This window comes from Thalia democratica, chromosome 5 (assembly GCF_965202585.1).
Source record: "Thalia democratica chromosome 5, ktThaDemo2.hap1.1, whole genome shotgun sequence".
In the NCBI taxonomy this organism is placed as follows: Eukaryota; Metazoa; Chordata; class Thaliacea; order Salpida; family Salpidae; genus Thalia; species Thalia democratica.
In genome coordinates, this window is record NC_139169.1 from 20932463 (window position 1) to 21004551 (window position 72089).

At 25.2% G+C, this 72089-nt stretch overlaps 1 protein-coding gene across 3 annotated transcripts; it reads left to right on the forward strand.

Moving 5' to 3' along the window:
• The first annotated feature begins 29605 nt into the window (after positions 1–29605).
• On the forward strand, positions 29606–41455 carry LOC145836021 (ADP-ribosylation factor GTPase-activating protein 3-like). 3 transcript variants are annotated; one of them, XM_082943809.1, is made up of 9 exons: positions 29606–29702; positions 30556–30647; positions 33515–33584; positions 34262–34326; positions 35043–35162; positions 36628–36789; positions 37866–37995; positions 39033–39233; positions 41056–41455. In XM_082943809.1, exons 1-9 carry the CDS (start codon positions 29649–29651, stop codon positions 41068–41070), a joined length of 909 nt encoding a protein of 302 aa, XP_082799935.1. In that variant the 5' UTR covers positions 29606–29648; the 3' UTR covers positions 41071–41455. The 3 variants fall into 3 exon arrangements, with proteins under 3 accessions (XP_082799935.1, XP_082799934.1, XP_082799936.1); XM_082943808.1 differs by having other exon boundaries at positions 36625–36789; positions 41056–41453; XM_082943810.1 differs by having other exon boundaries at positions 36625–36789; positions 37881–37995; positions 41056–41452.
• Positions 41456–72089: the final 30634 nt, after the last annotated feature.

The window sequence follows — 72089 nt, forward strand, 5'->3', positions numbered from 1 at the left end:
TACTAAAAGTATATAATAAACTACGTTTATTTAGTAAGATATTGGATGTTTACCGTAGTTTGTTAAGCTAACCCCGTTTGTAAAAATATGGTTAAAAAAAATGTTTTTTTATTTGAGTAAAAAACTCAAAGTTAACTTTGATACATCAAGCCGGTGTTCAGATAAATATGCTTAGATCTATAATTAGTTTAAATCAATTTATTTACTAGTTTCTAAATAAAGTGTATATGACTTTAAATCTATATTATGAGAGGTAGGAGATATTTACCACCCCTAAGCAATGAAAGTTATAGCTTGATACAAATTCTTGCATTTTCAAATAAAATTCAAAAAACTTGATTAAAAGCACAAAGAATTTGTAAAATTTTTTATTAGTTATACTTTGTAAGGTGAAAAAATCAAGTTAGTTGCATAAAACTTTAGTTGCACTGATCTAAATAGCTCTGTGTTAACATTTCAAGATAAATGCAAAATTTTTGTTGACCATTTATGAAAAGCATTAAAAAAATAAAAGTATTAGTTTTAATAAACGAATATTTACTATAAATTGCTTTCCATACATTTTACTTTTAATTTATTTTAAATGCTTACTACAATTTAGCTTTATATTCTTTAAAATGTTTGCTTGCAAATAACATTTTATTTCTAAGTTTTATACTCACTCTTTATCCTCTTAGAAACACTTAAGATGGTTCTATTTTATAAAATTTGTAACTGTACGTGTTTGAAATAATATTAGTCTTTTCGTATGTTATATCTATAAATGAAAAAAAAAATATTTTAATAAAATTTATTTTTGTTAATATAGAAACTGTACTTGTTTTTTTTCCACACAGATTATCGCTTTTATTACACTTTTGCGGAGCCGAATTTTATCTTATTCACGAAAATCAATCAATTAGTTCATTTATTTCGACAAAACAAGAGTTAAATGTTATATTTATTTTTAGTACAACAAATGTAAATTTCAACTTTAGCTAATACTTTTTTTGCACTTTGTTTCAAATCCAAGAATATCCAGCTTGTGTAAGTTTCTAATATTCATTTAGCGGGCTAGACTTACATACTCGTGGGCCGCAGTTTTACCTTTTGCGACCCGGAATCCATTTATACTTTGTAAAAATTGGCGGGCCGGTAACACTTCGCAGGGCCGTACCAGTACTTTGTAGGATACAAGTAGGCGATAATATTTTGAAGTTTTTTATTTTAAACAAAAAACTTACAATATTGTAAATAGTTTCTTAAGTGACTCTAAACTTTGAAATGTACAGTCCATTTTTGAGCAACATATACTTTTAAATCTGATAGATTTTATAAGGTTAAAAAAACAATCCCAATATTATTCAAAAAATAAGAAAAAGTTAAAAAAATAGGATTAGTATAATGATCGCTACTTAATACAAAACTAGTTTTAAAGTATTGTCTATTAGTAAGGTATAAGTTAATTAAACTTTATCAAAATAGAATTCGAAAACAAAAAAATGTTATAAACAAAAATTAATCATACATATTTAGCTTTTATGAGCGTTTTAAGCTGTAACATCAATACTAAAAATAGAAATAATTGTGAATTAAATACAAAAGAATTGCAAACTAAAGGTTGGCGAAGATTAACAACTTTAAAATAATTTTGATCCACTTCTTTATAGTAAGTTACAATGGTAACATGTAAAAAAAGAAAGTTTTTTACTTTTATATTTTTTTTTTAGTCATTTTTGTTGATGTTGATACTAACATATCATTAATTAAAAATCATTAATTAAAAATGAAAGATTTTTGTTTTTTTAAATAAACACAATACAAAAAATGTATTTTTTTAAGTTTTAGGTATAAAACCAGAAATAGAGATCATGTATATAATCTGATGTTATGAGTTTACTTTTTTAAAACAGTTTTGTTTACATGTGTTGCTTTTTACGTGTTCAAAATTCTATATTTATTTAAAAATTACAAAAACTAAAAAGTATAATTAAAATCTTAGAAGTTTTCAAAATTTATCAGTTTTAACACGTGTGTTGAACCTCTTTCATTTGCACATAAAAGTTTGCTTTATTCAAAACTGCTTGATTAAATCAAATATATCATTTATGTCAATTGTTAGTCAGGGTCTTTAATAAGTAAATTTATGTACTGCACATCGTACAAGGTTTATTTGAATAATATGATTTGAGAAAATACCCTACTCACATTGTTGTAAAATTAATCACTTATTATTTTTGACGGTTTACCTCGGTCGTCTTTTTATTGTTTTTATTTTTTATCATTATTTTTCTAATTTCAATCACTGTTACCCCTTACCTTTACCCTTGGTCGTAAATTTATTTTTTTATATTTTTATAATATTTTTAGTTTTTTTTACTCTCATGTAAAACTGATCCTTCTTTTAAAATGTCTTCGGGCGTATTTTACCTGTCCCAACTTTACATAGACTTAATTTAGAATATTTTTTTTCAATTCATGTTAAAATAAATAAAATCTTTTTAAACTAAAATAAAGTATTCAGTCATTAACAGATAAAATGGTTTGTATTTGTATGTATTAAATGAATAACTTTTCATTAACAAACTTAAAAACATTTCACAACGCATAATTTTTGGTATCAAGTCAGTTTATTAATAGCTTAAAACTGAAACTTTCAAAACAAATTTGTAAAATTCGTACCCATACTTAAACTAAAAACTAGGTACATCTTGTAAAAAATAATCATAAGAAACTGCAGTTTAAAACTATGCGCCGCTAAATATAGTAACAAACAATTAGTTTGTGCGACAAATGTAGTTAATAAAATGTTGAACTATTTATGACATTGTCCTTAAATATTTTTTTCCCGTTTAAGTGAATAGTTAAACTTTTGCTTCTATGTGCTATTTTTTTTATATAGTAAGACAAATTTTGACACCTCAAGATGTGTACTGTGCATCTTTCAAATTAAACTCTAAAACCCAGTATACCGTTCATTTTTTTGAGTGGTTCATCACATTACAAAATTCTAAACTACATTATATATATAAGTAACAAAAGATTTACTTATTAAAATAGAATTAAAATGCAATCGATTTAGCTTAAAATACATTTAGATTAAAAAATTTTGTTTTTGAAAGTTTTTTGTAGTGTACGGTCTGTTTATAAAAGCAGAGCATTAAACCTTTATTTTATTTTGTATGACCTTTTGATCTTATACAACGAGCTTCTTTAAGTTTAGAAATTCAAAAATAGTGTACAATTTTAGCATAAGTTTTTTGATACGGAATTTCACACTAAATTATAAGTGTTAGTTGATTTTGTTTTTTTTTTTAGATTTTTTACCATACCAGTTAATTAAAAGGAAGTAACACTAAAACTGGTGTAGGAAAAACTGTATAATGTTAATTATTTTAAATTTTTTGCTGTATATTTTAAGTCTTTTTTTACCAAAAAAAAAGTTTATCTTAAATCAAGCCGGGTTTTTTTTAATTTTAAATGCTAGTACAACAATATATCATCGAAAACGCCAATAACATGCTTTATTAGAAAATAATTCATTATTTAAGTAAAAAATTATAATTAACAAAATGTTAAGCTGGTATTTTTTTAATATACAGATTAGACTATTCTACTTTTATCTTGGTATAACAAGCTACATTTTTTTTTAGATTACCATAAATCGTTGTGGTTTTTGTGTTTTAAAAGCAAATATTGCTGGAAGTTGCCAGTTTTAGCTTTATTTACTTACGTACTATACTAGGTTTAGCACGATGAAACTAGTTAAGTAGTATACGATTTCTAAAAATATGTTTTTTTAATATAATTAAAGTCATTGTGTTTAACTATCTTAAGTTTTTTTCAATATTACAGTGGTAATTTTATAAATAAAGTCTTCTTCAAATCTAAACTGTTGAACTCATAACAAAAATTTATTAGTTTACGTAGGAAAATTAAACTTAATAAAATTATCTACTTCCTTAAATATTTACAAAACCTAAACTAACAAAAACTTTATTTTGAAAATAAAAAAGGTTACCAAATAACATCGCACAATTTATAAAATATATTTTCGATTTTATTTAATTTGAAAGCAATGGAGAAACGCTAGAAAATAGTCATTACATATTTAACTAACTCCTAGGTAATTCAAAAACTAGTATTAAATCAAGTTTTCAAACAGAGGAACAAGAACAAATTCGATGAATCTAAAAATGTTTGTTTAACTATTTATCTTTTTTAAATTAAACTTTAAATAATCGTCTATGAAGCATAACTTCTATAACTTGCAGTTTTCAACGTATGCTATGTAAAAATATTTAAACTTATAATATCAAGCTACTTGGTTAACGAACTAAGAAAGAAGACTTATAGGTTAACTATTTATATCTGATATAATAGAAAACTTGAAAAAAACAAAGCTACATTTTGAAGCCAATGTTAAATGACAAATGGTTACTGAAGAGTTAGTAAATTTATTTGATATAGCTCTTGAATCATTCGAAAGGGCTGAAAGCTCTCATCATTTCAGCTTATTTTGTTGTTAAAGGAGCTGTAAACATAAAACAAGTTTAACTGTAGTACTGAACTTACAATAAAAATTATCAGAAAAATATTTGTTACGTTTACCCATATAATTTATAAAAGTGTGCTTTAGTTTTATGAAAATGACTACGTAACTCTAACCTGTATTAAAACACTTATAACTTACAACTTTTTAAATAAACTAAAACATGGAAAGTAAAAAAAACACAACAACCACAAACCTTGGTTGTTGTAAAATGGAAGCGAATTTGCTGGAGATTCTTGACTGAAAAGTGCAGAGCTGGAAATAACAGCTGGGTTGTCACGCACTGGTGGTCCCACCGTCGCCATTCTTCCTGAACTCACATATGTCTGTGTTGGTGGTGTGATGTTTTCTGCTTCAGAGTTAAATCTTGTTAAACTAGCGGGTGGTGACTTGGCAGGAGCTGGTGGCCCGCCAACAACTGATCCAAGGTGCTGGTTTGAGTTTGGAGAATTATTGATTTTTTTATGTTGTCCTTGTAACGGCTCGTCTACAAATCCACTTTCTTCTAAATCAGGGTTTCCCAAAGTGGGCCAAGTGGCCCCCTTGGGGGCCATTTGAGCAAGTCAGGGGCCAAAGGGGGGGCCATGACTAGAAAAGGGGCCATAAGGGAGCCTTTTCAATTTTTGGCCGTCTTTGAAAATTACGTAAATTTTTGCAACAGCAATTTTAGAATTTTAGTTTTTGGCCCTGAGTTTAGATTTAAAATCCACTTTGTGTAAGTTTATTCTAGAAATAGCTTTAGTGCTTAGGTCAGATAACTCAATGTAAAGTTCAATCTTTTGCCAATTTTATTTACAGTATATGTTTACTTTACAGTTTCAACCAATTAAATTATGAAATTTACAGTCTAAAGATGTTGCTTAAAACAAAGTTAAACATCAGCTGCTCAGTTTTTAAGTAATTTAAAACAGTTCAGTTTTATAAGGTAATGTGAATTATTAGATTATTAGCTTATCTTATATAGAGAGATAGTTATTTGTGTATCAAAACTGCAACTCCTACTTGATTCAACATGCCAACCAGGCAATCTCATCAAATGTATTTCAAGTATGTTTTCATATATTTATACTGATGTTTTAGCAAACAATATTTTATTAAAACTAGTTGTATTTAAAGTTATTTTAAATTTACAATATGATGAATCAGCAAAAAAAAAAAATTGTTTTTCATGTTATTTTTTATTTTATTTATTAAAGCTTTATTCTTTGATTAATTTCTAATATGTATGGGTAAAGTGGGATAGGGATAAGGGTAAAAAAACAATAAAGCTTTAAAAAAGTGTATCGATTCTGTAAATATGCATATCAGACTGACCTTTAAGTATACTATTCATTAAATTTTAAATTGTAAGTTCTTAGAATTTTTAATAACTAACATAAAACATAACTTTTCAAAATTCAATAATGTAAACAAATTTTTTTTTTAAATGTAGATTCTTACTTAAATTAATATAGATTTTTTTTTAATGGTTGACCCTATAAGTAATAAAATTGTAACTTTCTAGCATATTGCTAGTAAAACTATTATATTTTTATAAATAAATGTTGTGTACGTTGGTTTAACTTTTATTTTAAACCAAACCACATTTAAAAAATAATTTTTAGTTACCTTAAAAATTAAGTAGTAGGGTACCATTCTTAACTACCACTCTTATTAAATATTTCCAATAAACTCTGACTAACTCTTTTTTTGGTTAGTATGAACCATTTATTATTCTTACACATGTTGCCTTGAGCTTATTTTTTGTACAATTTAAACTTAAGATAATTAAGACTTAAAAAAAAAGTCAAAAGTTGTTTACAAAATTAATGGTGTGAAGTTCATTACCAAAATGTTTTTCTCCACACTAATCCATTGACCTTAGTTGTAAGTGTTCACATTTTTCTTTCTTACTAATCTTCATCTATTTTTTAAATCTTTACAATAAACTTTGTATATACTTGTTAGTAATGTTAAAAGTGCTAATAACCTATTTTATCTATTACCAGTTATAAATGAGATTTTTTTCAAATTATTTAAAGTATATATGAAATAATATAATAAAAAAAACTTAATAATATTTGAAAAGGTTTAAATTTTTTATCACTGAAACCTTGTAAAAAATATAAGAGTTTATTTTCACCTTTTTTTTTATTTAATTAATCTCTTTACTTTACAGTAAATTTGAGCAATATTTTAAAGTTTAGTCAAATAAGTATATACATTTTTTTTAAACAAGTCATATGGTGAAATTGAATGTTTTTTAATTACTTCTCAGTTTACTTTACATTACACTTAACATTTTACATACAGGGTTGCTAAATACTTGGTACACTCAGAATAAATCAGGATATTTTGAAACTTTTGAAAATCTAAGAATGACTCAGGACAGCTTAGGATAACTCAGGGTTTTTTCTAACTCAGACTGACTTAGGATAAGTTTAAATAGAATAATAGACTGAACTATTATTTTGAATTATTGAAAAAGATTTAAGATGCCATTCTCAAATTATAATATTTTTTGGAAAAGTAAAGTTGCTCTTGTAAACTTATAAATTACCCATGGATTGCTCTTTTTATTCTTCATACAAAATTGTTTAAAACTTTTCAAGATATGGCTAAAATAAATTTTAAATTATAGTATTTTTTGAAAATAGTTAAAAAAAAAGAACCAGACCCAAATAACAAGTATGTTCAAAAGAAGTGTACACAAAACATTGATGACGGTGTATTAACTTTATATTACCTGTCTTTAATAATTGCAAAACAAGGGTTACCTCACACCATTGAGGAAAAAGCATTTATTCCAGCCATGAAAAAGTTCTACATATCAAAAACATCAGCAATGTTCTACGCACAATCCCATTGAGTAACAACACAGTTAAACGACGCATTGATGAAATGGGAGAATGTGTAGAAAAAAAACTAATTACATTGATGTGTACCAACTTATTTTCCATACAAGTTGACGAGTCTACTTTGTCTGGAAATAAGTGTCTACTTCTTTTATGTGTACGAATGGTAGTTGGTGACAAAACCTATGAAGAATTAGCTATATCTCAGCTAATGGAAACCCACAGCACAGGCCAACTTGTTTTTAATAAGATCAAAAACTATTTTGAATCTAATAAAATACCTTTAGAAAACATCATAGGTATTGTAACAGATTGTGCTCCCTCCATGGTTGGTAGGCATGTTGGATTAATCACGTTTTTTAAAAAGGTTAATCCTAATTTATTTACAATTCATTGTGTATTCCATAGGCAACATTTAGTTGCTAAAAAATTAAGTAATCATCTACACACCTCATTGAATTTAGTTATTAAAGCTGTGAACAAAATTAAAAGACATGGTTTGCAAACTCGTTTGTTTAAAGAGCTTTGCAATGTCAATGAGGAGGAGTTTGACAACTTAATCATACACACTGAAGTCCGATGGTTATCCATAGGAAACTGCTTGGAAAGGTTCTTAGCAGTTTTTGATACAGTAATTGAATTTTTTTCTACAAAAAACAGTGAGTTATCAATTAAACTGCAAGAAAGAAAAATTGACATAGCATACTTGTCTGACCTCTAAGGAAAATTTAATGTTCTGAACAAACTCCTACAAGGAAAAAATTTAAATATCATAAAAGTCAAGGCTAGTCTAACCAGCTTTACAAACAAACTGGAACTGTTTGAAAGAAACTTTAAAAAAGATCAATTCTGCCAGTTTTCAAGCTTAGAAAACTTAAAACATCAGCTAAGTAAAGATGAGGTAGAAATTTATACATCCCACTTAAAAGAGCTAAAACTTGATATAGTTCACAGATTTAAAGATATATTTCAATTAAATGTTCCAAATTGGATAGTAAGCCCCTTTGAAGCAAGTCTTGATGAAGTAAAAGTTGAATTACAAGAAAAGTTCATCGAACTAGTTGCTGGTCCTGAGCTTAAAGTAAAGTTTTTGCGATTTGGGTATGAAAGTTTTTGGTTGCAAGAAAAAGTTAGACAAGAATATCCAGATATTTGGAGGAAATAAGTCTTTTATTCATTGCATTTCCTTCTAGCTATGTAGTTGAAAAAGCTTTTAGCTCAGTTATAAATGTCTTAAATAAAAGATCAAACTTAGACATATCCAAAGGAGGAGACTTGAGGTTGTATCTAACTGAATTAAAACCTAACATAGAGAAGTTAGCCAGTAGTCATCAAGCTCATCCTTCACATTGAATGGTAGGAGCAGACCAAACTTACTGTAAGTTTTTTTTAATACAAGAATTAGTAAATGTTTTTATTCGAAATAGATGTTTCAAGTGTACATTTATAAAAAAGTTTTACATATAATTTTGCAGTTTTATATTGTTATACTTATAGTATTTAAAATAAGCTTTTCCAATATACCTATGAACAAAAAGAATTAACTATATGAGTTCCTTTTTTTTTATTAGCTTAAAATATTTCAATCTGGTTTAAAAAAGTTAGAAAAAAGTTACAGCATAGTTGTCTAAAAATTATAAAAATGTTATTATATACAGAGAGATTTGTCATTATATATATAACATTGATTAAAGTATTCTAATCAAGCAAACATTTTTTGATTTTATAACACATTACTTAGTTTACTGGTTGAAATGTCAAGAGTTTTTTTTTTTGATTATTTATTTTCAAGTACAAATTAAATCAGATTTTAATTGTTTTTTGACTTATTCTAAAAATAATTTTTATATTGATTTTATATAATTATAGTACTATGCATATATAAGACCACATAGAATGTTTACTTATGAATTTAAATAGAATTGTTTTTTTACAGTTTTAGTTCAGCTTTTATTTAACTAGTATGGTTGCCACACAATCAGACCAACTCAAATGTTTTGAAATTAAAAAATTAACTCCAGCTGGTTTGAACTTAAAAGTTTTATTTTAAATTTTCTTATTTGTCACATTTTTTCTTATTTTTATACTTTTAAGCATTTCTTTTTCAAATTTTGGCTGTTAGTTTTTTTTTCAAATAATGACCAGGTCAGTTTTTAATCAGTCGTGATGATTTTACTTTATTTTCAAGAGTGGCAACCCTCACTTAATTAAGACCAGTTTTTTTCTTGTTAAGTTATCTTAATTAGGTATTTAAAATAGCTAGATTTATAAACTAAGTACAAATTCAACAGTCTTTAGCAAGCGAACTAGCCACATCAACTAGTCTACAGCAACGTAACTAGACAATCCAGCAATCAACACCCTAACAAGCAGTTTGCCTATCCATAGAAAAGTGTCATCTAATTTTATACCTCAATTATGTTTTATGTTTGTTAAATAAACTAATAATTTCATTGTCCTGGACAAGACGTTAAACTGTATCCAAGTAATGTACAACGCGATTACCGAAAGGTTTTTTCAAATACTAGTACATTGGACTAAGTATTTTTGAGTTCTTTTTTTTCATTCCACAGAATATTAATTTCTTTGCAATTTTTATGTTACAACCATTAAAAATATCAAAATGTTTTTGATTAACATTTCATTTTCTAAATTTGATGTATAAGGTACGAACTAAATTATTCAATTTGTTGCAACTAACATTTACAAAGACATTTCAAATTAATAAATTGTATTTATTCCAAGTTTTTATTGTGATAGAGTAGCTTTTATTTAAACAACATTTTTGTTACTATGAAAATTATTTATTACAACCAGATGTAATGTCAGCGTTAGAAGCGAATTAAGAATTTGAATGAGTCACCTTAAAAATTCAAAAGTAGAGTCTTTTAGTAACAGTGGTATTACGCTGAACTTTTTAGAATGCACCTATTCGTTTTTAAACGAATAAAAAGAGTGAACAATATAATTTTGTGAAGCCATATTGTAGGGGGGCCATGGCCTTTTAAATTTACTCGAAGGGGGCCATTAGAAAAAAAGTTTGGGAAACCCTGTTCTAAATCTTCACACGATTCAGGATGCCAAAAGTCGGTAGCTTCCGGTTGGCTCACAGGATTGGTGTTTTCAGCATCTACTTTGTCATGTCTTTGGTTTTGAGTGAAAACTGAAACAGGCGTTGATTTTGTAAGAGTTTGAAATGCCTTATTTTTATCATATTCTCTTAAAGCAGTGGTTCCCAACCTTTTTGATGCCCCACACCCCTAAATTATCTTTATTTGATTCCGCACCCCTAACACTATATGCTATAACTATTCATTAATAATTTAATTATAAAATCATTGGTTTGATTAATTAATAATTTGTATTTTAATTTTTATGATAGTGTACTATATTATCAAAAGTAAAATACTTGGAAATTTATAAAACATAGCAAACTATACTCGAACAAGTTTTATCTATTTTTTATAAGGTAGAAAACATCAGCTGTCCTAAGTTAAGCTTATGTTAAGTTTTATTTTCAAAACTATTAGCAGCTAGGAATTTTCAAAATAAAAAAGGTTTGAGTTAAGATTTTTAAAATTTAAAAGATATGTATAAAAGCAAATACAAATAAATTTGCATGCTTACAACATAAAAATAAAAGTAGATTAAAAAAGGTAAACTATTTAGGTTCAAAAAAGGAATGAATAGAAATAAAGTTTATGCATTGAATACTTTTGCTGATCTATTAAAATTGGTTTTACTAAAGCCAAAATCAAGTTTTCTTAAATGGTTTAACATACAGTAATTGCTGTGAACTTTACAATTTACTGATGTTAAATCTAAAAGCACCACTTTCTGCACAACGAAGCTTAATAAACGATTACATTATAAATGTAATAAACTTAACAGAACCAGTTTAGAACCAGATTTAAACAATTAATGGCCACTTGAGAAACTAAAATATTTAAACAATAGATGATTAAAATTCACAGGTGTAAAACTCTAAGAAAGCTTCACTAAAGTGTTAATTCTAAACTAACAGCTATTAAATGAAGTTAGTAAAATGAATTTACTTCTAGAAAAGCGCTCTTGCTCTACGACGTATTAATAAAATTAATTTATTCAGAAAATGAGCGCCAACTTCTTTTTATAACAAAATGTACTTTTTAACTTTATAAACTTTATCAGAGAGTGAAAATCTCCTTACTTAAAACTCAAAAGTTAAAAGCCATTTCGCACCCCCGGGAATGCTACCTCGCACCCCCAAGGGGTGCGAGCACCCCTGCTTGGGAACCCCTGTCTTAAAGTGTCTTCTGCAATCGGTTTTTTATCTACAGGTTCTTCGTATTGTCCGTGTAACTCTGGACACCATAAAGGAAGATCACTTTTAGGATTTTCCACTATTCTTTTCTGCATTTGTTGCTCACGGTTTTTTCTTTCAGTTACAAATTTAATTAAGGTGCTTTTATGTTCAAAATAAAGCTTCTTTTCTCCCAAAGTCTCCGATGAAGAACTTTTTCTGCAAATAAATCTTAGTGATAATGCAAAAGAGTTTTTTTTTATTGAAATAGCTTTGCTTATAATAGTCATGTTGTAATTGATAAGCGGTGAGAAAAGAATGTTTTGTAGAGTTTCTTCTATTTTCGGTTCGTTATTAACAATTGTGTAAGAGGCATAAACGAATTTAAATAATTAAGTTTGTATAACTTTTCATAATTTAAATTAAGTCAAGGTATTTTACTAAATCAACAAACTTTAAGTTAAGTCTATATCTTAGTTTGAAAGTACGGTAACATATTAAAATCAATAAGGTAATGACACTTAAAAAATATATAAAAAGTGTTTTTGATTAAATTTATCGGTTTTAAATTTTTAATAATATAATGGTTATAAAAAAATATTTTTAAGCATGAGCAAAACTTTAACTTTATTGATAAACAAAAAAACAACTGTTTCTAATTTGTAGAATAAGTTTATAACACCATAAAAATTTGTACAAAATATCTACTCACATTACGGTAGATCCGTAATTATCTGAAATATTTGCCAATTTACGTTTATTTGCTTTTCCTTCTGGTCGACTAGAATTTTTTGGTGTGCCAAGCAGGGCAGGTCTTGCTTCCTCTGACTGAAATGTTCCTTCTTTTATTGTGTTTGACCTTTGATTTTTCTGCAATGGCAACAAATAGTTTTTAAAGATGTTTAATCATTAAGTTTACTCTTGAGCACTATCAAATTTTCATTTATTACATAAACTAAATATTTATCTTATAGAATAAAAACAAAATCTTAGTATTTATTTTTTTTTTGTTTGGAACGAATTAAATTATTCACTCATTATATTAAACAATTGTTGTTTTTAGTAAACTTTATAAATATTTCACACTATTTAAAGTCTATGAACTAACTACTTTCTTATTTTATTTTATTATTAAAAAGCAATAGATCTTTTATTGCTTATTCTTAAAATTTAATAAATAACTACTATCTTATAATTTAAGTCACTCTCAGGAGAATTTAATAAAGGTGATCTTGGTTCTAGCTCTTCTGAAGTTAAAGTTTGTTTCTCATTCATACTCAACTGCTGAGGTTTCTAATATAATTTAAGTTTTTGAAAAGTATATTTTTATTTTTTTATTTGTTTTTGAACTTGTTTTAGAGTAAAATTGATCTTATAACACAAAACTTAACACTTCATCGTTGACAATGATTCTTTTCGTACATAACTAGTTGTTTATTTGCATGAGTATATGTTTGATAAATACTAATAACTTTGTTATGCTTCTGCTTAACAACTTATAAACTAACTGTCTTCATTGCATCTGGACTACCTAACAGAGGCGATCTTTCTTTTCCTTCATCTAACTTCGAGTCCACCTTCACCCGTAATCTTGGATCTTTCTACAAATATTTTTGCTTTTTAACAAAATACTCTAAACTCAATCTATTTTTGATAATTTTAAAATTTTGTGTAGAATATCAAACCATGTATGTAATTAGTTTACTCAAATTAATCTTAGATTTTTAGATAGATTTTTTTTTAAACAATTAAAGCTTCTTCAAAATAAAAACACTTTTATCATTAATCAACCAGCTTTTTTATAAGTTTCTAATACAAATATACTTCTTCTGTTTTTTAAATATAAAGTATCCTACAAACTTAATATATAAAACTAGATCAGGGTTTCCCAAAGTGGGCGAAATCGCCCCCCTGGGGGCGATTTTAGTTATTTGGGGGGCGATAATTAGTAAGGGGGCGAAAGGGTGGGCGATAACTAGTAAGGGGCGAAAAGGGGGCGATTTTAAAATTTTGGGTTGTCATAAAGTTTTTACTTTTTATCTTGATACTTTACTAATTCTAGTTTGCTATTAAATATTTGACCGTGAGGTAAAACTTAAACAAAAAAGTCTATTGTGTTTATGTAAGATATAGAGAAAAAAATTAAGTACTTAAGACTCCTACTTTCAAGTTAATTTCATATTTACAATTATATATTTTCTAACTTAACAATTACATAGATCATAGACGATCGGAAATCCTCTCACTATTTTTTAACCTTACATATATGTTATTTAGGATCATAAATGGTTTGTAAAAATATATTTTTTCGATATTAACTATCAGCTAATGATATTTCCAATTGTTTTTTGAAAACTCATTAAGTTAGACTAAGAAATAAAACTAAACAGGGTTGCCAATTTACCTAGAAAAACCTGGAATTTGACAATTTAGGCAAATAAAAATCTAAAAAATCTGGAATTTTTAACAATTTCAATATATTAAGTAGTAAAATTTCGATTTGACACAAAAAAGCTATCAGATAGATAAAAATATGTATCCCTTCGTGGCAGACTTTTTGAAGTAAACGACTCACAGAAAACCTTCTTAGACTTACAAACGGACTTTGAACTTAAATTAATTTTTTATAAAGAACGATATGAAAGCTTTTGGACTCAACAAAAACTAAGGCAAAAGTATCCAATCAGTTAATAAGAATTTAGATTGTTGTGTATAGTTTTTCCTTCTAGCTATGTTATTGAGAAAACTTTCAGTTTATTCATCAATATCTTGAGAAAAATATCTAATCTAGATATTTTTAAAGGAGGTAACTTGAGGCTTTATTTGACTGATTTAGAATCATATTAGAAAAACTTGCAAGCATTCATGAACCTCATCCTTCGCATTATATTAGAATTTAGTAGCAGACATTATTTTATGAAATTTTTTTTAATTTTATTTGATCTTTTAAAATACTTCTTATTTAACCTGGTTTGTATTGTATTTAAGTAGTCTTTTTATATTAAAAATTCTTATAAGTTATTTATTCTTTAACAGGTTTGCATAATGCCTAATAGATATTAATTACGGTAGACTTCCTCTTGAGTTTGCATTTTTAACCCAAAAAAAATTGCAAATTTATATTTTCTTAAATTTAACTTAAATGAAGTCTATTACTAACTAAGTATTAAGAAAAAGTAAACAATATTTAATAGCTTATGTAGATCTTTTATTTTTATTAATGTTTGTTTTATGTTTTAGTTGATTTTTATGTATATTCATAACGTTATTGCATATAACATATTTAAATTTATCATGTTGTAAAAATAATGGTTATAATTTTTGAGTTTAAACTTTTTGATTTTGTTCAAAATGCGAACTGAAGAGGAAGTCTACTGTATTTATAAAATGGTTTATGTTTTAAATATGTTAATAGCTTTGTTTTGACCTGGTTAATTTTTAGTTTATATTTGTCGATTTACATTACACTAAAAGTTTTTATAGCATATTAGTTAAAGTATTTGTTTCAAAGAAATTTATTTGACATATTTTTGTTATTACTTTTTTAATCTAAATAAATAAATAACATTTATAACCATTAAAGTTTTTGTTTAAAAAATTATTTTTCTGTTTTAAAAGAGTATAGATTTGATGTCTCTATTTAAAATGACTTCAAATTTTTCATTTAAAAGATTATTAAACTCAAGTTTATTTTCTAACTTGATATATTTATGTTAGAAAATCTATATATTAAATAGTTTTAATTTATTAATGCAACTGTTTTTTGTTTTATCTTATTTTTTGGTATTTCAGCAATTAGAATAAGTTGTTTATTTTAATAGTTCAACACTAGTTTTTAGTTTTTCACTATACTCTTCTGGTAAATTATTGTAGGCTAGTAAGTAGAGAAAAAATAAAATTAAACAGTATTAAATAAGCCATCAAAAATACTGCTACAGTTACAAAACAAAGTTTTAACATAATTAAAAGAATGTTTTAATCGATTACTTTCTGTTCACAGAATTAATTGTAAAACTTTAGATTTTTTTTTGAATTTAAATTAGAAAAGAAGAAAATGTTAAAATTAAGGTTTAGTTTCCTAAAGGTTATTCCAAGTCAAAAACTATTTAATGGTATTCTACTAAAGAACATATAGTTTAATTATTTATTTAATTTTGCAACTAAATTGCTTATAATATATCTTAACATTGAAATTAATAATTTTACTGCATTAACAGAAGCTATCCATAAAACCACTTTTCATGTTAGATTATCAACCAGTCGGTAAAACTTTCTAAAACTGGATCAGCAATGGTGTTTTAATATTTATTTTATGATGTGTAAAATAATCTGTTCATTCTTTTTTAGTTTTTAAATCTCTGGTATTTAATTTTAGAATATGCCTATTTATAAAATAATTTAAGTATTTTGGGCAGCTTAAATAATTTACTTAGTATTCACTTCTAAATGTGCGAAATTCGTTAAATGAGAGATAGTTATAATGTCAGGTTTCAGTTAAGATTTCAGATGGGTAACGTACGGTCCAGATCCAATCAAATTTCGACCCGCTAAGTAATTTGAAAACTACTTGTGCAAAATAAACAAAATTTAGTTTTTTGATGCTTACGATTTTGAAATACACTTTCAATTTGGTTTTCAGTTACTTTAATATTTCCTTGATCACAATAATAGTAAATCATTTTATTACAGTTATGCTTGAGTTTTTATGTTTCTATATGTTGTTTTTTTTTAAATTATGCAGCCCGCAATTACATTTTTTTAACGAGTTGAAACAAGAAAAGACTTTTTAGTAAATATAAATTGCTGACTACGAAAATTGTCCACCACTACCCTAAAAGTTTCATTAGTTTCAAAACAATTCATATTTATTCAGGATTGATTACACAAAGCTTTTTAATATTTAAATATTTTAATACACTTTACTGGGCTTATAAGAAAACAACAGTAACTTATTTTCTCAAGCCCTGTAAACTACTTTGAACACAGCCCAAAAGTGCGTGCATAAGAAATACCAGACTAAATTACATTTCCAACACAAATTATTTGGCTCAAAAGTTTGTACTCAAGAGAAAAACTACTTTTTAAAATCGTGGGGGGCGATTATTTTTCAAATTTCTGAAAAGGGGGCGATTTAGTAAATGAGTTTGGGAAACCCTGAACTAGATGCTTGCTTTTCTACGATACAGATAATCTGTCTAAAACGTTAAAAAAAAATTTTTCAAGTTTTTGGTAAAAGCTAATTTGAATTAACTTATTATCTAAACGTTTCATTTATATAAATATGTAAAGAAGAAACTATATTAATGGTTTTTTTATTTACCTTAAAACTTGGCAAAGACTGAACTAAACACACTAAAAAAAGAGTATATTGAATCTCAAAAAATTGTAATTATAATTAATAAGTAAATTAAAGAAATAATAATAAATTTATAGGCTTAATGATTTTAAAATGCTAAAGCCACTAACTGCTTTGTTCATTTTCGAGGAAATCAGAGAAAGATTATAATAAAATGGATTTACATTATTTTCATCTTTTGTTTGAGAAACAGGCCAGTTTCTGTCAAGCTTGTTTAATGCTTTATCAAGATCCAAGAGTAATTTCTCTGGGAATAAATTTTTCCATGACGTTCGGAAGTTATACAGTTCTTTCTTATCAATAATATTTACCTACATAAAAGAAAATAAAGATCTATTATTTGCAACATGATTTAAGGTCACTTACTTACTGTAAATAATATGAGCTAGAATAAAAACAAAATTAAAAGTCTTATTTAAGAATAAAAAAGTAAAATCTAAAGGTATGATGGTGTTTCGTTACTATGTTGTTTAAGTAAACCTGCTAGAAGTTAAGGAAAAACCACAACTAAAAAAAAAAGCATTAAGTAATTATCAAAATCTAAAACTATTTAAAATTTAAGTCAGAAACTTACTTTAGTGAACACATAGGAAAAGTTGTCAATCAAATTTCTGCTGAAGTGCTCAATATAAATCTTACCGACTTGTTTCGCAATGACATCGATCAAAAATATTACCTTCAAGTCCACTTTAGTGTTTGCCTGTTTTTGTTGAGTTTACTTAAATAAAAAGGAGTTTAAAGCAAAATAGTTTTTAAATGCAATCAAAATATTGCCGAATTTATATGAAATGTAAAATATTGTTACCAGTTAAAATTTAACAGCATCAATTTGAAATAATATGTTTTATAACTGTTACACAAGTTAGTAAATATTAGTACTTTTATTTGTTAAGATAAATACTAGAAAAACATCATTAACAGTAAATTACTCAAATGTTTATGAAGGATAAGCAACAACACAATATATAAAACTAGATGCTTGCGTTTCTACGATACAGACAGTCTATCTAAGACTTTCAAAAATAAAATATTTTAAAGCTCTTGGAAATAGCTCATTTTGAACTAACTTATTATTTAAGCGTTTCATTCGTTTTAATTTATTAAAACACTAACTAGAACCAAATTTTATACAAATATCACAACTAAAAACAATTAAACATAACAACTCGAATATCCTAACTTACAATCTTGTGCAAGTATTGACCAATCACATCAGTTATCTCGTTGGAATACTTTATGTGCCTGTTAGCAAACTGCAAAACCTCAGCAACATTCTTTTTATCATCAAATCGTTTTTCAAGCAGCTTCTTGAAGTGTTCTGTGGCTTCTTCTGCACTAATGTCACGCATGTTCGGATGCTTTGTAGCAGGATGTGTTTAAAGTTACTGTTCAAAAACTTAAATTCTGCAATATACGCAGTTTTAGCTTTGAAAAAGAATAAGGAAGCTGATATATATAAATCAGGCAGCTTCCTTTAATTTTAAATCCTAGTGATGATTCAACATACCAAGATTATAAAAACTTAACAAAATGTTAATAATATTTTAATCAGTTAAATTCAACAAGCTAAAAGTTTGAATTTTACCATTTCAATTACCAATATACTAGTGATCTATAAAAATTGTCCTATGTTTTGTTGACTAAACATATAAGTTAAATCTGCTTAATTTTCTTCAATTTTCGTAATCATAAAATTAAAATTTCAAAGTTTATTACTTCAAATTAATTGAAAAATATTTGTTATTGTCAAAAATGCTTTTTCCAGTTTGAAATTATTAGCAATAATGTTTAGAAATATGTATCAGTAAAAACAAAAACAACAACATTACATAAACTATGCGATACTATTTGGTACTTTTATGATTTATAAAACAAAGTTTTTGCTGTTTTTGATTTTGTAAATATGTGAAGTATTATAAAATATTATTAAATTTGTACTTAAATAAACATATAGTAAATTAATATACTTATTGTTTTGAGTTTCAAAGTTTAGAATAGGTTTTATTTATAAAATTACTACAGTAACAGTTGTATTTTAATAAATTTAATATAATTAATTAAAATTTAATTTATATTTTAACTGTATTGAATAAATATATATTTCTAAAATCGTGTACTACTTGAAAAAATTTATCGTGCTAAATTTTATATAGTAGATAAATAGTTTAGGTTCGAAACTGACCAACCTCTAGCAATATGTGCTAATAAAATTCAAAAACTATAACGATTTATGGTAATATACAAAAATTTATGTAGCTTCTTTATAAAAAGCTAAAAGTAAAATAGTTTAAACATTTAAATTTATATTAAAAGCTTATCAGCTAAATATTTTGTTAGTTTTATTGTTTACCCAAATAAAGAAGTATTTAAAAGCATGTTATTGATGTTTTTGATGATAAATTGCTGTGCTAAAATTAAAAAAATGCACAAAATCCGACTTAGTTTTAGATAAATTGGATTTTTAGTAAAAAAGACGTTGAGTATTTGTCACAAACGTTAAAAGTATTTAAGATTTTATTTTTTAGCATCAGTTTTAGAGTTACCAGTTTTTGAAAATTAAATGGTATATTAAAAACTTTTAATAAAGAAAATAAATTCAACCAATACTTTTATTACACTGTATATTGCTGCATCGAAAAGTTTGCGCAAAAATTATACACTATTTTATAGTTTTTAACCTTCAAGAATCTCGTTGTATAAGATCGAAAGGTAATACAAACTAAAAAAAGCTTTAATGCTCTGCTTTTATAAACAGATCATACATTACAAAAGGCATTTCAAAAAAAGTCCATAATCTGTATGTATTTTCAGCTAAATCAAATGCATATTAATATCTTATAGTGTGTTAATACATAAACTTTTTGTTATTTCTATTTATAATGTAGTTCAGAAGCTTGTAATGTGATTAACTGAACGTAACAACTGAACGATATACTGGGTTTTTTAATTTAATTTAAAAGATTAAAATTTTGAATTGTTAAGATCTATCTCACTAAATAAAAAAAAATAGCACATAAAAGCATAAATTTAACTATTCACTTAAACTGAAAACATACTAAAGGACAATGTAATAAATAGTTCAAAATTTGTTAACTACATTTATCGCACAAACTAATCGTTTAATACTATATTTAGCGGTACATAGCTTTAAACTGCATCTTTTTATGATTATTTTTTACAAGATATTCATAGTTCGTAGTTTAAGTACAGGTCCGATTTGAAACGGTAAGGTGTTTCCCCTATTATTTGTTGAACCAGTAAACTTTTTAAAAGTTTTTTTTTTAATTTTATACTTTCATCTCTAACCCACCTTACTAAAACATATTGAAAATTGGTTAATAATAATTTTTTATTTTTGGAAATAAAAAAATATTTATTTTTTGCTTACTTAACAAACATTAGGGCAAACATTAAAATTCTTCATCAAGACATCTTAAGTGCTTAATAAAGCTAACTGTCATGAATTTACTGTAAAATTCAGCTAAAGGTTTTCAGAAAACAGCTAATTCAAATCGTATAAAAATATATTTATAATGATGAAGTTTTATGCTTCTATAGACTAAAATTAACTTTTAAAAAACATAAAAAATTACTGTGTATACGTATTAAATTCTTTTTTATTAAAAAACTCTTATTTTTTGTCCTTTTGCAGGCGATTTCAATGTTTAGTAAAAATAAGAAACCAAAACTTAACTTAGACGTAGAAAAATCACGACCACCTTTACTAGCTACTCCTGAGAGCAAGGAAGACGACATGAAAGTAGTTAATTTACATAAGTGTTCAATACTTTGTTTTAATATTTAAGAAAATTATAATAATCTTAAACATTTTATAGTGCTTCAAAAAGAATTTTAGAAACTTAATGATAAATTAAAAAGCAACAAACTTTTATACTAGTGTTTTTTCAGAAAAATAAGTTAGATTAGAGTTTTCGATTAACTTAAATTTAAAAGAATTGTAAGCGAAACAGTACTTAAAAAATTTTTAATCAAATTATGTCTTTGTAGAATGGTTCAAGATTCAGTAAAAACAAGAAACGTAAAGTTGAACTAGCTCAAAATGATTCAAGACCACCCCTATTGGATACCCCAGCGGTTAGTACAAAAATTTAAAAAATAGTAAGATCGTATATTTTAAACATTGTATAATATTTATTATATTTAGGTAATAATAATTATGTTTTTGTAAACTATTCTAAAGCAATTATTGTCACTGCAGAAATATTTAACGTTTAGTAAAAACAAGAAACCAAAAGTTGAACTACATGAAAATGAATCATCAAGACCAACCCTATTGGATACTCCACCGATTAGTACAGAAAATAAGAAACTAAAAGTTGAACCAGTTGAAAATGAGTCAAGACCACCCCTATTAGATACTCCAATGATTAGTGTAATAATCTAGAAACCAAAAGTTGAACTAGTTGAAAATGAATTCTCAAGACCACCCCTATTGGATACTCCATCGATTAGTTTAGAAAATAAGAAACTAAAAGTTGAACTAGTTGAAAATGAGTCAAGACCACCCCTATTAAATACTCCAATGGTTAGTGTAGAAATCAAGAAATCAAAAGTTGAACTAGTTGAAAATGAATCCTCAAGACCACCCCTATTGGAAACTCCACCAAGGTATGTGGTTGTTTCTTTCCCCATGATTTAGTTATTTAAAAAGTTATAAGTTCTTTGCGTTTAATTCAGGATAGAGTTACGTAGTCATTTTTTTGAAACTAAAACATATTTTTATAAATTATATGTGTAAACGTAACATATCTTTATCTGATATTTTGTTATTGTAAGTTCAATACTGATGTTTAACTTTTTATATACTTGCAGCTCCTTTAACGAAAAAAGAAGCTGAAAAGAAAGAAGCTTTCAACCTTTTCAAATAACTCAAGAGCTTATCAGAAAAATTTACTATTACTTCAGTAACCATTTGTCATTTAACATTGGCTTCACAATGTAGCTTTGCTTTTTCAAGTTTTCTATTATATCAGATATAATTAGTTAACCTATAAGTTTTCACGTAGCTTGACCTTATAAGTTTAAATATTTTTACTTACGTTAAAAACTGCAAGATATGGAAGTTATGCTTTATAAACGGTTATTTGAAGTTTCAATTGAAAAAAAAAACTTGTTAAACAAACATTTTCGATTAATCGAGTTTTTTTTTTGTTCCTATGCTTGAAAACTTGATTCAAACAGTAACTTAGCAAAATAATTTTTGATAACCCTAAAAGTTATTTAAATACATAACGACTATTTTCATGGGTTCCTTTGTAGTCTCTTAAATTTATTTTGATATATGTTTAAAAACGATAAAAAACAACATGTTATAAATTGTGCGATACTATTTGGTAACTTTTATGATTTATAAATCAAAGTTTTTGCTAGTTTTCATGTTGTAAATACCTGTAGTAATATAAAATTTTATTAAGTTTGCACTTAAATAGTAGTATAGTAAATTAATATACTCATTGTTTTGAGTTTTACAGTTTAGAATAGGTTTTATTCATAAAATTAATACTGTAGCAGTTGTATTTTAATAAACTTAATACAGTTAATTAATATGACACTTTTATTTTAATTGCATTTAATAAATATATATTTCTAAAATTGTGTACTACTTGACAAACTTTATCGTGTTAAATTTAATGTAGTACATAAGTAGTTTAGGCTCGAAACTGACCAACCTTTAGCAAAATGTGCTTATAAAACACAAAAACTATAACGATTTATGGTAATATATAAGAAATTATGTAGCTTTTTTATACAAAGCTAAAAGTAAAATAGTTTAAACATTTAAATTTATGTTAAAAGGTTATCAGCTAAAATTTTTGTTAGTCTTATTACTTATCTAAAAAAAGAATTGTTTGAAAGCATGTTATTGATGTTTTTGATGATAAATTGCTGTACTAGAGTTTTAAAAATGCACAAAATCCGACTTAGTTTTAGATAAATTGGGTTCTTTGTACAAAAGACGTAAAATATTTAGCACAAATAATAAAAGTATTTAACATAAAACAGTTTTATTTTTTAGCATCAGTTTTAGTGTTACCACTCTTTGAAAATTAAATGGGAAACTAAAAATAATGACAAAGAAACAAAATTCAGCCAATACTTTTATTATACTGTGAAATGCCGTATCAAAAAGTTTGTGTAAAAGTTGTACACTATTCTTTTATAAAGAAGTTCATTGTATCGTCAAAAGGTCATATTCAGTAAAATAAGGTATTACTGCTCTGTTTTTATATACAGATCGTACTTTTAAAAAGACATTTTAAAATAATGTCCAGGATGTATTTATACTTTAAGCTAAATTAAATGCACAAATAGTAGCTTATTATATGTTAATAAATAAATCTTTTGTTACTTATAATTATAATGTAGTTGAGAGGTAATTGTAACGTGATGAACCTTGTAACAAATGAACAGTATACTTGATTTTTAATTCTAATTTGAAACATTGAAACCTTGAGTTTTTAAGATTTATCTTACTAAATATTAAAAAAAAAGCACATAGAAGCATAAATTTGACTATTCACTTAAACTGAAAAATACTTGAAGACAGTGTGATGAATAGTTCAATTTTTTTTTAAATAAATTTGTTGCACAAACTAATTGTATTTTGTCATATTTAGCAGCACTTAGTTTTGAACTGTAGCTTTTTATGACAATTTTTACAAGATGTACATAATTGTTAGTTTAAGTACGGGTCTGATTAAAATGTTAAGGAGTTTCCCCTAATATTTCTTGAGCCTATAAACTTTTAAAAAGCTCTTTTTTTTAATTTTTAACTTTATACTCTCATCCTTAATCAACCTTACCCAAATATATTGAAAATTGGTCAAAATATCAACTTTATAATTACTTAAATAAAAAATAACAAAAAACTAAATATTTTTTTGCTTACTCAACAAATATTAGGGGAAAGACCCAAGTGCTTTAACAAGACTTCTAAAGTGCTAAATAAAGCTAAATGTCACCGAATTTACTGTAAAATTTAGCCAAGTATTTTAAGAAAAAACCTAAATAAAGTTTACTTTTGTATAACTTCACAGCATTCTATTTTTTAGAAATAGATATTTAAGATTTAGTCTCTAACAATAATTGAAAAGTATTATAGTTGTATACGAAATATTTTTTTCTTTTTGCTAGCTTACTTAAAGGTCAGTCTTTACTTTTTTAACTTTAGATTACTTTTTATTAAATTCTATTACAAAACCATTGTTATCTTTCTTCAAAACTAAGTTGTTCACTTAAAAAAGTTAATAAATTTTAAGTATTTGTGTTTTCAAAAATTAAGCAATAAAACAGTCTTACTCTTGTATGTGTATTTTTTTTAATAATTTTAACTATATTATAGGCAGTGTTATTTGTATACGTTGCTTTTCACGCAGTTAAGTTTTAATTTTGCTTTATGAAATAAAAATTAAATAGTAGTGTTATAAAATTTAGAAAACTTCAAAGTCTAGTGGTTTTAACATGTGTGTTATAAATACTTTGATCAACATAAGAATGATAGACTAATTAATACTGTTTTATGTGAAAAATATTTTATTTATAGCAATGTTTGCCAAGGTCTTTAAAAAATAAATACAGCACATTGTACAAGTGTATTTAAATTTTAAATCATATGATTTGAGAAAATACCCTACTTACATACTTATGTGACATTAATCACTTATATGCTAAGTGTAGTAAACAAAAATTACTCAACTAAAGTAGCAAATGTTGATTTTTTGATAAAAGCTGTTGTATTATCTTCAAAAATGTAATACTTTTTTTGTAAATTAAGTTGCTGTTTAAAATTATCTTAAGTTTAAGAATCTAAAAAATCTAAAAATAGCAGGGTCAAATTTTAACCTACAGGGTTGCCAAAAAACCTAGAATCCTGGAAATTTTGAAATTTTGAAAAAAAAAACTAGAACAGGGTGGCCCTTTAACCTGAAAAAGCCTTGAATTTAACAATTTGGGTTATAAAAACCTGAAATTTCGAAAAAACTAGAAAATTCTTGATTTTTTTTTTCAGTTGAACAATTTTTGTATGTTAAGTGTGAAAAGTTCAATTTAACACAAAAAATCTATCATCTAGATAAAAAAATATTGTATCATCAAAAATTTATTAATTATAAAACACATTTAAAATTGTTCTACAGCAAAGTTTCCCGAACTTTTTTATTAAATTGCCCCTTTTGGAGAAGTTGAAAAGGTGTTTGCCCCCTTCAACAAGACTACCATTTAAAAAACCTAAGACCTTTTTTTTTTGCTCTTCATCTGCAACTGAAGAATATCTAGTATAAGATTCAAAATTTTAAAATTTCTCCCTCCCCAACTTACTGCCCACTTTAGGAAACCCTGCTCTACAGTATCTTTTTGATGTTGTAACACTATTTAAGACAGTTTTTTACCTTAAACTTAATTTCAAATTAAAAATAGTCTCAAAAGTGTATACTTATAAAATATATGGATGAAATTCAGAAAACCTGGAAAAAATTTCTCAAAAATCAGTTGCACCCTGATAGGTTTTTTTTTTTAATTTAAGGTAGATAAGCATCAGAAGGACAGATTTGGAACAAAAATTAATAAAAACAAGGAAAAAATTTAGGAATTAAAAAAAGCTTTTACATGTAAAGTAACAAAAAGTTTTCAAATCATAAGGATTAATAACTTTTTGTATCCTTTAGGTGTTTTTTCTTAAAAAAAACACTTTTAGTGTAGCTTTACAGTATCTTTTCAATGTTGTTATACTATTTAAGAAGTTTTTTTACCTTAAGTTTAATTTTATACTAAAAATGGACCGAAAAAACATATTTTTTTCAAAACCTTAAGGAAATTTAGAAAACTTAAAAAGAAATTTATAAAACAATTGGTTTACTGTATTAAAAGTTTTACAACCCTCTAAAAAGTATCTTAAAAAGTACATCATATTTATTTTTGAAAGTATAGGCCATTAACTAAAGCACTCTAACACAAACAATTCTTTAAAATACACTTAAAACTTAGCAGACCTGTTGTTTAATGTAAAATCTAGTATAAGTTTGTTTTAAATAGTTCAAACTATTGTATTCAAAATTTTACAACTGTCTGATCTTTACCTTAAAATACTTTTTTATTTGCCAGTCTGATTTTATCAGTAAAACAACAAGGTATAAAGAAAGAAATGTTTTGTAGTAATATAAAAAGAAAAAGTATAAATTAGGCAGCGGTTTACTCAAAAGCTAGCATCTTGGTCAACATTTTAATTTAAAATAATTAAATAACTTCAGCTATTGTACTAGTTGTTTTTAAAGTAAAAGTTTTCCCACCACTGATCTAAAGTAAAAATTAGTCTAGATTTATACACTGTTATTTTGTTGTACTTTTACTCTGTTGAGGATAATATATTATAGAAGCCATAAATAATACATATAAATATAGTTACATCATAATTGTTAGTTAACAAACAAAGAATCGCTATAAACATAAAATACTGAGTAGCTTTGCAACAAGTTTAACTTAAGTTGTAAACTCTCTCTTAAATTTGTTGTGCAGTATTTACTTTGAAATTTTGAGTTAAATTCTAAAAGATTTAAAAAAATTTCATTTTATCTTGGTAGTTTATTCCGTTATGATTTCCTTTTTTTGAATTTGTAATATAGTCTAGAAAATATGGATACAGTAAGAATTTCAATTGTAAAAAAGTTCTTACTTGTACTTTTTTTTTACATGTAATCTTTTACCAAATAAAAACTTAAATCACCTTTCTCTTATAGAATATTTTTAAACTTTACCACTATGCACATTTTTAAATTCTTTTATGTAATTTCTTTTCAATGAAATGATTTAGTAAGTTTTTGTAAAAAAGTAATAAATGTTTAACTTAAAAACAGTTGAAGTAGTTTTTATCATAAAAGGTTAAGGTTTTTATTTTCCTATACATGATTTTTTTTTTAATTTAGGAGGGCCATCTAGTCTGGAATTTGAAAATTTATCTTAAAAAAATCTGTCAAAACCTAATTTTTAAACTAAGGTCATAAAACCCTTGAATTTCGAATAAGTTAAAATATAAAATAATGAATTTTACATCAAATAGAAATAGTAATGTAAGTTGATATATTTTGTAGAATATTTTATGATGAAACACACCTAAAATAATATCTCAGTATCTTAAAGTAATTTAAATACCTTTCTAGACCCAAATTCAATTTTTTACCAAAAATAAAAAATTGTTCTTTAAAAAAACTGGAAGATGATCAGTAAACCTGGAAGAAATTCATAAAAATCAGTGGCAACCCTGTTAAGTTCTGTGGTAGTAATGAGTATGGTGATATGTGATAAGTTTTGTAAAATTGTTTGTAAAATTATTAAAGCAAGCTTTTATTTGTTATTTTCCTCAAAATTTAAAAGCTCCGAAAACAAACCATCTAGTGACTCTCAAAAAGTATTTTATGTATATTTGTAGCATTAAGCTAGTTTTTAAAATTCAATTTTTTAATAAACTTATTGTGGTTTAGATAGTTTGCCTTAAGAATTTTGGAGAAAATAATTTTAAAATTATATATTTGTTACAGGTTTAACACTTCCAAGAAGCTTGTTAGGTTTTCTATGTATTTTTGTTTTATGGTTCTAATTTTTTCAAAATTATTTTAAATTTCTCAAGTAACTAGTAACTTATAATCAACTTTTGTAAATCTTTTTGTATCTATAAAAACAAATCCCTCAAGTCTTTTTTAAAAGACTTGAATATCATTAAAGTTTTGAGTCTTAGTGTAACATTAAATTTGTTAAAAGTATCAAGTTATTATTACTTAAAAAAGAAACATTGATTTGATTTTTTGCGGCCTTAAAGTGTTGGATTCAGGTCTTACAACCTAAGCTGGGTCTATATTTTAATAAAACTTCGATTTTGTATACATGTTTTGTAAAAAGTGTTTGAAAAATAACTGTTTTATAACCAAATAATAGCTAACAAATTTCCTCTTATTATGATGTTGTCATAAAAATATAACATATTTTAGTAATTGTTATAATTCAAATTTACAGCCCTCTATATACTTAGCAGTCTTATTTTATAACAAGTCTCTTTTTAAAAAGGTTGTTTATTTGTAATTATTATTAAAATAAGTAGTTTTTAAATGTATTAACATGTATTTTAAGAACTTATGGCTTCTATATCATAGAACAGGGTATGAACAGATGATGACTTATAATTGGTACTGAGCTACATAATTCTCCTTATTTATATTGAATTTAATATTTACCAACGCAACTTATTTTTTAATTCCAAACACAATTATAATCAAATATTGGAGAACAAAAATAAAACTTAATTTAAATCACTTTGTAATGCTCCACATCCCTATAGTTATATGGGGTAGCTGTCTAAATTGCACAAGCGTACAAATTGCACAAGGAGACAAAATTGCACAAGTGTACAAAATTTTACAAAGATACTTTTGCACAAGGGGATAAAATTGCACAAAGGTATTTTTGCACATAGACACTTTTGCACTAGCAGACAATTTTGCACTGATTTTTTTCATTTGTTTTTTAACTTTTTTATTTATTTTAATTTTTTTACTATCACTGTTGTCCCTAACCCTTACCCACAGTTGGCAAGATTTTTTTTTTGTTTATTAATGAAAATTAATTTTTTTTCTATAACTGTTACCCTTAACCTTGGTAGGAAGCTTTTTTTTTTAAATTTTTTATATATATTTTAATTTAATTTCAATAAGTTTTTTTTTGTTTTTATTTTTACTATCACTGTTACCCCTAACCCTTACCCTTGGTCAGTAACTTTTTTTTTGAATTAATTTTTAGTTTATTTTTTTCTGTTTATTTTTTTGTTTTTTGTATTTTTTTATTCTCATGCAAAATTGTCTTTGTGCAATTTTGTTCCCTTATGCAATTTTGTGCCCTTGTGCAATTTTGGCTTTGTACAAATTTGGCTTTGTACAGTTTTGTGCACTCGTGCAATTTAGTCCCCTCATGCAATTTTATCTTTGTGCAATTTAGACCTGCTCCCAGTTATATAATTTATAACTATATAGATAGAATACAGATACCCTCTGTGTAATTTAAAAGTATTTTTTTTAGAATTTACTTAGTAGTGCAGTTCTTTAAAATATTGCTAATTTTTTTTTACTCTTTGTTATTAACTGTCTATTAAAGTTAAATTAAAGTTAAAGTTATTAAATCTTTGTGCAATTTAGACCTGCTCCCAGTTATATAATTTATAACTATAAAGATAGAATACAGATACCCTCTGTGTAATTTAAAAATATTTTTTTTAGAATTTACTTAGTAGTGCAGTTCTTTAAAATATTGCTAATTTTTTTTTACTCTTTGTTATTAACTGTCTATTAAAGTTATTTTTGTAGTTTTTTGAATGATTAAATATTTGAGATAAAAAGTTTATAGTTTTTAAAAACCTTGCCTAATTTTTCAAATGTAGATTCAGCAGTATCAGTTGTTTAGTTTAAAATGAACTTTGCTTTTATAACAAATATTTTTTGTTGATCAAGTAATCATAAATAACATGACATAATGATCAAAATATTAATGCTAATTTGTTTGGTAAAAAAAATAAGTTTGCAGTTAGTAACAAAAATAATTTGTACAGAATAATTTTTAAACAGATTTATTTTATTTAAAACATAAATCATGAACACACCAAAATCTAACATTGTCAAAAAAGGAGGTAAAAAGAAAGCTGGGGTTAGTTTATTAGAATTTTTTTTTTGAAATCTATAATGATTTTAAAGTATATAACTTACTTTTTGTTTATGAAACTATCTGATTACTAATTTACATCAACCGAAAACTGTGCAAATACTATTGAAAAATAACAAAAAGTATTTATATTAAACAAAATTTATTGTTATTTAATGTAATTGTGCTCCAACAGCTTTTTAAAAACAGTGTTCTATTTTTTTGCATAATTTCTATTTAAACATGTAACAGCATCACTAACTTGTGCTACAAGGTTCATTACTAAATTATTTTTGTGTTTTAAGTAATGATATGATTAACACTCTTCAGATGTTGATTTTTTATTTTAAATAGACCTATATACTTATGTATAGAAACAATTAAACTAATTGTCTATAAAACTTTGTTTTAATTTTTTTTTTCAAGGAATATATAAGAAATAATAAATCATCATTTTTAATAACCTGACTTTTAAAAGATTAGCAGTAATTATACATAATAAATTAAATAGTTAATAGATATTTTTTTTGAAGAAGTATAACAGATTAAGTTAACTATAAATGAAGTTACATATTCTTTTGAATGTATAAGAAATAACTTATATATGCTATAGAAGATTTATATGCATATAATCAATCAAGCTTTTTGTAGTTTCAATTTTCACCAGTAAAAGCTATTTCTTATTATACTAGTTAACAAGATCTTTTGGGAGTTTTGATAATTTCAAGTTTATAAAACAGTTATTTTCTAATATATTTTAATTTACTTTTCCACTACATTCTTTTAACATTTAGGATTACTTTTTGTAAGTAAAGCATCATTCAGATTAAAGTTATTTTAATATTAATTTTAATTTCAGCTTGGAGCCAGGAAAGTGAAAAACATAAATTTTGAGGAGTTAGAAAAGGATGCAAAGGAACAAGAAAAAACAAAAGTTTTGAAAGAAGAAAAGTAAGTGATCAATTATTTATTGTCCAAATAAGTTATTTATTTTTAACTTGTGTAAAACTTACATATTAAATGCTGGGTGCACGACAGTTCAAATTCAGACAAATCTAATTAATAATTTTTTTTTTACAGACTACACTCAAAAATAAAATATATTAAAGTAAAATTAAAAATATGTTTAACAGGGTTGCCACACACTCAGGGAAACTCAGGGAATTTTCAATTTATAGAAAATTTCAGGGAAACTCAGGGAATTTGATTCTTTTTTTTAACTCAGGGAAACTCTAGGCAGCTTTGATTTTTTCTAAAAATTTCAGGGAAATTTTAAGATTTTTTATAAAGTCTCAGGGAAATTTTTTTCTAGATCTTGAATGAGATTTACTTAATCCAGTTTCAAATTTTGTACAAAACAGTTGATTTTATTTATTTTTAAGTGCTTATTTAGAAATTTTTAAGCCTTGTGGCTAGTTCTTCAATGTTCTTAGAATTAACATTGTAGTTTTTTAATAAATGATAAAACTTTTATGGATTTATGGATTTAAAAAAAAACTCAGGGAAGATTTTTTGACCCAAAGAGTGGCAACCCTAGTCTAATTAATACCTACGGACCATTGTTTTTTACTTTGTAGAACTTTAGATATTTTTTGGGATATTGCTTAAATGTGCTACAAAATTTAGTATTTTAAAATTATTTTTAACAGTATTAATTTTTAGTTTATATTTAGTGTCATAATTTAAATTAAATAAATCTACAACCACTTTTTTATCTTTTTCAAATATTTATTACTTTATGAGATATAGCCTACAAATATTTTTTTTAAGAATTTGAGTTGTCCAAATTTGATTTTTTTTTAATAAAAACTTGAAATATTTTTTGCTTGTATGTAAGTTTCACAAAAAGCACCTACTGTGTCTACTCAATTGTTGAAGTTAGTTGAACGTTTATGCGATATACTTAAATTGTTATATGAATTTTTTGAGTACTAATTTAAAAAATTTGGAACAATACTAACTTTATAGTCTCTTTTTCATGAGTTAGTAAATTTTGTTTAACATTCGAAACTTTACTAATAAATAATGTTTAATAACAAACTTAATAATTGGAACCCAATAATTTTTTATTAGAGGTTTTAATTTTAACTAATTTTTTGTTTATTCTAAGTTTTTTAAAACATAAAGAAGATAAATATTGCATAATCATAATAACTTTAGACTTCAAATTGTTGTTGTTAGTGTATACTAGCATACATGAATTTAGAGATATACTAAAGCTTCATAATATTTATCTGGAGACGTTTTATCAGAATAATAATATTCATTTTTATGAACTGTACATATAGTATTACAATACATGTAATTCAAAAACAGTTTAAGGCTTACCCTATTTGGGTTATTTGTAAAGTTTTTAAAATATTTTTGGTATGATTTGTAAAAAAATTAAATATTGTTATTTAAGGTAAACTTTTCTTAAAAACTAGGCTAATTATTAATAAAAACTCATGTTTATAAATAATATATGCACTTTGTGTAATTTTGAAACAAGTGTATTAAAAACTCTGGCTTAATATGCTAAATTTGTCTTTGCTGTGTACATATAAATCAACATAAATTTCCCCTTAGTAGTATCAATTTGACTTAATTTAAAAGTAGAAATGAATAGCAAACAATAAATATTTAGAACATCCACATATTTTGATGCATATGGAGTTAACATTAATTTTCAAGCAAACTTTTTAACTTCATAACTTTTTTTTTGTAGCACCAAGCCTATGTTATTGTGTATTCTTAAGAAATCAAATATTTGTATATATGTATTAAATTTCATAATTATCAAAAATATGCACAGTTTTAAACCTTTTTTGTTCATTGTTAAGAATTTTGATTTAGGTTTTTTATTTGAGGACAAACTTTGATTACTAGCATCAAAATAAACTACAAAATGTATTACAAATAGTTGTAATTATTTAATTTTAATAGAATTATTTAAAAATTTAAAATATTTATTTAATTCCAATCGTTTTTTGATCATTTTTATTTTAGTTTTTCTTTAAAGCAGCTTTAAAAACTAAATAATAACTTTTCTTCAATGTTTTTTTTTTGTTTTAAAACTTTTTTAAAACTTTAAATATGTATTTTACTAATTATCAGCTTTTAAAAGGTAGAAGTTTGAAAACTACATTTAGTAATATTCACTATTTTAGTAATATTCACTATTTTATACAGTGCATATTGTAATTTTCTTATTAAATATTACTATGTCTGAAATTTTATATGCCGCATGTCAGTTAACAAGTTTTAGATGTTGTTTTTTATGCAATACAATTTAATATTTTTATTTGAACCTTTCTCTTTAAAAAGTTAAAATAAAATATCAGTTAAATTATATGGCTTGTCAAGTTTTACTTAAACTTTAGTTTTGTTAAACACATTTAAATAACTTTTTCATATAGTTTTTTATTCTCTAACGATTAAAAGCCTTAAATTTTCAGTATAATCTTTAAGTAGTTTCTTTATTGAAAACTTATAAAACAGCTATTTATTTATGCAAAAACTTCTCATATTTAAAGATCATAATCTACTAGATAACAATACAAGGCTTATGCCTAAAAATATCTTTAAAACATTTTTATCTTACTTATAGCATTACCAAAATAGCAAAAGAAGGAACTAATTATATTCTTCGATAGTGGAAACAACATATTTCGTTAATCAGTAGTTTACCACATAACATTTATATACTGTTCCTGTTCAACATTTTGTACTTTTTTAAAACTAAAAACAAATAAAATTATACTTTCTTATATTTTATTAAGGTTTTTAAGGTTTTTTCATTAAAATTTTTGCTTTAAACAAGTTATAATAACTTACAGACCGACAGAAGAGGACTTGTCGACATATTATGAAAAATTGTCAGTTGATGAAAAGAAAAGTGAATCCAAGGTAATTGAATAGTTTTTATTTTGGAACAAAATTTGTAAATTTAGTGTTTTATCAACATGAAATTGTATTTAAAAAGCAGTTCTTTAAACTCAGTGTTTATAATAAATAAAAAGTTTGGAAAAAGATTGAAGTATTTTATATTTTTCAATAACTTCTACTAAAATAAATAATCTTTATGTCTGTGTTTTAGATACAAAATAAATTTTTATAGCATGAAGTCTGCAAACTTTTATGTTTATACTCCATAGTATATCTAGTTTGTATGTTTGTTACCCTATTTTAGAATAAAAGTTTATACCTGAGTAACTAAGTAAATAACACTAATTTTTTTTAAAGAGTTTATTCAGAAAACTAGTAACAATTAGTTTTTGTAATGTATTAATAGTGCAAACTAAGCTTTTTTTAGTTTGAAACTGTTTTACACTTATGTCTTTGTATTTCATAACCACCAAAATATTTACAAAGTACGTCAATGACTTACTTTTAATCGTAAAATGATTGCTAAATTATATGAAAACAAGATTGTTAATCTACAGTAAAAAGTGTAGGAATAATTGATTAATTTTATTAAGTTACTACTAAGAACAATATTACTTCATTGGTAGACAGCAGCTTTTAAAGAAGCTACATCAGCTTATAAAAAAAAAAGAATAATTTATAACTTGTGTGTTTTTCAGTTGAAAGGAATGTCGGATAGCAAAAAGCTTCAGGCAGAAAGACTTGGCATGGCTTTTGGAAAATCGTGAGTTTAAATAGTTTAATAAAATTTTATAATTTTGATAATAGCTGATAGCTTTAATGTTCAATTTTTGATTATTCTCGGAAAAGAAACCTTTGTAAGAAAGTCATTGTTTGAAACAAAAGACATCAATGTTTATGGTCTAACAAGTTTTTCAAAATAACTTATTATAAACACATGGGTCTTACAGTTCTCATAAACAGTTAATAACAAGTTACTAATATAGCTAAGTTCAAAAGAGCAAACAAATTTACTTAAATGTTTGTACAAAACATTAAATGCGTCATGCCATATTTTCACTTTCTTAGTAAACCCACAGTCTTTGTTTATATAGATACAGTAAAAGTTTTGTAGAGCAATTCTGTTTTAAGTAAATGCAAACATGTTTAAATTGATAGTTTGAGACTGTTAAACTTCTAAAAATAAACATGCTAAATCTTAAGCATTCGAATGTTTTTTTTAATTTAAAATGAGTACTAAACTTTAAACTTTAAAAACTCAAATTACGAATCTTGTGGGGTTACTATCTTGTTTTAAAAAGTTGTTTTGTAAAAAGGAGTTCTGTTTAAATAAAATATGGTTTTTACTACCCAAAAATAGAATTTAAAAAATTGTTGTAAGTTTGTTTTAGCTTTTAGTTTCTCTTAACAAATTGTTTTAGTAAAACACATTCTTGCACAAACTTTCGAGCTGCTTCTTATCATCATATTTTAACACAGCAAAGAAGTAGGCCACTCTATGAGCATGAAGACAATTGAACAAACGAGCCCCGTCGCTTCAAATAAAAACAATCATGACAGCGACAGCGACTCTGACCACTTCTACGACGCTCTGTCCAGGTTGTTTGTATATTTGATTTAAGTTGTATTTTTAAACAGTTTTTCGCAAATGAGTTTAGGAAACTTTAGTGAAATTGACTTGCTATAATATTAACTTTCCAGTTATAAACCATTATAGTGAAACATTTTTAAAGATTTAAATATAACTATTAAAATAAAAATTAATTTAAAATTCAAAAAAATTATGTTCCCTTCAAGGTCTGAACTATTTAATAAGCAAAATGACACCAAAAAATAAAGAATTAAGACTAATTGATATCAAAAATATCCCTCTGTATAATTTAGTATATAATTTTTAGTTAACTGCATTAATATTTTTTTGTGAGTTTATCATTTAAATACATACTTTTAAATACATACTCTAAAATACATACTTTAAAATATCTTAAAATATTAAAAAAAGATATCGTTATAACCTTCACAGGGAACTAATGTTATTTTTATATAGATATGTTTGGTTGTTTTGGTAATAAGTTTTACACAAATACCTGAACACCAGGCATTGAAATATTTGTTATATGACAGTTGTTTGATTAATAATATTTCTATCTTACTAACACGTTTTGTGGTAAAAAACGTAACTTGAATAAAAATTTTTGAAGTTATCTTGTTGTTGTATCTTTAATCTAAATATCTGGTGAGCTTTGTTGGTGCTTATAATTAATAATAAATTATTTTAAAAATCTTTTGTTTTACGTTTCGAACAACACATTTTTAAGCTTGTGTTACAACCGGATACAAATTTACTTAATGCTGCTTTAATATTGATTGAAATTTTAAATTTTCTTATATTTAGTTGTTTGCTTAAAGTCAATTTTTTTCAAAGTATACGTTTGTTGTGTATAAAGCGTAAAAGAAAAAAAGTTAACCATCCTATTCTTAACTTTTTTTTAAGTTAAATTAAGATTAAAGAGTAGGCGTTGATGCTTTTTTTACTAAAACTATGAAAAAATATTTTTAAAAGTTTTCATTATTAATTAAATACTTCGACACATCACTTTCAGTAAGAATTATACATTAAATAAAAACTTTAAAACTTTTGTTTTACAACTACAAAAATATATTCTATTTGATATTTTTTAAACATCTTTAAATAGTATTATGTAGAATTTAATTTCAAAATTATTCACTTATATATTTTAAATAATGAGTAATAACCACCAAAAGTTTTCTTACATAGCATAACATTGTACTAACTATTAGTTACAATTTTATATATACAAATTTTAAATAATCCAAAAATATTCATCATAATTGTATAATCCCTGTTATAATTTTTTTAAGCAATGATTTTTAATTCATTGTGAGTAAAAAAAGGTTTTTAATTTTCATCATATTTTTACAACTTAAAGTTTTCAATCTTTCCTCTACCTATCTAATATTTGAATCTAGTACTGGTTGATTAGTGTAATATTAAGTTTTGCAATATTTTTTATTAACTAAATAGCTTTTTTTTATTCAGCAGCCGATCACGCGACAAAATAATCGAAGGTGATTGGCTGTACATTGGCGGAAAATCAAAACCGGCCAATAAGAAGGAGGAAGAGCTCACCATCGAGCCAATCAGAATGTCCCATCAGGCTCAAAGCAATATTTTCATGAAGAATCATGAATCTTCAGCTAGCAAGTTTGTGATTTTTTATTTCACATTGTACTAAGTACAGTGTTGCCACTTTACCTGAAAACCTGGAATTTGACAATTTAGGCTAAAAAAACTTGGAAAAACCTGGAATTTTTAACAATTTCAACATTTTCATTAGTAAAATTTCGATATGACATAAAAAATATATCATATAGATAAAAATATTTGTCATCATCATAATTTTTTTATTAACATTTATTGTAGCAACATTTAAAGTAGCTTTACACTATCTTTTCAATGTTCTTATATTTAACACAGTTTCTTACCTTAAATTTAACTTTAAACTGAAAGTAGACCCACAAATGTGTACTTTTAAAAACTTAGAGGAAGTTTGAAAACTTGGAAAAAAAATTGAAAAAAACGAGTGGCAACCTTGTAAGTGCTAAAAAATAAATAATTTTTTTTTGTCTTATTTTAATTTTATTGTATTGAATAAAACTTTTTTACTTAGATTGTTTTATAGTAGTTCTTTTTGTGTCATTAAAATATTCTAAAAAGTTGACACATAATTGACGTTTGTGTTGACTGTGTTTTATTATTCTGAGTATTTTAAACCTTTTTGTGGGCAAATCTTGCTAATTATAATGAAAGAAAGTAAGGTAGTTGTTTTTAACTCATCAAAAAACATTGATTAACTTATATTTCATATTATACAAGCAAGTGTGTTCATTACCGATCGCGAATCAACTTTACTTTTTGATTACCAGTGTTTGTAGAAAAAGTCAAATTGTTTATTTAATATAATATAATGAAGTAAATTGTATTTTTTGTTAAAAAAAATGTAACCACTATTTTTTCCAACAAAATGAACCGTTATTGTTTTACAACAACAAAAAGCAATCGTAAACAAATGTTAGAACTTATTTTTAATTTTATTTAAATGAACTATGACTCTTTTTTGTTTTGTTTTTTGAATTTATTCATCTTTTTTATTTACTTTTGACTGAGCAATCATATTTTTGCAATCATTTCAAATCAATTTTAACCTTATTAAAGGAAAGCTAAACTTTAATATAATACACTTACTCTAAGTGCAACTCAACATTACTGACAATATACAGATCAAGTGCGCAGAGATCAACCAAGTCTTCAGATAACAAGTCAGGTGACAAATTGCAAGGTATTGATAAAAACAGCAAGTCCATATCATCTGCGCAACTATTCCCTTCAAATAACTCCTTCCAAGACGAGGTATTGTTTTGTTTAATATTGAATTTGATTTTGTGTAAATAATTAAGTTTAAACTAAATTGTATATATCACTGTTCCATTATAACATTATCGATTAAATCCTTATATAGCCTCGACTTAAAAGTAAGTTTTTGTAAACATTTTTTAAATATTAATTTTTATAAAAATATAAATGTTAATTTTTATGGTTTTTATTTATTGTTAAATCAAACATCTTATTTTTATTACATCTTGGTTATCAGTTATTGAACTACATAAATGCGTTTTTAAGTTCCAATATTAAAAAATATATATGTATATCTTTTTTTAAATATTATTTTACAAGAATACATATTAAGTTTATTTTAATACTGCTATTAGCAACTTGAGTCTGCAATAAAAGTTGTATTTGAAATGTTTTAAAAATACTGTTTTAATTATATCTACTGAAAGTAATTGTTACTAACATTAAAATCGGATTAAGAATACTAACAACAGCACTTCTTAAAGTACCACTGGGTCAAATTTTAATGCATATATAACAAAAAATGTAAACACTAAGTTAACTCAAACACATAGTAATATCTGATTAGGAAAATTGGTTTAATTGATTAAAAAATAATAATAAACTATTTTTGAAAATGATAGAAAAAAAAAAAAAACTGAATCTAATTGGTTAGGTTCTTGCTTTAAATAGATATCAAGTAAATTGAAAGGGGTAGGTTTTCTTTTTGGTAGGTCAGATTTACTAAAAAAAGCCTTGATGACTTTGTAATTTTGAAATTTGAAAAAAAAAAGTTGTAATAAAATAAAAATTTAAATAAGTATCACTCTTTAATTTAGAAATTTATAGCGTTTTTAAAATTGATTATCATATTTTTTTTTGTCAAGCTGTTTTCAATTAAAAACATCGCCAACTAGATGTTTCTGCTTGACCTCGGGCCAGAGCCGCAAGTTTCACACTCCTTAACTAAACAGTTTTTTTAATGAATTTTAGAGCTAGTGTTTATGATACTTTTAATTAACTAAGATCTTTTGTATCTGAAGTCTCTCACACAGGCGAGGCTGCGCAACGTGGAAGGAAAGAGCGGGATATCTTCCGACGACTTCTATGGTCGAGCGAGCACGCAATCTAGCCAATCAGCGCTGAGGAACCACGTTCCGGACCTGTACGAAGTGAAGGAGGGCGTGAGGCAGGGAGTGAGGAGCGTGGCGGGAAAACTCTCCCACTACGTGGGTAAACTGCAGGACGCCATCGAGGTTTGTTTGTTGTATTTTTATATTTGTTTGTTGTATTTTAATATTGTTGTTTGTTTATTACCTTTGATTTGAGGGGCTGTAAATGTTTCTTTCAACTTAATAGACTTTTATTGTTTTACATGATACATTCATTTGTAGTTGTATTGTTTGTTTATTTTCATCATTTGTCTTTCTATTGTTTTATAAATGCTTTTAGTTGAACATGCAAAGAATTATACGCCAACAGTTTTTTTTCTCCAGTTTTTAAACAAATAATTTTATTTTGTAGAGTACGTGCATAGCTTCATTAAAAAATAAAAGTTTTTTAGCTAGAAAAATTTAAGCGTTCAGCTAAAACTTACTTTAACTTCATTCAAAGCAGTAAGTGAAAGAAATTTTAGTTGACTCATAAATTAGACATATTTATATAGTTGCTTTCTGAAATTGACAAAGGCTTGGCACACATTAAGTAAAATAAAAGAAAATACTCATTAAAATGTGAATTCTTAAACGAATGTGATTAAAAAATCTGTAAAGTTACTTTTGAAATAAACTTGTTTGTAGAAAATAATTTTATTATAGGTAGCTGTAGAATAGATTTGAAAAATGTGTAAGGATTTGAACTTTTATTAATCATTGCTAACTGTATACCACTAAAGTGTTAAAAACGAGAAGTTTAGATAAATGAACAATTGACAAAGTTTTATCATGCTTTTTGTTACTACTTAATAAAAAAATTAATAATGTAGATTTGTTTGGTTAAATATTTAAAAAGTCAAATTCTTGAAGATAAGGGAATTTTGAAAAAGCTAGTTTATTATATATCATTTCCAACTAAACAATCGATATAATTCAAATTAATTTTTCAAAGTGATTTCTATAAATAGTTTATAATTTAACTTAAATCATTACGTGTTTGCATATAGTAATTTTTATGTGAAATATACATTTGATGTACTTTTGTATACAAAATTATAATTTTTAACACTAACTTTAATTAAACTAACCTAAAGAATAATTTTTTTCAAGTAGTAATAATAGTTAAACTCATACCAAAATTTTCATTATTAAAAAAAATTTAGCTTCAAAAAACTTGAAAAAGAATCTTATTTTTCAATTTATCTTTTGCAGCTAAAAAAATCGATAAAATTCAAATAAATTTTACTGCCGTGGCATCTGTAAATAATTTAATTTTTAAAATAATTAATTTTATGTGAACTTTTACGTTTGTATACAACTTGCTAATTCTTTAACATTAATTTTGATTAAAACTAGTCTATAAAGACTGTACAGTTTATTTTGAAATATGACAGTAGTAAAATTTACGTAAATGATTTTCAGTTTATTACTGCTTAATACAAAATTCAAGTTTAACAATCTTGATTTTTCTTTTTTAAATAGTTTTATTTGTTTGTTTTTCAACTTTTTTGAACTTTTTTTTTCCGAATAAATTTACTAAGTATCACAAGTTACACGTGTTGAAGTGCAAATAAACTTTTTGTTCTCAGTTTCATTATGCGCTTTTACAACAAAGAAAATGTTTGTTCACTAAGACTTTTAATAACAATGTTATTAAAGGTTTCATATGTTAATAACCTAGTGATTTATTTTGTTTACAAGCATTTTTTTTCTGTTGAAGTTTTAAATATTAATATTATCTTACGATTTAAGATTTGAACAGTTTATTATGTTACCTATTTGTAGTTGTAATGCAAATAATGCTTAATCAACAGGTTAATGTACAAATAAAAAAAATTAAGTACATTGTCTATTAATTAACAACAAATACTAAAACTACTAAAATTAATTGTTTATTTTCTTAAAATAGTTTGTTTTCTAACAGGAAAGAAGATACTGAAAATTTTAAATTACTTTGGACTTGAAAAGTATGTTTTAATTTGTTTCAATTTATTTTGTTACTTAGCCATCCATGTATTTAGTTTTTAGTATTTGTATTTATGTTTTCTGAGTAAAAATAAAAATGTTTTTATTTGTTGATTATTGGTATTTATACTTAGGTGCATATTAGAACTATTATTTCTTATACTTGTATACAACTTTTAATTTTCTTTTAAAATTTTGAAATTTTATATTTAAAAAGTTTAAATTTAATTGAGGTTAAGTTAAGTTGAATTTTTTATTTATTTTTTTTAACTCCGTCCAGTTTTATTTTTTGTACTTATTTTTATCGCGTGCCTTTTCGATAAGACTGGTTTGTTGCTATGGTAACCAGAAGGTGTTTATGCAAATTTGTGGCAATAAACTGTATTTCTACACAAGTGTACTATGAAACAGTAAAAATAAAAATATATACTATTTGCTTGTGGTAAGTAGTCAAGTTTGATTAGACAACAAATAATAAGATGTTTTAAAGTACAAAGATTAAAGTTTTATTCTGTACAAACATTGTTTGTTTACTTATGTATATTTGGTTATTATCTTTTTTGCAAATATGTTTATTAGTTTAACATGAACTCTAAGGTTACAAGGTTTTATCAGTGTTGATAAAACTGTTACACTTACAAGTTTTTAAGTGCTAAAATAAATAGTATTTTCTTAACCAAATGTTTGAAATATTAAAGCTTTTGATATTTCAATCCTAGCTGAAATTATAAACTTGTGGTTTAAAATATGTATTTTTTTAATCAGACAACCGTTAGTTTTAAGCTTAAACATAGTTTAAAATTAACCTAATAATTTATTAACTATTTCTAAAACTACCAGTTTATGTTATGGTTGTTGTATTTTTTTATCATTAAAAAATTTGTATACACGTTTTATTAAAGTTTTATAATGGTTTAATGCTTTTATAAGTTGTGCTGAAACAGCTTTGCTAGATTTAAAAAACAACTTGTAAGTTTAGACACTTAAAACAGGGTTACCGAAAAACCTATAACTTGACAATTTAGGCAAAAAGAAACCTGGAGTTTCGAACAAAAATAACTAAAATAAATTATTTTTACAAAGTAATAAAGATTCAGTTACATACAAAATTCTATCATATAGGTAATATTTTTTTGTATCATTGAAACTTCTTTTTCTTGAGAAATAAATACTTAAAGTATTTTTACAGTACCTTTTCAACGTTATTAGACTATTTAAGTCAGCTTTTTTTTACTTTCAATTTAATTTGTTAATAAAAATGGATCAAAAAAACCTGCTCTTTGAAAATCATGAAAATATTTGGAAAACCTGGAAAAAAATATCTTTGGAAACTCTCTTAAAAGCATTTAGTTTAATAGTTTTTAAAAACATTTAATAAATACTCTTATAATTTTTGTTTTCTGTAGAGCTACCATTTGAATCGACTTCTTGTTGACATTTACTAATTTTTAAAGTCTGTAAAAATTAAATTACTTATCTGTATTATTAACATGTTAAATAAAATTACTTATGAGCACAGTAAAGCTAGTATAAGGAAATGTAGTCAGCGATTCAGAATCATCAAAAAAAAAATGTTGCTGCCCTTTTAGTTGTGACAAACTTGACATAAATAAAAAAAAAATTAATAAGCAAAAATGTAATTAAGTTTTCGTTTAACACTCACTGGGAATGAAATGAAGAGCAAGCATGAGTTAGTTTGTTGTAAAAAAGTTTTGCTAAAGTTGTTCCCAAGCAAAAATTATCAATGCGAAAATATTTGCTTGACGTGGCCCACTCTCAGTCTGAAGTATGATTTTTCAAAGTGGTCAATATTTCGCAGGTCAGTGGGTAATAGGTGGTAATTTGGCAAAGGATAGGGTGATTTAAACTTAATGGGATTGTTGTTTATTTATGGAATAAAGATATAAGCTTACTGTTAGATTTTTTAAGGTATAGATTAATGTATATAAAAATACTAAAAAAGAAATTCTATAGTAGAAACTAATAAAACGATAACAATCATTTATTGAAATAAGTATGCCAAACATTGTAAATTTATGAAAGTACTTGCACTTTGGTACTAGAGATTTGTTTTTTGAGATATAATTTTATTTTTTTTAGGTGTATCACCAATTTAATGTTTGAAAAGGTTCGGAAAGTATTCTCTCGTCGTAGGATTTCTAGTTTAATAAAGGTCTCTAACCTGTGCTGAATTGTTTGCATTTGTTTAATAAGTAGCATAACTGTAACAATAAATTTGCATAACTTTTTGCTTTATAAGCAACTATATGACAACTTTTAACAAGTTTCAGTTTACTTAAAATTAGCAAATTCAGACAAACTTTATCGCGGTTTAATAACAAAACACGACTGGCTTATCTAGACTGGTTTCAAAAATTCCACTTATACTAGTGGATTCTATTGAGCCTTGCTTATTAAACATTTAAGTTTTATTTTGATAACGTTTTATTAACAACTTATGATATCTAGCGAAGCTTAAGTCAAACATTGTTATATTTGGATCGTCTACTGAATGAAATCTAAATAAATATAAACGACATATTTATAGAATAAAACAACCAAATGCGATGTAAAAATTTTATAAAAACATAAAGAAGTTTTACGTTAGGTTGTGTGCTACTAAAAATATTTAAATTTTAGTGTTATCATTAAATAAAAACATAAATTTATCCAATTATGATCAGTCCTTAGACTACAAAAACTTTATGTTCTAGCTAAACGAATCAATGGTTAAGATTAAGGTACAACTTTTTATTTTTGTTAAATCATTTTGCTACGGTGTAAACCCTTTACAAATGTCTTATAAGGCGGCAATTGTACTTCTTATGCTAAATAATATGTCTGTATGCTTGTATGTTAAAATCACCTTACAAATTAAATTTTACTCTAAATAAATGGGAAAAAATAACGATTGTTGAAGCAACAAATGCTAAATTATATCTAAAATAACTTGTTGCATTTGCATGATCTAACCCTGTTGTTAAGTAAAAAAATAATAATATAAAAAATACTAGTAAAAATTATTAAAGTAAATTTAAATATAGACAAACACGATACAATGTAAATTTTCTATTTATAAATGGCATGAAAAAATAAACTAAAAACAATAACTTTTTACTTATTTACCTAGAATTGTTTTTTTAGCCTAAAAGGATGAAACGAGGGAATAAAAACTTGATTCTAAACACGGAAACTTTTCGTTTTTTCAAAGCAATTCTAAATAAATAAAAAATATACATTTAAAACTAGCTATTGATAGTCTAAGAAAATATTTTTTAACCTAGAAGGACTACTCCAGGTCAGAGTATGACTTTAATAAACTAACTTGCAATTTTTTGGGAGTGTTTTAAAAGTTTAAATTAAACTAAACTTAGTAGTGTTTAAACTAAACTTTTACACGGTTAGTAAAATTAAAAATCAAGTTTGTCAATACATAAAACTTTATTAATAATGTGAAACTTATTTTATATCAAGCCTTATAAAATCTAAAAAAAATGTATGTTATACTTAAAATCAATGTTTTTTTTTTCGGAGTGTTTTATACTTGTAATAAAATAAATTTCATATTTACTACAACGACTATGGTCTCATTCTCTTACGATGTATGCAAAAGTTAAGTAGTTTTTATTTCAAAAGTACTAAGAAGTTTTTAGTTTCATTTGTTTATAGATTAAAACATGTTGTATATCAATTTAATGAAAACTAACAGAAAGTTTATACGATTAAATGAAAATTTAACATTTTAAGTTTGCTCTGCAAGTAATAGCATTGTATACTAGTTTCAAGTTAAAGCTAACTAAAATAATTAAACTATTATTTACGACAAAAGCTCTTAGGGATAGCATTAAGCAATTGTTTAGATAGAAGTTTTGAAAACTTTAAAATAAAAATTACATAAGCAAAAAAACTAAATATGTTAGATCTTACAAAGCTAAAGCTTTTAATTGGAAATGTTAATACATATTGAGTTGTATAGTAAATCCCTATAAATATTTTTTTTTTGTATTTCAAGCCTTATCTTCAGTATTAACGCATGTAAACTTTTGTTATTTTTATGAAACACTTTTTCGTTAAAAGTTGTTTAAAATAAAATCATTTTATATGTCTCTAACATGCTAATACTTGTAGTCTTACTACAAAACCTATATAACAGCGTTTTTTATTTTTAAACTTTAAACCTTATGTAGTTATCTTTCATAATTTGCACTAAATAATTATTTAGAAATGTGAAACTGTAAATTTACCAACAAAGAGTAAGTTCATAAATAAATCCATCTCTCATTTAAACGACTGCAGTAAGAATATTTTCGTCGTTCTACTAAAAGAAGTTTAATACTTTTTGGTTTTTAATAAAGTTTGTCAATGATATTACAAAATAAAGTTAGATTTTTATTTTACCTTTTTCGGTTAACCCACTTCTAACGTTTAAATAAAGCAATACTGAACTGCAATGGACCAAAAATTATTATTTTTTCAACATTTCATCACACTTAAAAAAAATCTAATACACATCTCCCGACCAGCTGCAAACAGTGACGTCATCTCAGAGTACTCCGTCGTTGTAACTTTCCACCCCTCCGTCAATCTCGTCATTGAACCTCCATGCAGCGAGTCTCCTTGTCAATGCTGCTTGCTGCTTCAAACACTCGTCTACAAAGCCTTCTTGCGGCCGAATCGGGAAACCCTTTCTCGTCGCTGCTTTCACTTGAGGGTAATTCCCTGTATGGACTTCACGACTGCTTTAAATATTTTCATCAGTTCATCGTTCGCAACTCAATCATTTTTATCGGAAATTGAGTGAAAAAATTTGAAACATGACAGAAATTTTTCTTAATGAGAAGGAGTTGAAACTTTTTTGCGACTAGCTTTAAAAAGCTCAAGACGTTACCGTTTTAACTGTTTATAATCGCATGAGAGGAAAAATAAGCCCAATGGTATGTAACTTTATTGCTGAATGCAGAGTGACAATATTTTTAGCTTGACATAAAAGGCTTCAGTAAATTTAATTAAATTGAAAATTGAATGCAAATAGTGAATACTATTTGTTAAAGTTATGTAAACAAAAACATAGTTTTAGTTCAAAGGAGAATACGTTTTTATTAAAAAGAAGCAATAATAAGAAAAAAAATCAATTTTTGAACTAAATAATATCAGCAAGAAAGTAAATGGTCTTTTAAACCATTTAAAATAGAATAAATACAACACAAACATTAAAATAAAATTAACCTCTTCGAGTAACTTTGTACATTTTTATAAAGTGTTTTAAAAACTTTTAAATACATTAAGAATTATTAATTCAAACGCACTTATAGTTAAAATTAATAGAAATATAATTAATATTATTGTTTAAAAATTTTTTCTATTCTAGTATAGTTATTTATATCAGATTACTATAAAATTTTATGAAGTTCCTAGTGGAAATCATTGAAATGTTCTTTAAATATAGCACAGATTAGCACGATTACGCAGACTGTACCAATAATTTGATAATCTTCAGAACACTTTGAAAACCATACACACATTTCAACGAGAGAAATAAAAGTTACTTTAGAATAATTTGTAGACTCTATAACACCATCAGGCCCCTGATAAATATGTGAAAATACTACAGGTTCAAAACGAAGTTTTTATTTTTATTTTATGAATTTTGATAACATAATCAAACCTATCTGCTGATCTAAAACAAGGTTCCACTGACCACTCTTCTTTTTCTACATCGTAACAAAAACAAACATTAATTTTTGAATCAGGAAAGATAACAAATTTGTTTTTTAAAGACAATGTTCCAATAGGGTCCGAATGCCATGGATAGTAGGGCTGTTTGATAGATACGAACCTTTAACATGTTGAGTCATATACCTCAAATGTGTTTTTCAAAAACCCTACAGAAAACAACTTGTTCTTGGTAGCTACTAAAAAATGGCCATCTACCTTTTCCACCATACTTGGCATATACGACCATTCATCAGCTATGTGGTCATATGCTTCAACTGTGTTCGATGTTAAAAAGTCACCATTTAATCCTGCAGAAACGACAATTCTTTTTTCATATACTGTGCATGAAGCATTTGATCGTTTTTCATTCATGCTTGCTACATTTTTCCATATATGTTTGTTTGTGTCAAAATACACACATGTTGATAAATACCTATACTGTTTTTCGCCTCCAAAAAAATAAATTTTATTAATAAAACCACAAACATTGTAATATTTACACATATTTGTCAGGGACCTGATGGTGTTTTAGAGTCTACAGATTATTTTAAAATAATTTTTATTTCTCTCGTTGAAATGTGTGTATGGTTTTAAAGTTTTCTAAAGATCATCAAATCTTTAGTATTTATTGGTACAGTCTGCGTAATCGTGCTAATCTGTGCTATATTTAAAAAACATTTCAATGATTTCCACTAGGAATTTCATAAAAATTTATATTAATTTAATATACTAGTTTTGGATTAAGTTTTAAACAATAATATTAATTTTATTTTTGTTAATTTTAACTATAGGTGCGTTTGAATTAATAATTCTTAATGAATTTTAAAATTTTGAAAACACTTTATAAAAATATACAAAATTACTCGAATAGGTTAGTTTTTATTTTAATGTTTGTATTGTATTTGTTTTATTTTATACGGCTTAAAAGACCATTGAATTTATACCTGATATCATTTAGTTAAAAAATTTAATTTTTCTCGTTGTTGCTTCTTTTTAATAAAAACTTATTTTCCTTTAGACTAAAACTGTTTTTTTGTTTTTATAACTTTAACAAATAATATTCACGATTTACATTCAATTTTTGATTTATTTAAAATTACAGAAGTCTTTTATGTCAAGCTAAAAAATATATCTCTCTGCAATCAGCAATAAAGTTACATACCGTTGGGCTTATTTTTCCTCTCATGCGATTATAAGCAGTTAAAACCTTACCTTCTTGAGCTTTTTAAAGCTAGTCGTAAAAAAGTTTCAACTCCTTCTCATTAAGAAAAATTTCTGTCCTGTTTCAAGTTTTTCCACTCAATTTCCGGTGAAGATGATTGAGTTGCGAACGATGAACTTATGAACAGCTTTAAAGCAGTCTTGAAGTCCATACAGGGAATTACCCTCAAGTGAAAGAAGCGACGAGAAAGGGGTTACTCGATTCGGCAGCTAGAAGGCTTTGTAGACGAGTGTTTGAAGCAGCAAGCAACGATGACGAGGAGATTTAATGACGAGACTGAAGGAACGTGGAGAGTTACAACGACGGAGCCAGAGCTTACTAAATTTCGGAGAGCTTACTAAAGAGCCACTCTTTGAGTCAAAAAATCTTTCCTGAGTGACCAGAAACTTTCCTGAGTAACTTTAAACTTTCCTGAGTTTCCTTGAATTCCCTGAGTATGTGGCAACCCTGACTCTGAGATGACGTCACTGTTTGCAGCTGGTCCGGAGATTTGTATTAGAATTTTTTTAAGCGTGATAAAATGTTGAAACAATAATAATTTTTTGTCCATTGCAGTTCAGTATTGCTTTATTCAAACGTTTGAAGTGGGTTAACCGAAAAAGTTAAAATAAAAATCTAACTTTATTTTGTAATATCATTGACAAACTTTATTAAAAACCAAAAGTTATTAAGTTTTTTTAGTAGAACGACGAAAATATTCTTACTGCAGTCGTTTAAATGAGAGATGTATTTTTTTATGAATTTACTTTTTGTTGGTAAATTTATAGTTTCACATTTCTAGATAAATATTTAGTGCAATTTATAAACGATAATTACATAAGGTTTAAAGTTTTAAAATAAAAACGCTGTTACAGAGGTATTGTAGTAAGACTACAAGTATTAGCATTTTTAAGACATGAAAAATGATGTTGTTTTAAAAAACTAATGCAAAAGTGTTTCATAAAAATACCAAAGTTTACATGCGTTAAAATCTGAAGGTAGGCTTAAAAAAAGTATCTATAAACATTAACTATACATTTTTAGTATACATTTACAGTGTCAGTTAAGAACTTTAGCTTTGTAAAGTTTAACATACTGGGTTTTTTTTCTTATAAAATTGTTATATTAAAGTTTTCGAAACTTCTTCTTTTTAAACAATTGCTTAATGCTTTTTCTTAGAGAACTGTGTAGTAAATCATTATTATAATTTTTTTACTTAGCTTTAATTTTAAACTAGTGTACAATGTTATCATTTGCAGAGCAAAGTTGAAATGTTAAACTTTCTGTTAGTTTTTATTTATTCATATAAAATTAGTTTTAACCTATGTACAAATGAAAACAAAAGCTATTTTTATGTTTAAAAATAAATTACTTAACTTTTGCATACATCATAAGAGAATGAGGCCATAGTCCTTGCAGTAAGTACAAAATTTATTTTCGTACTAACAAACTCCAAAAAAATTTTAACAAGTTTTTAAAAATAGTATATATGGTTTTTTTAATTTTAACTATGTTACTATTACTAACTTCTGTCTGTTTATACCAAAAACAGGTTTGGTATAAAATGAGTTTAATATTAGTAGTATATTTTTATGTATAAACAAACTTAGTTTTTATAATTTGCTAACCGGGTATAATTTAGTTTAGCACTACAATTATATATTTACAACCTTTAAAGTACTCACAAAAATAGCAAGTTAGTTTACTAAAGTCATATTTATTATCATACTCTATAATCTATGTATACGAGGTTTTTATATAAATAAACATTAAGCTTATAGTTTTATTTAAACTATTAAGATCAAACAAGTGTAAAAAGTTTTATTGTAAAGGACAAACATAATTGCTTTTTTTACATATGAGCGTTACTAAAACTTATATGTTTTACTGTTCAGCTCGATTAATTGTTTAAACGTTTTCATTTAAAGAAAGTGCAAGGAAATTATTTAAAAATGTGTTTTTTCAATAGTTTTAATACAAGAAACGACATAAAGTTTTGATTTAAAAAAACTGTAGGAGTCAGAAGTTTAACTTCATTCGAGCTTCCTACTTGTTCCAACAAAAACAACTTTGTCTTCTGGAAACCCAAGTATGTTGTTACCCGCCCCATTTCTTAAAGTGCCATTATCCACCCACCATATATCCACTTCTCTTCCCAGGAGTATACAGTAATTTAACCCTCGAAAACTGTTAAATTACACTAATTTAGCTAGAACTATGATACAAATGTTATGATACAGTAAGTTGAATTTACTAAACAAAATCAGCTTTTACTGCAGCTTGAAATTTATTTTTAAACTGTATAATAACTTTTAAATTTTATAACATGTTGTATTTGGTCTATTTGTTAAATGTCTTTAAAGTTTATATTTGTTATTAGTACTTTATAAATAAAATATAATTTCAAATTTTATTTAAACTATTGCTACTGTTTTTATTCAGTTTTGATTTTAAAAAGATGCTAAGCTAAGCAGAATCTAATTAAAGTAAACGTTAAAAAATAGTAGTAAATACATATTGTTAGCGTAAGTGTAAAAATTTAGCAGTAAAAAACTGTTTTACTTTTATAGTACTTTTTTAAAAAAAAGTAAAACTTTTACATCGGTTAAATTTTAATTGTAATATTAAATTGTATAGCTTAATTTAAAAACTTCTTAGTAATCCAGCTATTTATAAAAAAACATTACTAACTACACAAAACGGTCGTGGAAGTCATGAATATTTTCCTCCTCTTTGATTTCTATTATTAGTTTGTCGATAACATTACCTTCAATTTTTTTCCTACCAGAAGAATTAACCTTATATGTTTTAATTAGAACTTTTGTTTGTCGCCGCAGTTTTGTGGCTAATACATGTAATAACTCTTCCAAATACTCAACCTACAAAAAGTTGTTTAGTATTAAAAAAAAATAATTACTTACAAGTTATTATTTTCAAAGACAAACTTGTTTTAGTTTAAGAAGATGCTTGTTTGTTATAACAACTTCGTCAACTTTATCATAGTCTTCTTCTAACGGGCCAACTTTCTTTAGAATGATGTTAAAGTCTAGAGGTGCTGTGTTTCTAACACCAATGCTGAGTGTTTTCACCGACTGTAAAAAATTGCAAGAATATATCTGTGCTAAACGCGACTTATAAAATTTTGCGAAACACTAAAAGTTTATCTTTTTTATATTAATAGATGTTTTGCATTGAAATCATCAGTAAATAATAGAAAATAAACAAAACTTGTATTTTCTTAAGATATTTTACAACTATTAAGTATTTTTTTTAGCAATAAGCTTCATGATATCTCATCACATTTAAACGTTTTGTTTATAATTCTTACTTAAATTTTTAAAATAATTTATGGAAATTATTTTCAAAACAAAACAACTAAATAATAGCTCATTTCTTATTTTAGTAAATATTATTTGAACAAAAAAATATAGTCATAAATTTACAAGTAAAAATAATGTTTTAAAAATTTGTAGTACAAAGTTTAACTTATGTAAGACTAAAAAGTTTTTGTACTTACTTTGGTTTTTAGCTGTTCATTTTCCGCTTTTAATATTTCAATCATCTGATCTACATGGATTTTTCTAACCATGACGACGTCATCGCTTGCGTCATCATTTACTTCTTCAGTTGTATAACAAACACTCCGTGACACCTTTAATTGTTTGGCCTCTGCCAGCTCAATGTTGTAAAGCGGTAATGTGGCCTCGGCTTCAGCTGTAACTTTGGCCTCGAGTTCCTTCGTTGAACAGACTATCAACGAATCGTTTACCACTTTACTGGCTTCTATCAAATTAAGATTTTTAAAGTTTTTGTTGCCAACCGCTTTCCTTATATTAAAATAGAACAATGTATACGTTTTAAGTTTATTTTCTAGTATTTTAAGGATCATTAAGCAATTCATTTTTTTTTCCATTTCGGAGTTTTCTGAAATTATACATGCTAAAATTTCAAAAAGAGACTGGAAATCTACTTTTTTATCCGACAAGTTCTGATTAATTTTGCTATTAGACATTTTAACAATAATCTGTTTTTAACCATGTACATTCATTAAACACGTGTTTGGAAAACTAATGTAAATAGGTTTTTTTAACAAACATAGAAATAAGTTGCTTAGTACTAAATAGGATAGAGGAAAACTAAATTTAATGTTTTTAACGTTGTATTAATTTCTTATTTTAAGTGTTGTTGTGCCTTTTTTAATTTAGAACCTGTTTAAATGCATTTAAAGCTTACAAAAAGTCATAAGGATCAAAAATTAATCGAATGTAAAATAAATATTTATTTTGTAGTCAAATAAAAATGTAAATTGTAAAAACTATTTTTCATCGAAAAAAGAAAAACTGCTGCATTTGCAGTTTTTCTTAATTATGTAAAATAACAATGTTTTTATTCCAAATAAAATGTACATGTATACAAAATTTTATTACAGAACTAATAAAAAGTATTTATCCCACTTTTAAACTTTATATCGTTTTTACTTAAATCTTTTTTAATATCTTAAAGTTCGCTTCAGTTAAATTTAGAATGTAATTTTTTTCTCACGACAATCACTTATTTTTGTATACTGTTATTTCAAATAAGTATACAAACTAAATAACTTTGAAGTCTCAAGACAAAAACTATTAATGTTTTAACAACTAAAAATAGCTCAAATACTTATATGCTACTATAGCTTACAAAAATACATTGCACCATTTACATTCTTACGCTTAAAACCTAAACAATATATCTAAAATTGCAAAAACTTAAACCTAGATAAAGTTCAGGTTTGTTTTAAAGTATTGACTGTATCTTAATTTTTTCTATAACTTATTTTAATTTTCTTTTTTATTTAACGTATAATCTTGAAGCACTTTTGGTTATAAATCATTTAGGTAACACATACATAAGCAATTCGCAGTTTTGTTTCATTTAAGAATATGTGTTGTGTTAACATAAACAACTGTGTAATTTTTTTTTGTTTACAAACTTTATTTTAATACAGGTTTGTTTTGTTTAAAAAATATTTTTTTTAGAACTCTATTTTAGTATCAAATAGTTAAACAATCTTTTTAAAGTCTAGTTTATTTGAGTTGCTTATGTTTCAAACGTAATTATGTTTTGAAATCAACAACTTTAATTAAAAAATGCTTTTTTTTGTTTATTTAAAGAATTTGTGGACGGCATTTTGTACATTGCTGGCGAAATTTTAGAAAAAAAATTACTTGCGGGCCGAACAATAATGAGAAAGTTTTCTGCGGGTCGCAGTTACTTAAAACTTTTATAAAAACAAACATAACAATAGATATTTGAAAAACAAAAATTAATAAAATAACTTAGAGCTGTACAGAATTTTTACCATCAAAATAATCTTTTTGAGAAATGAAAAGTACAAGGCGGACTGCAATTAGCCGAAAGTGATTGAAAAATTAATTATTTTAGGCAATACTTGTAATTACTTCTTTAACAAATAATTAATAAATAAACACCTTAAATAAATATTTGCTTGGATAATGTACTTAAAAAAATTTATATAAAACTCTTTCTTTTTAGTTATTTAAGTATATCTAAAGTTTTTAAGTTAAGCTTACCATGGCTTCGTATTATGAAAAGTATGTATAAATATATGAATTATAATACAATTACACTAAAATTGACATGAAGTGTAACTCTTTGTTTAACTTATCAATTTTATTAGTTAGGAAAACCTAGAATTTAAACTTCTTTTTTTTACATCTTTCATAAAAGAAACTGTATAAAAAGTATATTGAAAGTCAACATTTTCGATTGCTGCATAGTATTAATTTGTAACTATAAAGTTGAAATTATAGGTAATAGCTAAGCACTTAGTATATGTAAATTAATAGATTTTAATACTACTTAAATATATTGGTAACTTATATAAAATTATCTAAAACTGTATAAACTTGGAACGGGTCTAAATTACCTAAAGACAAATCTGCACGAGGGGGCTAAATTGCACGAAAACAAAATTGCACGAGTGCACAAAAATGCACAAAGCCAAATTTGCACGAGGGCACAAATTGCACGAGGAAAAAGAATTGACGATGACGATTTAAGACCAAGGGTCAATTTTGCACGAGTTACATTTTTGCACAAAAGTACAAAAATACAAAAAAAAAATTACTGACCGAGAGTAAGGGTTAGGGATAACAGTGATAGTTAAAATTAAAAAATTAAACTATATAAATAAATAAAAAACAATTTACCGACCGAGGGTAAGAGGTTACAGTGATAAAAAAAAAACTAAGTTTAAATTTAAAAATAAATAAATTAATAAAATTAATAAAAAAATAAACAAAAAAAACTTCTCGTGTAAAAATATCTCCGTGCAAAATTGTCTGCTCGTGCAAAATTTTCTTCGTGCAAAAGTGACCTTTCGTGCAAAAGTATCTTCGTGCAACTTTGTTTCCTCGTGCAATTTTGTACACTCGTGCAAATTTGACACCTAGCCGTATAAAATATAGTTATAAAATCGTAAAAAAATTTCAAAGCTGTTTTAAAATTGTTGTTTACGAAAATTTCTAGCTAAAACCAAAACTTTGTAAATTTGTTTGATGCACAAAAGTTTTGTGCCACCACTAATTTTAACGATAACTTTGCGTTTTTTGAAGTGCTATTATAATTTTTGAAATTTGTTAAAAAAGGTTTTATTGTTCAAATGTTAACTCACACTGGTAAACTTTTAAAAATAGTAAGGGTAAGTAAATATGTCATTTAATAATCAATAATAACAAACATAACTTTTTTTATCAATATAAACTTGGCTTGTTAAAGTACAAAACAATGTCTTGTATGTAAATGTATAGTAATCATTACCTATAAATGTAATTTTAGTTTTCTTGGTCAATGGAATGCAGTTTAAAAAGTAGAATTAACACTTAAAGTTTAGATTGTAGGATATTTTAACAAAAACTTTTTTAGTTAGCTTCAATTGCTACATAAAAATGCTACTTCAAAACATGCAGTTAGCTTAGTGAACATAATTGTTTTTGTTAAATATAAAGATAAATAGAATTATTTATTTTTTTTATAACAAACATTACAATTTAATTTCTGCTTAAATTTCTCAATATTTACAATTTAAGTAGCCGCTTAAAGCCAGATAAGGCATCAAAATAAGTAAATTGTAAGCATAGTAAGAGTTAGTTCCTTGGCTTAAAAAATATGAACTGGTACTTAAAGCAGAAAAAATAATCATATTCTTAGAACTTACCAATTAAATTTCAAAAGAGTTAAATGGTTTTAGAAATAATTAAAAAAAAAAAACTTCGTAAAGTATTTTTGAAAAACATACGTAAAAACAAACGTAAAACCAGTAAAGTTTAGTGCACGACTACTAAAACTCGGTCATTTTAATTCAGAAAACTCAAAATCTTTATAAAAAAGTTAAAGGCCACTACTTTAAAAACACAATTTATCTAAAACAAAAATAAACGTATTTAGGTCTAATTAATACCAACAAACCATGTTTTTCATTTTTCATAACTAAAAACATTTTTTAACAAAAGGCTAAAAAAAAAATTAAAAGGTATATTTTAGTAATTTTAAAAAATTCTCTTTTAATAAACTTCATTTTAAGATAGTTTTTTATGTCATAATCTTCTTAAATAGATCTACACCGGTTTTCAAATTTTTTCAAATACTTTTAATTTTTGAAAGATGGCCTATTAAATGTTTTGTTCAGAATTTAAACTTACAAAACTTAAGTTGTCCAAATCTTAATTGTCATATAACAGTAAAAGTTGATTATTTGGCGTAAAAACTATGATATGGTATCTTTCATCAAAATAATATTTTTTCTTAGAATGAACTAAATAAGTTAAACAATAGTTAGGTGATGCTAAAAACAGTTCCAATTTGATTCATTTAATAAAAATTTATTTAATTTTTATTAAAAAAAGTTAGTACAACTTTTTTGAGAAAGAATTTAAGTTATTTGTTTCTACATGCTTTTATCTAATAAACATATTTATATTGAATTAGTGTAAATAAAAAAGTAGTGATCAAATTATTTTTATCGTTTACAAAATTATTGTTAAACCATAATTTGATGCGACAGAGGAAAATAATAAGTATTAGTTTACCTACTGTGGTAAACAAAAAGTAAACATTTTAGTATTTATGTACAATAAGTTTTTAACTTAATACTTAAAAAAAGATAATTAAGTTAACTCAAGTATAAGTAAGAATTTAGCGCTAAAAAAAATTCTGTTGTTCTGGACAATAAAGTAAAAGGTATTCAAGTGGTCTGCAACTCAATAACTGAAAGGTTTTTCGTGCAACGGGTTCTAGAACCAAACATTTTAATCGCTTTATTTGTAATACGTTAACAATAAAATCGCTTTATCATTCAGAAAAGAGCTCTAATAAATATTTCATCAATAAAGGTTTTGTTTTGAGTCTAGTTGTAAGCAATCATTAGTTACACATTATTTAATTGGGTTTTAGTTGACCTTTGGTATACAAAATAAAATAAAACAATAGTTTGTGAAATGTGTTGTAAAACTACAACTATTACTGCTTTTTTGTTTTTTTTAATTTACAGTAATTATACTTTTTAATTTTATTACTTTAAATACAAACCTAACTATGTAACTCAAAGAAGACAAAGCTTACTGTTCAAAGGTATTTATTAATTTATAAGTATCAATAAAAACACAATGGTTTTACTTTTTGTAATTCCTGCTTATTGCTTCAAGCAAAACTCTTAATCTTTATCAACTTGATTAAAATAAAAATTTAAACACTAATTAATCACTTAGTAACTTGTACAGTATAACTGAGATTAAATTAATTACTATAAATTTACTTTAAACATTTGGTAGTTCTTCAAGTGCTAAACTAAATAATATAATCTTACATAAACTTAAGTATTTAAACACCTTTACTTTACATACTTAATATAAAAAAAAAATTTCTGTACTAATTATTTTATGTTCTCAGTTATTTCAGTTTATTTTATTTATTTACTTATTTTAAACTTAAAGTAGTAAACTTAAGGTGGTAATAGTTTTATGTTTTTAGACTTTATGAAAATCTGTGATTAAGTTAGTTTAGGTTTTAAGATTACACAGTAGATTTTATTTATTTGTTATAAAAAGAAAACAAACATTTTTTGTAATTAGCAATTCCTTTAAAATAGCAGTACGAACTTTAGTTTTGGAATAAAATCAGTGAATTGTTAAAAACTAACATACAATAAAATTATATGACTGCATAGTTAGCTGTTATAAAGCTTGCATTTTAAACAAAAAAAGGTATATAGTTTACAAAAATTTCAATAAAAATTAAATATTTAAAAGAAAATTTTGTACAGTGTTACCAATACTACTACTCGAAAAGTTTAATGTTTTAATCAGAAAACTTCAGAATCTACTGGTTTCACCATATAACTAATTTAAAGGTTATTGCGATTTAAAATTTATACAACACTTTGTACTCTAATATTATTAATGAAGTTTTTTTTATAAAACAAATACTCACTTTTCAGTTAAACATTTTGCAATTTTATTAGATCATCAATTAATTCTTAAGTATGTTCATAATTACAAACAGATTTAGTAATTTTCTAGTTTGCTAGTCTTTGGAAGTGATAACCTAGAAATTTAAATTTAAGTAAATGTTATTTGTTTTAGTTGTAAATTTACCATCACTTTTTTTAAAGAAGAAAGTTATAAACGAACAAAATAAAATTGTTAAACTTAAATACAACTTTAAAGAATGCTAAATATCAAATAAGATATTTTTACTTAAAAAAAAACTTGTTTTAGTTTTTATACCTAATTGATAATGAGTAATGTAGTATCGGATAAAAATTTTTCCAATGTAACGCATCAAAGAAATAACAATGTAAATGAATTTTCAACCCTAAAAGAAGAACCTTACCAGATTTGTACTAGAAAGAGTGGTTTCTTCTATTTTTGCAAAGCTAGCTCTTTTTCAAGAATCAAAGAAAATGAACTAAAAATATTCAATGAACTGTCTGATACAGGTTGATCTTTTTGACTGTTTAGTAGTTCTAGTTATCTAATGTATTATCAACAAATATTATTAGTTTATATTTAGAACGATAAATTTTTATAAAAACAAGTTGGTCGTCGGATCAATAATTTTAGTATACTTGCAAAATATTTATTACAAAAAGGAAGGTTTAGTTTCAGTTTACCTGAAGCTTTAATGTCGCTACCAAAGTAGTACAGTCAAAACTTTATATTTAAAGTTTTTTGAGCTTGTCTTACGGCACTAAAGCTTAAAACCTCGAACCTATGGTTTTCGATATAGATTTTAAACATTCATTAAATAAAATATTTTATTATAAAGTACTCCGAATACATATTTTATAAATTTTATCAAGCTTAAAACATATATTAGTTTTTTTGTTGATTAAAGAAATTTATTTAACTTAAGGTATTACCTACTGAAGGAAAAAGTTTAGTACAATTTAATAAAAATATTTGTCATATGTTTCTTTCAAGAAGATATTACCAAAATAGCGATTGCTTTAAAAGTGAACCAACTAAAGCTTGATGGTGACGTAGAAGCTAAATTTTACCATTACATCAAAGAAAAGATTACCCCTAAAACTGTAGCCATGTACTATCAGTTGTCCAAAATTTATAGGCTCTCAAGTATATCAAAAGTTGCTATAAACTACATAGAACTTTGGTTTACAACAGTTGCAGAAACTAACAACTTTTTAGAGTTAGATATTGATTTGGTGTTAAAAATTCTTTCAAGTTCCAATCTTCAGATCACTTCAGAAATTGAAGTATTTTATGCTGCGGATGCTTGGATAAGCCACAATTTCAATGAAAGAAGCAAACACGCAAGCACGCTTCTACTAACAGTAAGGCTCCATTTGTTGACAAACAACTTTTTAAAACATGTGTTACAGAAGAATTCCTCTTTCAAAAAAGTAGAAAGTTGTCAAAAAATAATAAGAGAAACATTAGAAAACCGAGAAACTTTTTTAAAACAGCCGACGAGTGATAATTTGACAAGTAAAAAGCTCGGCACTAGGTCTTACAAGCGAAATGACTTTGATATTTTACATTGTGGAGACTATTTTCGCTCAGTTGATAGTAATGTTGATGTCAATAGAACTTTTGTAGAAAAAATCGATGGTAGAAAATTAGTAAGCTACGAAACTGTTCCAATACTTACAAAAAATCGTATATTTTCAAATGAATATTCACCAATGGTTTATTTGAAAGGTCATGTTTATTTGTTAAATTGTCATCATAATGAAGGAAAAGACTTGAAAAAGATTGAAAAGTATTCAATTGCAACTGGCTCCTTAGAAGCTGTAGGAGATATGTTTGATGACCGTAAATATTACAGTGTTTGTGGTTTTATTAATAAAATTTATTTTTTCGGAGGCGAAAAACAGTATAGATATTTATCAACATGTGTGTATTTTGACACAAACAAACACATATGAAAAAAAGTAGCAAGCATGAATGAAAAACGATCAAATGCTTCATGCACAGTATATGAAGAAAGAATTGTCATTTCTGCAGGATTAAATGGTGACTTTTTAACATCGAACACAGTTGAAGCATATGACCACATAGCTGATGAATGGTCGTACATGCCAAGTATGGTGGAAAAGGTAGATGGCCATTTTTTAGTAGCTATCAAGAACAAGTTGTTTTCTGTAGGGTTTTTGAAAAACACATTTGAGGTATATGACTCAACATGTGAAAGGTTCGTATCTATCAAACAGCCCTACTATGCATGGCATTCGGACCCTATTGGAGCAATATCTTTAAAAAACAAATTTGTTATATTTCCTGATTCAAAAATTAATGTTTGTTTTTGTTACGATATAGAAAAAGAAGAGTGGTCAGTGGAACCTTGTTTTAGATCAGCAGATAGGTTTGATTATGTTATCAAAATTCCTAAAATGAAAATAAAAACTTTGTTTTGAACCTGTAGTATTTTCACATATTTATCAGGTGCCTGATGGTGATATAGAGTCTACAGATCATTCTAAAGTAACTTTTATTTCTCTCGTTGAAATGTGTGTATGGTTTTTAAAGTGTTCTGAAGATTATCAAATTATTGGTACAGTCTGCGTAATCGTGCTAATCTGTGCTATATTTAAAGAACATTTCAATGATTTCTATTAGGAACTTCATAAAACTTTATAGTAATTTAATATAAATAACTATACTAGTTTAGGATTAAGTTTTAAACAAAATATTAATTATATTTTTATTAATCTTAACTATAAGTGCGTTTGAATTAATAATTCTTAATGAATTTGAAAATTTTGAAAACACTTTATAAAAATATACAAAATTACTCGAATAGGTTAATTTTTATTTTAATGTTTGTGTTGTATTTATTTTATTTTATACGGTTTAAAAGACCATTTAATTTCTACCTGATATTATTTAGTTAAAAAATTGAATTTTTTCTTACTATTACTTCTTTTCAATAAAAACTTATTCTCCTTTAGACTAAAACTATGTTTTTGTTTTTATAAGTATTTTTCAGTAAATTTTATATACTAACTAGCAATTGTAAAAAATAAAATTCAAAAAAATTTGACAGTATAATACTTTAAAACCTTACATATTTTTATTAACTTTGAATTTAATAAACTAGTAGAACATTGTGATGAAATAATTATTTGAATAAAAACAAAATGCTTTTCCGAATTTGTTCAACAAAATAATTAATCTAAAGTTCTATTAAAAACTTTTGTTAAGGAAGAACAAGGTGATGAAATTACAAAAAGGTTTGATCTATTAATACTATAAGCTATAGCTATATGTAGTACAATGTCTACTAAAATTTAACTTTATTTTAATTTCTGATTAAAAATTATTTAAATTGCGTTAGTTTTACTTACTTTTTGTTTAAAAATGCCGTCCAAGAGTTTTGTTCTAAAATATCTCCAACTTCAAAAGTCACGTTAGACAAAGTTATGTAGAATAAGTTTAAGAAATGTATTGAAATTCGTATTGAAATGTAACATGCTTCGTTTTGTATCATAAAATCAATACAAATCACAAAACATTTGTATTTCACGAAAATCCTCATTTGTTGAATTTTCAACTGTTTTGTTTCGACTGCACATATTTGGGATGTAATCATGACCTTGATATGATGTGCTTAAATTTCTTAAAAACTTCTCTTTTAACTTATAATTATATAAATTTCTTGTAATTGGATAAGGTAAAGTGCAATCTAGATCAACTGCAGCTCAATGTAAAATTTCTAACTCCTCTTCTTTTTTTACATCTTCGTAATAAAAACGGGTTGAATACATTGTACAAAAACAACATCTTTTAATATTAGCTGCTAAGTTGCAATCTATATCGTATTTAAAAGTTAGAATTTCTAAAAATGACACAAAACCACCCCCAAACCCGTTTATTCCTGATTCACAGTACGCTTTAATGCTACCCACACTGGTGGTTTTGTTGAATGCGAAATCGCTATAATGAGCAATAATAAGATTGAACTGTTATTGTTTTCTTCAAAATCAAAATAAGCAAAGTTAGCAGTATTGTTGTATGTTTCACAACTTGCAAATTTTTTCATTATCAATGAAGTCAAAAAAAGTTTCATAAAAAGTATCTTTAGTTTTACAACTTGGTAATTAAATCTGCAACATTATAACTGTTTAAGTAACTTTATTACTTTTTAAAATAAAACCTGATAGTGCAGTAGCACGTTTACTCTGAACTTCGTAATAGTAAAATAAATCAAAATTCAAAAAAAAAATTAACTATATACTTCAGGGAATTCATACACGCAAGCTTTATGAAACTCAGAAAACGTTTTTTTCTTAATATTTTTAGGCTTGTAAGAACAATAAAAAATATAAAGTTTCAAAGGAATTTTTTTTTTCAACTGTTTTATTGTTTTAAAGTTTTTTTTTACAAAAATTAATTTAAAACAAAATGTTTTGATTTTACTACAAAAATACAATATATTGCTATCTGAATTGTACAAAAACTAAAAACTTATATAGATAGGGGAAAAAAAACATTGTACTACTTTTAAATAAAAATCTACACTATTAAACTATGATTCTTGTTAGTTTAACTTATTTTAAATATCTTGAAATTTACTTTTAGTAAAGTTTCATGACATAAATACGCGGTTATAATTCTAAGCAAACTAGGATAGTTTTGAATTTTTACTTTTGTTGAGTAATATAACAAAGTTCTGAGTTTATTTATAACGAATTTTATTATGATGATTGAAGAACATTTTGTAAATGTAGTTAATCATATCATGGTATAAAACTTAATCAATTAATTAATTGAAGGTGTTCGTTTTAAGTCTCTTTTAAATAGCACAACAAAAATTTTCAAAATAAAATTAACCATGAAAATATTCAAGTTTAAATTTGATAATTTACATAAAACAGTAAAGCTTATAACAATCTATTGTAAAAAATAAAGTTTTAATGTTTCAATCAGTTTTTTCATACTTTTTTTTAATTCAATTTGCCTTAAAAATATTTTGTATTATTAATCCTTATTAATTTACGTTTTTTAACCGGTAAAAAGTTTAAAACCGTCTTAATATCTATGTTAGTTTTATAATTTTAAGTTATGTTCAGTACTTTGGTAAATGAAGCTAAAAAACGAACTTTGTAAGTTACAGTCCTTAATAACAATTTAAAAAAATTTAAGCACAATTAAAAAACACGAAAACTATTTTAAAATCAAGACTTATCTTAAGTTAAAATTTAAAGTGTTCTTTAATCTTTAACCTCATCAGTAAAAATGTTTATTTCAAGAAAGTAAATATGATTTCACCACTATTCAATAAGCACAAGAGCGCACCCTACTACCACGTGACTACGAGACAATCTATGAGTGTTTTTAGTTTATCAAACAGGATTAAATAAAATGATTACTTTACAGTCTAAGCAATGACTTTACGGTGTAGTTTAGTGGTTATTAAACTTTTAACTTAAAATTTTTTTATAAAGTTTGGGCTCAAATAAAATAGTTTTAATAAACTTATATAAAGAAGGATAAATTGAAAACTTTTAAGAAAATAATTATCTGCTTCAACTGAAAATTTGAAACCGTTTTAGAAGTTTGAAAATGTATTAATTAAATTTTTATGACAAATTAAACAATACTTAGATATTTTTTCAAAAATTTCTACTTCATAGCTCAGCGAAAACTTTTATGCATAAAAAAAAAGCATTGATTTAAACACTTTTCAGTTGTATTTACCTTACTGTATAAGCTGAGTTCAGTTCTATTCTCTTTTTTTAATTTTTTTTTTAACAACTTAAATTTTTATCATTATTTAAAACATATTTAACACTAGTATCTTTAGGAATCATTTGAATAAGATAAAGTATTTTAAAGTAAGTAGTAAATGTCCTCGGGTGCTGAAATCAAAGCCCTGATAGAAACTTTTAAAATAGGAAAATAACTGAAAAGAAAACTATTTTTCTTGAAAGTAGAAAGTTTAATGAATTCAATGTACTCAAAGCTGATATTCCTAGATTGAAAAGTAAAGATAAATATCAAAATAAAAGCATTGAGAAAAGTATTTTTAATATTCAAAAAGTCGAATTCAACTGTGATAAAAATTTGATGTATAGTAACAAAGTTATTTTCTTAGAAAAAAATTACTTTATTACAAAGAAGATTTTTTTAAACAGAGTTATTCTAAAATTAAGTTTTATTTGAGTTTCTTTCGAACTTGATAGGTTTCAATCAAAACTTTCAACATATACTGATGCAATAAAAACAACCAATCAACAGACTTTATTACTAATAACAATACCAAATTTAATGTGATAGACAGCAAAAAAGAAGTAGAAAACGATTAAAAGTTAAAAGAAAATAAGGCATTGAATTTAGTCGTGTTCGATATTCCTAAGTGAATAAATTCAATTACTAGTTCCCTTGAAAACTTTAAAAATTATTTGAAAACTATCTAGCAAGTTTTAGAAGAAATAAATAAAAAATCACTGTATTGTGTTGGTAAGATCACAAAAAAAATAAAAAGAACAATCATAATCAAATCTAATGATGTAGCATCAAAACCCAGACTGTTAAAACTGATAAACTCGAAAGTTATGAAAGATGGAAGAGAAACAAATGCTTACATCAACCCAGACAGAACAATCTTTTAACTTAAATCCTTAAGAATCTTGAGCAAATAAGTTAAACTAAAGCAAGCAATAGCACACCAGAATAATTTACATGTTAAATACGTAATCAGTAATAATAAAATAATTGAATGTACAAGACATCCTTTTAATTCCTAGAAGCTCTGGGATTAATAACAAAAACTGTGAATCAACAGCTTAAAAAACTTTTAAACTTTTGAGTTATCAGACTAATTTAGTATTTATGGTAATAATTTTTCTTCTAATAATTGTAACAATAATTACCTAAGAATTCAATACACTACCATAAGATCGGTTACAAATAAATTTCTTTTTTTAAAGATTTATTGTTTAATGAATGATATCTTTTTTTCTAACTGAAGCAAGGTTGACTCCTCAAGTCAACGAAGCCGTAGTTTGTCCTTTTAATCAAAATATAATTCGAAACGATAGATCAAGTAGGGTTGTTGCTGACCTTTACAGAAGTTCCCTTAAAGTATTAAATTTTATAAATAATTTAAACTTTAACTAGACTCTAATAATAAGATATATATTGTTCAGGGCAAATCTAAACGTGTTATTAACACTCTTGTTTTAATTTATTTATAATTAACAGTTGTAAATTTGTTTTTACAAGCTTTATTTAATATAAAGTGCTAATGATACTTTTATATTTGCTTTCTTTATTATTTTATTTTTTGTACTTTATTTTTTTTCTCAAGTGTTACATAAAGTCTGCACATGTAAGAGTCGTTTTATTAATTTAGATAGGTATAAATTGAAGTTGCATTTAATGATTCATAAAAGTGATTGTAAATCAAATAAAAAACGCTCATTTACTTTTTTATGCTTCAAGGACAGTTAGCTGCAAAAAGTAACTTTCATAGCAGACTAGATCAGAACATTTAAGTCTAGTTAAATGAATTGGTACCTACTTCTAGCTATGCTCCCTTGTATTGAATATTGGAAAAAAAATCTAGCTATGTGTAATAGTTTAATAAAAGCATTTGAAAAACACATTTATCTGTAACAAATAAAATTTAGAGTATTAGGTTTTTACGACTAGCTCTTACTGAAAATACTTCAAAGTGTTACAGAAAAAAAATTCTGTTCTCTACAAAGTTAAATGAAAAACTTTTATTATGTTTTAAACAGAATTTTGAAATTTCAAAAATATTTTTTTAACAATAAAGTTATTTTAAGGTTTTATTCGTATTAATACAATAAAACACTTTTTTTACTTTCAACGAACTAAATAAAGTATGTGTGCAAATTTTGAAAATACTTAGACTTGATTTTTAGTAAAATGAAAATAAAAAACACTCTTTAGTAGTTCTTTGGTTAGTGTATAGAAAACCAGTTCTTCTTAAACTACTATAAAACTATTATTTTTGATTAAGAAACAATAGCAAACGCGTCTGTCGATAAAAATTTGACATTATTTTAGAGTAAAACAGTAAAACAAATATAGTAAATATAACTTTTAAAATTATAGAAAATTACCATTAACTTTATTCTTTTTATATTCTATACTAAAAGCTTCAAAACAAAGAAAAGTATGATTAATTTAAAATCAAAAGCACTGTATTACTGAAGTTTTATGTACTTTTAAAGTAAAAAATAAAACAACAACGACAAAAAAAAAACGATCACAATTACTTTTACATTACATAAAATAAAATGTGATTAAGTTTAAGCTAAATACTTTATGAGTAATAACATTAATTCGTTTAAGCCTAACTTTACCAAAAGGTACATAGTTTTAAAAATTTAAGAAATAAATTTTTAAGTTTCTTAATATCACAAATTAGTTAATAAACATGGTAAATAAAAAAATATTTTTTTTCAAATATAGTTGTTAATATACATAAATTTCGTACATTAAGCTTTTGGCAAAAATATAAAGTTACTTATTAAGTTTAATAAATAAATGTAGTATTATACAAAAAAAATTTTTTATTATACTTGTAATACCTTAACAGTGTTAAAAATTAATTTTACTTTTTTAGTTTTAAATAATTTAATAATTTAATAATTAATTAATAATTTAATAATTAAATAATTTAATAATTAATTTAGTTTAATAATATTCATAAGTAACAGTCTTATAGTTAACAACTCGTTTTTTATGCCTCCGTTTTGTAATTATAGCTACTCTTGGTTAACCATAAAAAACAAAAAGGGTTCAGAAAAAGGAGCCAGTTTAGTAAAAATTTTCTTGTATTTGAAGAGGTTATTACACTGTATTTATTTGCGTTTTTAGGTGTAACTTTTATGTAAGTAAAACGGGATACAGTACTATAAGAAAGTAAAATATGATTTTAGTCAAATTTTCTTTTACTAGTTGAATTATATTACCTAAAAACGTCTTTTAGTATTTGAAGTACTACTAAGTTGTTTCATATATGTACAAAATGAGCATTTTTATAATCCTTAACTATTTTTATGATTATACTGTTGCATTAAAATTAAATTCAAATAAAGAATACTATTTAGAGTTTTGAAATATTAAAATTATTAATAAACAACAAGAAATATTTGTTATAACAACAAATTTTTAATGTTCTTAAAAAGAATAAAAACGATTTTCATAACTTATCTCTTTAAAGTTAAAGTATTTTTCTAAATTTAAATACATATTCACACTCAAGGCTCTATGAGAAAATTAACAAATTTTAAATGTTGTTTTTTAACATTAAAAAAGGTAAAAGTTAAAATATCGTAATTTTTCATTTGCTTTAACTGTAATACTTATAACTTTTCGTTTACTTTGTTCTGATAATGTAAACTTGATTTATTGCCGTAATACATATGACCAAAACTTTAAATATCAATCAAAGTTTAATATATATTTATTTAATGTTAATTTAAAAATAATTAACTTTGTTCCTACTTAATTACTTAAATGTAGTTTTCAGATTTGCTGAAAAGCACAAAATGCTTACTAATTAAGTTTTAAATATTAGTATTAATCAGATATTCAATTTTTATGTATTGTTGTTTGTAAAACATTATAGTTAGAAGTGAATAATGTGTACTTATGGTCAGGATACTAAAGTTAGTTGTAAATTACTTTTACTCTACATTAGTTCTCAGAGCTCATAATAAAAAAATTGTTAAAACTTTGTTCTATATCTTTAGAAAATTACAAAAAACAAATGAACGGTTTGAACTAAAAATTTGAATAATTTGTTTTATTTTTTTTTTCTTTTTATAAAGTTTCTAAATAAGTTTGATATTACCAGTATAAAATAACTAAATCTATTTTGAAGATGAAAATTTTTTTATGTTTTCTTTTGGTTAATACACCTTAAAACACTTCGTTTTCTATCGATACTACATACTTTTTCAAAAACTGATTAATTTTTCAGACGTAGTTAAAATCAAAATGAGTGCAATTGTAAAACTGAATGCCGGAAAGAAGCAAGGTCTCACTCCCGCCAAAATTTTCAACCACATCAACATACACTTCAAAATACCGAACATTCAATTGAGAGATGTTACTTGCAAACAAAAGAACTCTTACGTCTTGATGCAATGTGAGGAAAACGCTCAAAAGTTGCTGAATAAATCCGCTTTGACAATCGACGACGTTTATTGTGGGCTGTCTTTAGAGCCTTGCGCTTCTTTGAAAAAACTGCAACTGAAATCTAAAAAGCCTGCTGGTAAGTTTGCTAATGATAGATGTGAACCATCTGATGATAGATTTTCGAGCAGCCGACCTTTACTAGGGGCAAGCCATATTCAAGAATGTAATGACAACATAGAAGCACAACAACCGAGATATGTTGCTTGCAAAGGAAGTTTAAACCAAGGTTTTAAACAAAATGATAATTATTATTATCCGGAGCAAAGCAATCTAGGCATTACAAGTTTGAATTATCAAAGATTATGTTACATTAAAAATCCAATGTTACAAAAGTTACCACATCATCAAAATGCTAGTTTTGAGAACCATAACAACCCAGCATTTTTGAATCTAACCCGCCCGATGTCATTCACTTCGTACAACCCAAGTTTTCCACACCAGAATAACTTAAGATTTTCAAACCAGAATTACTCAAGATTTTCAAGCCAGAATGACCAAGGATTTCTAAACCGGTGTAACTTAAGATTTTCAACCCAGAATAACCAAGGGTATTCAAATCAGAATGACCGAGGATTTTCAAACCAGATTAACCGAGGGTTTTCAAACCAGATTAACCAAGGGTTTCCAAATCAGATTAACCAAGGATTTTCAACCCAGAATAACCAAGGATTTTCAAATCAGATTAACCAAGGATTTCCAAATCAAATTAACCAAGGATTTTCAAATCAGAATAACCAAGGGTTTCCAAATCAGATTAACCGAGGGTTTTCAAACCAGATTAACCGAGGACTTTCAAACGAGTACCGGTAACAGTATCCGAATCCGGCTTTTCGTAAGAGTTAATGGACATTTTTATTTTTGACTGTAATCTTCAATATATGTAGCAAATGATTTGTAGTTATCAAAAACTTTTTAGTCTTTTAGTTTGTAATCGAGCTTAAACCCACTGTTAAAGTACTATTAATGGTTTGCATATTAAAAACAAGGTTTTTATTAGTCTTACTAGTTTTTTTTATAGTAATTTTTTAGTAACTGTGGTTTTGGTATATCTTTTTTTACAAAGGCTCTTTTGAATTGCTCTTTTTATTTTAGTTATCGTTATTTTATATATTTTTTGTTTTTATAACACAGTATATAAAGTATAAACATTTAAGAATTATCTTATTATTTATAATTAAAATGGGTATAAACTATAACTTATAAAGAAATAATTTAAGATAAATTTTTATTGTATATTGTCATACGTCTTAATTGATCAATTGTCAAAAGCAATATTTCCTTATATATTAAACATTAATAAAACATTTTATTCACTTCTAACCTTTCTTTTTTAATCAAAAGTATTACCTCTGAAAATCAACTAGATTTAAACACCTAGATTTAATTGATCAGTAAAATTATTAGCTAAGTAGATATATACTTAAGTTCATCCAAATTTTATGTAGTTTTAGTATTTGTTATATCTCATTTAAAGCTCTTTTTAAGACACTTCTAATGGTTACCTACAAAACACGATAGTTAGTCATTTTGTCACTGAAACACGAAAATGCTAAAAACGAGTCTGTCGAATGAGAGTGTTTGTAAAAGCCATAGCAAGCCTGCTTGACAAAGGCTTTTTCGAAAAACACAACCACAAGTGGTCGCTTCGCGCCGAGCCGGAATAAACGAGCTGGTTCTTCGAACGGCAGCGCGGCGTCTATCGTCACTCGGACCGGCTTGCCCTCAAAAAACATGCTGAATCCATAGGAACCGTCAATGACCGGAGAGATTTCTTTTAAAAAACCGGACCGCTTTAAAAGAGCCGCCAACGCGCTTATCAGCCCACAGTTGGGATCCTTTCTGAAAGTCGCAAAGTGACAAGTTGTCATGGATCTTTCTGTTTGAGCTTACGAGCAGTTTCACTTTTTTCTTCGTGTTCCTCCAGCAGTTTGAAACTTTCTATTTCAATTACCGTAATTTTAATTATAAATTATAATCTGAAAAAACAGTTGTATATAGATGTTGAATTTTATTAAATAAATATTGTAAAAGAAACTTTTTGTGTACGCCTACACTTTAATCTGCTAACAGTGTTACCCTTAAAGAATAATCAAACAGCTTTGCTGATTGTTTATAGATTATAACAAACATTGATATAAAGAATGCAAAATAGGATGCGTGCTTTGTCTATTAGATGTGCCTAATCCAAAATGTCTATCTAAAATTATTTTGAATTAAGGTATTGATTTATAAAGGGCAGGGTTTCTTATGGCAAATGTAAAGTTTATCTGTTCTGATAATTTATATCGTTTTTATTTATGACATTTATTACTATTATTATGTGCTATAGTTTGCTTCTAAAATTATTCCCATTAAACAGCTTATACCTAATTTTCAACATAATTTTAGATTGAAATTAAAATTATTTAGACGATAGTTTTACTTTTTTTTATTTTTGTTGTTTTTTGAAGGTTTATTGCTCCGATATTTCAGATAAGTAGTGTTTCCTGTTTACCCGACGTTATGTATTGGGTTTTATTTTCGTTTTATGTTGTTTATGTTAACCTATAAAAACGAGAGAAATAATAAAATAGAGAAACTTTGCGATTGCCGTAAGGAACCCTCTTTTTTTAACAATCAATACCTAATTTCTAACATAAATATAAAACGGTAATAAAATAAAAATCATTGAATAAAAGAAGCCATAAATCTTCATTGAAAACATAAAGAAAAATATAGAATAAAATTAGCAATTTTAATCAAGGACTTAAAAGAAAATACAGATTTAAAGGTAAAATGAAAAATATTAAAAAAAACAAAATAATTTTTCAACACTCGATTTGGTTGCAGTTGTAATTTGCATTGCAGACAAAACTGATAAGACTTAATCACTAAACAAAAAAAAGCAAAAGGAAAGTTATGGGTATCTAACACTAAAATCTTATATGGGCATCTAACATCTATAAATATTATAATCCAAAAAATAGTTACTTTTTTAACAAGACTAACCCAACCAAATTAAACTAAAATTATATTCTGGCCGCATGCGAGAGATAATTAAAATATTGTTTTGTAATATTTTTTCGCATTGTACTTGAAGTTTTTTGTAACTTTCTACTTAAACAAAACTTTTTCAAAATACAAAGAATTATTAATTAGTAACAAAACGAAGCAAAGCGTGCATTTAATCTCAACTAACTGTTTTAAAATGTATAATATCAAAGTTTTTATCTAATTTTAATTTTTTATCATGTTTTAGGCGCTAAAAACTTACATTTTCTTTTCACCAATAAACCATATTTTTCTGTTGATTAATTTCAGTTAAAAGTATCAAATTATGAAAGATATTTAAAATCTTTATTTAATAACTTATTTAGAACCAACTTTGTCGAGCAATATAAACTAATTCATTAAAAAAAAACTAAAAATATATTGTATAACAACTAGTATTTAATTATTACTTTACGTTGAAAAATGGAGTTAAGCAATTTAAAACATAAATAATAGATAAAACACAAAAAGTATGTTTTGTAAAATATTTATTTTTGAGTTTACACTTACTATTGAACTCGCATCTATTATTCATAAAAAAATTTGTTTAAAGTTTTGAATGTAACTTTAAAAACAACTTTGTTACTAACTGATTATTAATAAAAGCTTAATTTTTTTTCAAGAAATTTAATTCTAATGAAAAAAAACAAATAAAAGTTAGTATATATGCAGATAAATTCAAAAAAAAAAAAAGTTCACATCTAAAGATCATATACTTAAATTTAAAAAATTTGAATGCTTTTGATTAAACTTGCACATTGAAACAAAAAAAAATCAGTTTTATTTATTTCAGTATCATTTATAGTTATGCATTACCAAAATTTCTAGAAAACGATGTTTTCAAAAACAAATTTTAAAATGAAAATAACAACTTATGAAGGTTACTTTTTAGGTGTGGCAAATACTTATTGTTGTTAATAAGCTTTCAAAAATTAAATTCTCCAAAACTAACATTTTGTAAATCTTAACTGGATCATCTTACATTTTTGCTGAATTTATTTTTCCTTCAAAACTAAAGACTTCGTAAATACGTCATGAAGAATACTTAGAGGCAAACTTTTATTACTTGTCATTTTGAATTAAGCCATTTTGTAAAAAAACTAAATGTTTTTTTTAAATTCGCAGATTTTAAAGTCCGAAGTCCGAACTTAAAAGGAAGACTTTTGTATTTAAAACCCTGTACAATTACTATCCTTACATTTTTGTTGTCTACTACTATTCTGATTAAAAAAATAAATAAACTTGTTTTGAAATTAAATTAACTTTCTTTTTTGTTTACAGAACTTCGAAAACTAATACTTAAGTTAAAGAAAGCTAAAAGAAGGTAGATAACCTAAGAAATTATCTCTTAAA

Coding starts and splice junctions, on each gene's coding strand:
- LOC145836021 (XM_082943808.1), top strand. CDS start 29,649: ATGAACACACCAAAATCTAACATTGTCAAAAAAGGAGGTAAAAAGAAA. Junction 30,648..33,514: donor AAAGTTTTGAAAGAAGAAAA/GTAAGTGATCAA, acceptor AATAACTTACAG/ACCGACAGAAGAGGACTTGT. Junction 34,327..35,042: donor GGCATGGCTTTTGGAAAATC/GTGAGTTTAAAT, acceptor ATTTTAACACAG/CAAAGAAGTAGGCCACTCTA.